The sequence below is a fragment of the Myotis yumanensis genome, unplaced genomic scaffold, assembly GCF_028538775.1.
Source record: "Myotis yumanensis isolate MYYU_CA2020_CCGP unplaced genomic scaffold, mMyoYum1.0.hap1 SCAF_2, whole genome shotgun sequence".
In the NCBI taxonomy this organism is placed as follows: Eukaryota; Metazoa; Chordata; class Mammalia; order Chiroptera; family Vespertilionidae; genus Myotis; species Myotis yumanensis.
Window position 1 is genome coordinate 19,687,927 of NW_027223753.1, and position 58,008 is coordinate 19,745,934.

Sequence of the window (58,008 nt, forward strand, 5' to 3'; positions counted from 1 at the left end):
GTTGTTACCTCAGTTGCGGGTTCCCCAGCCCCAGTAGTGGTGCATGCAGGAGGCAACTAATCGATGTGTCTCTTTCACGTCTTGTTTCTCTTTATCCCCCTCCTCCCTCCCCTCTAGTCTCTCTAGAAATCAATGAAAAAAATTATCCTCTGGTGAGGATTTTAAAAATTACAAAGAATTTATTGGCTCTTATAACTTAAAAGTCCAGGAGAGCTCTAGCCAGTTTGGTTCAGTGGATACAATGTTGTCATTCGGACTGAAAGGTCCTGGGTTCGATTCCGGTCAAGGGCACATGCCTGGGTTTCAGGCTCAATCCCCAGTGTGGGGCGTGCAGGAGGCAGCCAATCAATGATTCCTTCTCATCATTGATGTTTCTATCTCTCCTTCTCTCTCCCTTCCTCTCTGAAATCAATAAAAATAATAAAATTTAAAAAGTCCAGGAGAAATAGCTTCAGGTATAGCTGAATCTAGGAGCTCAAATGATGTCACCAAAAGCAGCTCTCTAGGCTCTGCCTGTTTTTTGTTCTGGCTCCATTCCCAAACAAGCCATGTCAAATCACTGTTTTTCACCACAGCTACTGCCCTAGTCCAAAGCACCTTCGTTTCCACCAGAATGACTGTAACAGCCTCCTAACTGGCTCCCTTCTTTCTACACCTCTACCCCTCCCTCCCAGTCTCATCTTACAAAGAGAGTGGACTTTTAAAACTGTGATTCAGCTCATAGGACATTTCTGCTCAAAACCGTCCACTAGTTTCTTAGAGTAAAACCTAAATCCCTCGCTATGGCCCACCAGACCCCCTCAGAAGTGGCCTTTGCCTGACCCCCTGAATTTATCTCCTGCTTCTTTCCTCTCCCACTCTACTTCACTGGCCTTCATCCCATTTTGGGGGGGCGGGGGGCGGGAGGGAGGGAGGTCCCTTTGCCAGGAACTCACCTCTATGGCCTGCTCCCTAACTTCATTTATAACGCAGTTCCCCTGATCTTATCTCTCCCAGGTTCCCACCCTCACAATTCCAAGTCCAGTAGGAAAAAGAAAGTTCTCTTGCCCAAGAGTTTGGACACAAGTCCAGGGCTGGCTTCCATTGCCCCAAATTGCACTGGGGTACATCCCTGAACCAATCACTGTTGCCAAGAGGCTGAGATGATCTGATTGGTTAGACTCTTGTCACGTGCTCATCTGGAGCTAATGAGCGGAGAAAATCAATTCCCCAGAGAAACACTGAGGTCCTGTACCAGAGGGTGAAGTAATGCTGGGCAGCGAAAATGACAATGTCTATTTTCTGTTTGGACAGTGACTGACATAAGGAGTGTTTGGGGACAAAAATACCCCAAACAACCCCAGCTTGCGTAGCCTGCAAGAACCACCCTGGGGAGCTCCTTTATCAACATTCATTCATTTAACAACTTTTTACTAATATCATTCAATTCCAGGCTCCGTCCATAGGGACCCTGTTACTTTCTTGAATTGAAATGTGACAATGTAATAAATAGGTTATATGATGTGTCTAGAACAGTGCCTGGCATTCATTCAACAATATTTATTGGGCTTTTATTAGCATTGGAGAGGAGCTCAGACCACAGCTGTGCACATGTAGGTGGTCCTTCTCCTCCTGGGGCTTATATCCTAGGAGAAAAATGACAGTAAAAGAGAATATGGACACGCAAGCCACTCATAAAAGCTGATACCTTTTAGGGAGAAAAATTGAGTGGCCTGGGCCATTTCTTTATTGAATAATCTTTTGTATCTTTAGACTTGTGTACTTATACCAGTAGTAATCATTTTTTGAAAAATATTGATTCATTATTTTAAAAGTAATGGCATATAGAGATACACTACACCCATTAGGATGGCTAACGTAAAAACTGAGCAGCACTCCTGCTGTGGGAGCGCACTGACCTCCAGGGGGCAACTCCCGTGTTGAGCCTCTGCCCCCTGGTGGTCAGTGCGCATCATAGCGACCGGTCGAACGGTCCCTTAGGCTTTTTTAAAAATATATATTTTGTTGATTTTTTACAGAGAGGAAGGGAGAGGGATAGAGAGTTAGAAACATTGATGAGAGAGAAACATCGTTCAGCTGCCTCCTGCACACCCCCTACTGGGGATGTGCCCACATCCAAGGTACATGCCCTTGACTGGAATTGAACATGGGACCCTTGAGTCCACAGGCCCACGCTCTATCCACTGAGCCAGACCGGTTAGGGCTAGGCTTTTATATATATAGATTAAACAAAGAACTACCCAATGGCCCAGCAATTCTACTCTCTTACCCAAGAGAAATAAAAAGTCATGTCCACAAAAGATTTGTGTGAGGATATTCATAGCTTAATACTAGCCCCAAACTGAAAACAACCCGAATGTCCATCAGCAGAAAAATGGATAAACAAGCTACGGTATAATTATATAATGAAATACTACTCAATTTTTTAAAAATTGCTAATACACACAACAATGTGGATGAATTTCAAGACGATTATGCTGAATGAAAGAAGCCAGACTTAAAAAATAAAAGTATTGTGTGCTTTACTTTAGGTTAACTTCTAGAACAGGCAACAGAACTGGGAACAGTGGTTGCCTGGGGTGGGGGGAAGGGGGAGGGGGCGCGATTCACGGAGAAGGAACTCGGTGAACTTTCTGTGCCCTGGAAATGTTCTAAGTCTGGTAGCGGTGTGAGTTACAGGGGTGTTTTCATTTGTCAAAACTCATGGAACTGCACGTTCAAGTTCTGCCTGTGCATTTCGTTGAATGAAAATTATACCTTAAGTTTTTGGGGTTGTTTTTTTTTAAGCATTTGAACAGGGACAATGACTGCGTGTAAATGTGCGACAGGACACCTCCGCCAGGGCGTGGGTGTGCCGTAGAGATCAGGGAAGGAGAGGGTGAGGGTTCGGTCTTTATGGGATGATGGTGGAGGGTGAGCTGACGTTCGTCACCCTGCAGCTTTGATCTGTGTTTCTGCGTTTAGTGTCACAATATCAGCATTTTGGCTCCCATTTACAAGTGAGGAAACGGAGATTCAGGAGGTCAGAGGACTTAAGACCAACGACTGGGACCTGGCAGGTTACAGGGCTACCTGTTTGGTGTCGTTTTCCCGACACGCAACCTGAAACCGTCCGGCAGTCTCTCCAGGGTGGGAGCGCCGGAGCACAGGAATGTTTCGGAACAAAAGAAGGGCTGGGCTGGCAAGCTCGCACCTCCCACCGGCCTCCCGAGAGGATGGGGTGGGGAGGGCGCCAAGGTCTGGCTCCGCTGGGCTGAGTCAGCGGCTCCCAGGTTCCCGGCAGGTCGGCCCCAGAACAAAGAGTCCGTGGGGTTGGGGGGCGGGGTCCGATCCGGTGGGGGTGGGGAGGGTGTCGGGGCGGGGCTCAGGCCGGGAGAGGGGGAGGGGAGCGAAGGGGCCCCGCGCGAGGGGGCGGGGCGAGAGGGGGTGAAGGGCGGGGCCCGATCCCCAGGACACAGTGGGGCCGGGCAGGGAACCCCCCCAAGCCGGGGAGAGAACGGGAAGGGGTGGGGGTGAAGGCGGGCCTGAGTTCCTGGAGAGAAGGGCGGGAGCGGCGGGCTCGGGAGGGATTCTATTGGGGGAAGCAGAGAGGCTGGAGGGGCCGAGTTGGGGGACGGGGCGGGGAGTGAGCGGGAGGGGTGCCGCGGGAGGGGTGCCGCGGGAGGGGTGCCGCGGGAGGGGTTGGTTCCCCGCGGCTGCAGTTTGCAGCTCGCTCCGCAGCCCCGCCTGCCGGCCCCGCCGGTCCCGGAGCAAGTCTTTCCCCTGCTCGGGTCCTGTTTCCTGTCGCGTGTGGAATCATGATGGCGGGTCTGGAATCGCAGGGTCGTAGGAGTGTGGGCTGAGAATGGAAATGACGAGGAAGACTGGTCATGCCCTTCTGTATTTTGTACTGTGGTGGCGAACCTATGACACGCGAACTTATTTTTTTGGTTGATTTTTCTTTGTTAAGTGGCATTTAACTATATAAAATAAATATCAAAAATATAAGTCTTTGTTTTACTATGGTTGCAAATTATCAAAAAATTTCTCTATGTGACACGGCACCAGCGTTAAGTTAGGGTTTTTCAAAATGCCGACACGCCGAGCTCAAAAGGTTCGCCAAGGTTAGCAGCTAGGAAGAACTGTCTTCATAGCAGTACTAACACTTCATACACACATTTCCGTTTATTCCACAAAACAACCCACGAAAATAGGAAGTTATCATCCCCATGTTACAGCTGAGAAAATTGAGGCCTAGAAGAGTTTTTGTAGAACGTTTTCTTCACAAGCTAGTACGCGTCAGAAGCACTTAAATCTGAAATCAGGGGTCCAGCGGAGCTCAGTCTTAGTGTTGATGCTTCCAGGCACCAGGCATGTGAGTGAAACCTCGTGGATGTTATGCCCAGATTTCAAGATTCCCAAGAAGCCACCAGGGAGCCATCCAATCCGATGCAAAAGCAAAGAGTCTTTTATTTTAAGCCCGGGCTTAGCTCCTCTACCTTCCTTACTGACGCAGCAGCAGGTGGCAAAGAGAGGGCAGTCTGCTCGAATCAGGGGTTTCATAGAGGGTTGGAGTAGGGGCGGGAGAGGGGGCTGTGCCCCCCGCCGATTGGCCAGGTGCAAGCTGGTGACCCATTACATAGGCACTTCCCTTGATTTCCATTGGTTAGTCCAGAGAAATGGTGGGTGTGGCTAGCAGAGGCTCCTTCCGAGGGGGAAGGAGCCTTCGCTGAGCACATGGTTCCATACAAAATGGAGGTCCCTTAATGGATGGGAAGCCAGCCACTCGGCTCCCATGCAAGGCCTGCCGCCGTGGGCGTCACCCGGGAGGCGGGCCGCCCACCACCCCACCTGGCCCTTGGGTCGCCCGCTGCTCGGCCCGAAAGTGACTCGGAGGCCGAGGAGGGCGGCCCAGGTCCTTCTGGGCGTCCGCGGGCCTGCGCCTATCTGGTCAGGCGCTGCCTCGGCCATGGCTGCCCGCCATCCTCCCTGTCGGATGCCTGCGGGGCCACGTGCCCCGCCGGCCCTTTCAGTGGATGTCTCGGACTCTCCCCCAGACTAGCCACCCACTAACATTGCTAAGAGACCCCCATTGACGCCATAGGGAGCAGAACGCCCCAGCTGAGCCCTGCCTGAAATCCTGACCCACAAAACTGTGAGATGTATTGAAATGCTTTAACCTACTGAGTTATCTATTGCAGCAATAGACAACGGGGACAGAGGGAACAAGTCCCCAGGGGAGCCAGACTCGGGATGCTGGGCAACCACCAGGACTCGGGAGGGCAGGCGACTGAGCGGTACTCTGGTGGGAAAAGGAAAACAGTGAGAGCCTTGTTTGCACCTGGCAGGGCTGTGGCTGGAGGGACAGCAGTCCCGCCTTTCCCTGGCTGGCCATTGGTGGTCCATGGCTAGACCTCCAGAGAAGGGGTCGATTTACCTCACACTGATGACCTGGGGCAGAAAGGGCACACAACAATTGAGCTCAGTGCTACACATCCCTGTGCAGCTCTGGCTGGTTTGGTTCAGTGGATAGAGCATCGGCCTGTAAACTGAAGGGTCCCAAGTTTGATTCCAGTCAAGGGCACGTGCCTGGGTTGCGGGCTCGATCCCCAGTGGGGAGCGTGCAGGAGGCAGCCGATCAATGATTCTTTCTCATCATTGATGTTTCTATCTCTCTCTCCCTCTCCCTTCCTCTCTGAAATCAATAAAAATATATTTAAAAATCCCTGTGCAACACACACAGATAATGGGTCTGCATGTTAAATAAGTAAAACTGAGGCTTAGAGAAAGTGATTTGCCCTTGAGGCAAACAAAGCTCCAGCTATGAAAGTGTGGCCTGGCCAAGTCAGAGGGTTAGAGGCCCTGGACGATGTCTTGGTGGTGGTGACCCCATGGGGCTGAGTGGGTGGTCACCAGCACCTGTGATTAGCCCTGGGGGAGGGGCTTAGGTGCTCCCTGCCAGGAGGAGGTCTTGTATACCTTTCCCAGGAAGAAGGGGATGGGAAGATGTGGGGAGTCCAGGTCCCCTAAAACCCAGGGAATTAGCCAATGTTCTGGCTATGCCCATGGAGGGCATGAAATGCTGCAGGACCCAGGGAAAGAAGCTAAAGAAGCAGAATCTCCGCAGGTGGGAGAACAAGGACTTTAGAGTCCAGTCACTGATGTGACCTGGGGAGGGAACGGGCGCTTTGCCTCATTATGCCTCAATATCCTCAACTGAAAATAGGTTTCAGGGCCCCAAGTACCTACTCTGCTAGTCTTTATTCCTTCATCAATTCATCCGCTCATTCACTTACTGAGCAAACACACATTGAGCACCAACAGGGCGAGGCTGGATACCTGGCAATAGTGGGCCCATAAGGTCCAGACCCCTGGTCAGTCCTTGCAGGCCACAGGGGAGGGGGAAATGATCGTGCTGGACCTGGAGCAATTCCTTTCCTTTCTAGGGGCTCCGTTCTCACCTCCGGGCAATGGGAGTGCTTGGAGAGACTTCCTGGGCCTCTGGGCAGAGGCTGCAGAGAGGTGGGCTGTAGGGTGGAGAGAAGGCAGGAGGTGGTGGATGGTTCTCAGGGTCAAGTTCTGTGACAGTGGACAGGTCCTTTGCCCATTGCCATCCCAGGGGGGCAGGCCGAGGCTGCAGGAGGCAGGGCTGTCAGGAGAGTCTAAGTGGCTCCCAGAGCTGCCCCTGGCCGGGGAGGCCTCTACACTGTAGTTCTCTTCTGGGGATCTGAGCTGAGACTCACCAGACTGCTCCAGGGTGTGGTCTGGCAAGGAGGCCTCAGGCTATGCAAAATATAATGAGTACTTCCCCTGTGTACACTTCTACAACTTCCAAAGCCCTTACTCTTAACCTCTATGGCCCAAAGATACACATAATATTAAGGTCATTTTACAGATTGGAATATCGAGGCTCAGAGCAGCAGGCTAACAGCCTAAAGCGACTCATTAAACACCTTCCTGGTCACTCCCATTGTTCCATCTCATCCCCACTTCTTCCATCTCCCTGTTGAACTTCTCCCAACTCCAGGTCCCCATATCCTCTTCTTGGGACCCGAAACTCCCTATCCTATCCATGGTGATCCAGGAGCTGTCATCTTTTTTCGGGGGGGGGGGGGGGGGTGGGAGGGAGGGGAGGTGCCAGGGAAGGAGAAGGAGGCTCAGAGCTTGGAGTCTAATCGTTCTGTATTACACTCTGGCGCTAGTCAGGCAGAGAGGACACAGTGCTGTGTCCAAATATTCCTCCTCCTCCAGCCCTTTCCACTCCCTCACACCAACAGCTGGAGGCTGGGGGAAAGGAACTCACGCTTCACATTTTACATTTACTGCCACCTGTGATTCTCATAGAACCCTGCCTTGTGAGACGTTTTACAAATGAAGCTACTGAGCTTCTGAAGAATTATAAGACTTGGCCAAGTGGTAGAGCCAGGACACAAACCCTGGCCTAACTCCAGAGACTGGGACCAAGAAAGGAAAGGGAGAGGGAAGGCGCTGGCTGGGCAACGGGATGGCCAAGCATTCAGGAGGACAGGGACTCAGGGTTGCCTGGGCAAGGAGTCTGGCGGACTGGCAGGGTAGGGTGGTCTCCTCCCAGTGTAGATGTCTGGAGGCCTCGCAGATGCAGCACCAGCCAGCAGGTGTCGCTGTGACAGCCACGTTATCTGTGTTCTGATGGAAAGAGTTGAGGGAGATACTCAAGAGCAAGACTAATATTGTGAAAACAGTGGCTGTATCTCTGCTAGATATGGTGGGGAGGATGAACGATATCACTGATGAAAAGGGTCCAGCCAGGCGCTCAACTATCAGAATCTTCATTTCTCTATTGCCTCAGTTTCCTCATCTGTAAAATAGGAACACAGCGGCTGCTTTCCAGGGTCACCGGGAGAATTAGGAGAGTTACGTAAGTCTGCCACGTTGTAAGGACTCATGAGTATTTAATGCTGATTCTTTCCCTCCTGTCAGCAGCAACTGGTCCTGCTGGGCCCCCAGGCCTTACTTCCCATCATTCTCCCAGACCCCCGGTCACACCTAGGACCCTCCCTGGGCATATAGGCCAGAATACCAAGAAGGTGGACACAGATGCATACGGGGTGTTCTTCTGGGAGAGTTAGGAAGTCAGCGTTCTTGGTAGGTGACATCATTGTTTGAAACTCAGTTCCTTTGTCTATGAAACAGTGACAATACCCGTGAATGAGCCAGTGGCTTATGGGAAACCCCTAGCCCAGTGTCTAGCACCGTAGCCACAGGACTTGTGGTGCTGGTGTTGAGGGCTCGGGAGTCCCTGCTCTCTCATAAATCACCTGCAGCTGAAACCGGTTTGGCTCAGTGGATAGAGCGTCGGCCTGCGGACTGAAAGGTCCCAGGTTCGATTCCGGTCAAGGGCATGTACCTTGGTTGTGAGCACATCCCTGGTAGGAGATGTGCAGGAGGCAGCTGATCGATGTTTCTAACTCTCTATCTCTCTCCCTTCCTCTCTGTAAAAAATCAATAAAATATATTTTAAAAAATCACCCATAGCTTGTGTGTGTGTGTGTGTGTGTTAATCCTCACCCAAAGATATTTTTCCATTGATTTTTAGAGAGAGTGGGAGAGTGAGAGACAGAGAGAAACATCGATGTGAAAGGGACACATCGATTGGTTGCCTTTTGCACGCACCCCGACCAGGGCCGGGGAACCTGCAACCAAGATACATACTTGACCAAAATCGAACCTGGGATCCTTCAGTCCACGGGTCGACACTTTATCCACTGAGCCAAACTGGCTAGGGCTGTTTGTGGTTCTTAATCTGATATTTGGGAGTTTCTGATGGCAGAATGAGGTCCTTGTGCTGCTGTGATATTTCTGAAACCAGAGGACCATCCCATGTGTAAGAGGGGAGAGGCTGCTTAAGCTGACAGAAGAGTCTCTGTTCTGGGCTGGGATTGCCAGCTCTCCAGAAGGTCACGTGGCGAGTCCTGCCCCAGGCAGCTGGGACAGCTGTCCTGGCAAATGGGAAACAAATTAATAATTAATCAGTGCTGTTTTCTAAAATGGAACCTGGATGGGGGTGGTAATCTTAAAAGTTGTGAGCCACGGATCTAGTTTGATTCCTCTCTTCACCCCTATGCCATCTGATGGGCAGAGGACACGGAGGCCCGAGTTTGGAGCCACAAGATCACGGTCTTGGGTCTTGGAAGTGGCCCGTGCTTTGGTGAGACGGGCCAGGGGCTATCATTCTTGTGTTTCTTCGTAAAGGAGCTAACATTTATTGGGGCCGCCTATGTGTCAGGCGCTTTACAGGAATTCTCATTAATGACCTCAATAACACCTTGAAATGTTATGCCATTTCACAGATGAGAAATGCTTTCCCCATGGTGTCCCCTGTCCCCTTGATGACTTTACTTAGCTGCCTCTGTGTAGAACAGTGACTCACTGGGGGTGAGGTTGCTCCTCAGGGACATTGGCCACGCCTGGAGACATTTTTGGTTGTCACTCCTGGAGGCGGGGCACATCTTGTGGGTAGAGCCTGGGGATGGTGCTAAACATGGTGCAGTGCACAGGACAGCTCTCTCTCTCCGCCCCCCCCCCCTCCCACCTGCAAGGAATTATCTAATGCAAAACGGAATAATGCTGTGGGAGAAACTCTGTTCCAGAGAGCTCCATGCCTGCCCTCTGGGCCACTCGAGGAGGCCTGCCCTGAGGCCCCACCTGGGAGAGGTGCTCCTCCTGGTGGCCCCTACAGCCACCATCTGTCCTAAGGTTACTGATCACAGATGAGCCGCCGCTAAGCAGAGCGGTTTGGGCAAATGGTATTGGATCGATATTTACTCAGCGCTTGTTGACTTGAAACACAAGGTCGTGCCTATCTGTCTACTGACGCCTTGCTTTAATGACAATGGTGGCTCCTTCAGGTCTGGAGTGTGTGTGACAGAACCCACAGCTTTGTTCTTGCCAGAGAGGTGGTATGCTCATTGTCACTTGTGCACGTGGACAATCTGACAATCCACCTATATTGCTTAGCACAGTCCCTGGCAGGTGGCAGGAATCCTGAGAAAGTTGGCTATTATTGTTATTAGGCGATGCAAGCAGCAATGCAGTTTCCATTAAATAATAGCAAGGTTCCTTCTAAACATGAAATCCCACAAACATGTTAGTCTCTGTCATACTTCTATGCTCTTGAACAAGTTGTTTTCTGTTGTTGTTTTTATTTTATTTTTTCTTGCTTAGAATGCTGTTCTCTCTGCACATGTCTCCAAATACACTCTTTATTCTTCAGGTCTCAGTTCATGTGCCCCCTCTTCTATGAAGCCTCCCTTGATTGCCCTCTTCTTTTCTGCTTCCACCATGATTCTCCACCTCATCCTGGGATCATACTGCCATTACAGTATCTATTCTATCATTAAAAACTTTTGTGTTAGCCCTAGCTGGTTTGGCTCAGTGAATAGAGCGTCGGCCTGCAGACTAAAGGGTCCCGAGTTCGATTCCAGCCAAGAGCACATGCCCGGGTTGCAGGCTCGATCCCGAGTCGGGTGTGTGCAGGAAGCAGCCAAACATCATCATTGATGTTTCTATCTCTCCCTTCCTTTCTAAAATCAATAAAAATATCTTAAGAAAAAAACTTTTGTATTAAATTTCTTCCCTATGCAGTGTGAGTCCTCCCCCTCCCACCCCCCCCTCACCCACCCCCCTGGGTCAGATCTATCTTTGCACCCCAGCACCAGAACACAGACATGTGGAAGCAGCAATAAACATCCATGGAATGAACTCTGGGTCTGAGTATATGAAGCCCTCCAGCAAGCTTCTTCCACAAATACTTATCAAGTGTCTACCATGTCCCAGGCACTGCACTCTCTGCCAATGAACAGTATCAGATCTGCTTTTCCCCGGTGTTCCAAGTTTTGAGCCTTTGAATCCAGAAGGTCATAAGGAAGAGTGGAGGGAAAGAAACTGGCATTTCTCCTGAGAACCTGTTTGGTTTCTTTAAAATAATATGAGTATTAGAACAACAATCAGAGTCCCCATAGGGGTTTTAAAGTGTGTCCACAAATTCTTTGACAATCCTCCCTTTAACAGTGAGAGATGAATTGCTAACCCTTTCGCGTGGATTGGACTTAGTGACTCACTCCTAACGAACAGAATGTGGTGGGAGTGCAGTGTGTGACTTCTGAGACAGTCTTTCTAGTCTTCCTCTCTCTCATCACTTGGTCTGGGGCAGGCTGGCTACCATGTTATGAGTCTAGCCCAGCACCCCAATGGGAAGATCTGCAAAAAGGACCTCAGGGTTTCTTTCAGCGGCCACTTGATGAGGCCATCTTGGACGTGGCATCTCCAGCCCCGCCACGCCTCCATCTATCTGAAGCCCCGGCAAGCTCATGAGAGACCCTGGCCAGCACCACCCAGCTAAGCTGTTCCCAAATCTCTGACCCACAGAAACGGAGACAATATTTGTTGATTTTGTTTCAGAGGCTGAGTTTTGTGGTAGTTTGTTATGTGGCAAGAAAACGAATAGAGTCGCCCAAGTCCTAGAGCCGTGGTTCTCAATCTTGGCTGGGCGTAGACAGTTCCAGGAGGCAGTGTGTCCAGTGGCTGGAGAATGAGCCCGGGGTCAGAGTGGCTGGGTTGACTTTTGCTTACCAGCTGTGTAACTTGGCATAAAGGACAACCTCTCCCAGCTTTAGTGGCTCCTACTGTTGTCATCCCAACTTTGCGGGCAGCTCCACCCTTCTATGCTCTCAGGCCAGAAAGCTTGGGGCTGGGGGGGGGGGGGGGGGGAGTGTTCTCTTTGGTTCTTTCCTTTCACTCACATCCCACATCCAATCTGCCAGAAAACCCCATCAAATAGATTGGAATCTCGCCGTTTCCCACGTCCTCCACTGCTGCCACCTGCCTGAACCACCAGCATCTCTCACTTGGATTTCTTGGTGGCATCCAACCTGGTCTCTCTCCCTGTCAGCCCTGACTTCCTACAGTCTGTTCTCCACACAGTATCCGAAGGGATTTTCCCCAGTGCTGGGTCCTAGGCCTCCTTTTAGTCTTTCAGATTAAAAGCTAAAGCCCTAAGGATGTCCCTTAAGGCCAATACAGTGTCTGACATGCTTCCCTACTCCCCATCTCTGACTTTGTCTCCTACATTCTGCCCTTTCCACACTGGCATGCGCCCACCTCAGGGCCTGTGCCCCTGCTGTTTCATGTGCTTTCTGCCTAACCTTCTTTAGGTCTTTTATCAAAAATTCTTCTCCAGGAGACCTTCCTGACCTGAAGTTCAATTGGAAACTGGAATAAATTCTTATCCTTCACTCCCTTCCCTGCCCCATTTTGCGCTCTGACACTTAGCTTGATATATCATAGATTTTGCTGGTTTATTTGTTTCCTCCTAATAGCTATCCTCCCGAGAGCAGGGATTACTTTCTGTCTTGTTCACTGTTGTATCCCCAATTCTCGGTGCATAGTAGGTGCTTAATAAATATCTGAAGGATTAATTCAGGTGCTTGGGTCCCAATGAATGAGAACCTGGTATGTGAGTGTGGCCCAGGAATCTGTATTTCAAAGACACCCCAAGTACATTAGGGTTGAGAGGCCTTTTCTCAAAATGTCGGAAAGAAGTCATCATGCAAAGTTCAGCCCTCTGACCTCACCACTGAAGGCACCAAGGCCAGAGGTGGGAGGAGTTAACCAGGTCCCAGGTGGCTGGGGCAGAGGAAGTAGAATTTAGGTACTGGACAACCAGCACTGGGCGCTCTGCAGCTCCAGTCTGCCCGGGCCTGCCCCATCTGACTCCAGGGCCTGCTGAAAGGGGAACTGCTGAGTCACTGGAACCCAGGCTTAGGGCAAGGCCTGGCCCCCAGCTCAGGCGGCCTGGGGCAAACTAGAGCTGCACTCAACTCCTCCAAGTGACTGAGGCTGAGAGGGGAAGGCAGAGCATGGTCCTGCTTTTGCCCAAACTAACTTATGGTGAAGTTATGTCCATGTTTAAGTTCAAGAGTTGATCACAGCCTTTGAAATGCTTAACCCATTAAAAAAGTTAGAACAACTGAAAGTGGGCTTTGGGGAAATAACTAAAATCTAGCTCTGATCTGAAGGGGCCGACAGGCACAGTTTGGTGGGGCCTCCATGACACTGGCTTAAAGGAAGATTAAAAAAGGTTTGCATGCCTCTCCCTGGGCCTAGGTTTTCCCAAACGTGCATCACCTGGGGACACTTACAAAAACAAACAAACAAAACAGATTCCTATTATTGCCCAGATGTTGGGTTCAGTGTCTTGGATCAGGCTCAGAAATTTGGATTTTAAGGGACTCTTATATATGCAAGTTTGAGAAACATTGCCTGGGCCAGTAGCCTGGGCAGTAATGAGTCATGTAGAGCAAAGAGGCCTTGGCATCAGACCCTCCCTCACATCTAATCTGTTTGGAAACTCCAAGACCCAATTCCAACATGTTGAAGAAAACACCAGTATGTCTGTAAATCTCAGTGACTATTGTGCTTGTCAAACCCACCTTTGAGAATTGATATTCTGTTGCTTCACAGAATGCCTTGGGCACCTTTATGACTGAGCAGTTGTTGAAGATGGTCTGTCTTATCTGGATTATGCTGACGGGCAGAGGTTGCTGGGAGATGGCCCCAGGGTGGCAGCAGCGGGGGAGTTTGGTGGGAAGACCAGCTTGGTGGTTTCCAGAGTCATACTGTTTAAAAAGTATATATTTTTATTGATTTCAGAGAGGAAGGGATAGAGACATCAATGATGAGAGAGAATCATCGATCGGCTGTCCCCTTTACACCCCATACTGGGGATCCAACCCACAACCCGGGCATGTGCCCTTGACTGGAATCGACCCCGGGACCCTTCAGTCTGCAGGCCGACGCTCTATCCACTGAGCCAAACCAGCTAGGGCCAGAGTGATACATTTGGACCCAGGTATGCCTGACTTCTGCATTTTATGCTCTTTGTTGCTGTACTAGCCCTCCCAAGGTTAGAGTTCATGGTCACACACATATCCCCAGTGACACATTTACACAGGGAAGTGAGAAACCCTAGGCCTCTTCCCGAAAGAACACTGCTTCTTGCTCTTCTCCTCCAACCCACCTCTCCAGCCCCATGGGCTCTCTCTGCAGGACAGCTCTAAATCCTGCAGATGCCACCACGTCTGATGCACCTGGTTTGGCATTCAGGGCTGTAACCTGGATACAACTTCCCTGTGGAAGGCAGAATAATGGCTCCCAAAGCTGTCCACATTCTAATCCCTGGAGCCTGTGAATGTGCTGCATGGCAAAAGGGATTTTTGCAGCCTTGGCCAGGTGGCTCGGTTGGTTGGAGCATTGTCCTGATGCACCAAGGCTGCAGGTTCAATCCCCAGTCAGAGCACAAACAGTAATCAACCAATGAATGCATAAATGGGAGGAGTGGCAGATCGACCCCCCCTCGCCCCCCCCAAAAAAACCCACACACAATCCAAATGTTTCTTTTTTTAAAGAAGGACTTTTGCAGATGTGATTAAGGGCTTTGAAAAGGGGAGATTTTCCTGGACTATGTGGGTGAGAGTTTTGCCCCACCTGCATGGCTCAATGGTTGTGTGACAACCTGTGAACCAGGAGGTCACAGTTCCATTCCAGGTCAGGGCACATGCCTGCATTGCGGGCTCGGTCCCCAGTAGGGGCTTGCAGGAGGCAGCCAATCAATGATTCTCTCTCATCATTGATGATTCTTTCTCTCACTCTCTTCCTCTCTGAAATCAATAAAAAAATATTTTAAAAAAACAAACTTTTAAAAGTGGAGAGCCTTTCCTGGCTGTGGTTAGAGAGGTGATGGAAGAAGGAAGGGTCAGAGTGATGGCACACTGCTGGCTTTGAAGATGGAGGAAGAGTGGCCAAGAGCCAAGAAATCAGGCAGCCTCACCCGACCGGCGTGGTTCTGTGGTTGAGCGTCGATCTATGAACCAGGAGGTCATGGTTCGATTCCTGGTCAGGGCACATGCCTGGGTTGTGGGCTCAATCCCTAGTGGGGGGTGTGCAGGAGGCAGCCGATCAATGATTCTCTCTCATCATTGATCTTTCTATCGCTCTCTCCCTCTCTGAAATCAATAAAAATATATGTAAAAAAAAATGAAGCAACCTCTAGAATCTACAAAAGGCAAGGAAATGGATTCTGCCCTAGAGCGTCCAGAAAGAAATTTTGACTTTACCCCGTGACACCACGTTGAGCTTCCGTCAGATAATACACATCTGTATTGTTTTAAGACACTGAAGCCGTGGTAATTGATGACAGCAATAGGAAACGAATACAGTCCCCATAGAAGCTTCCTCCAACCAGTTAGTCCCTGCTAGTCTGACTCCAGGCACCATGTGTCCTCCCTCACACCTTTGCTCCTATTGCTGCCTGTCCAGGACACTCAGATCACCTCTCCCGAGCTCCTGTTAACAACTGCCTTTCCCTCTACACTGTCCTCAGCACTGACCCCTGCAGCAGCTCTCACCCTTCAGCCTGTCCCTCCCGCGGGCTCCCCTCGAGACCATGAGCTCCTTACAGGCGTGTCTGATTTCTTTTCCTCCGACCCCATGACCAGAAGTGGTCCACAGAGGTCTGCACAATGGACCCGGGGCACTTATGTAGAACCCCTGGTTCTTAGTCCCCAGCTGCACCAGGACACCCGGGATCCCTACAAAAACCCCAATTCTACCAAATCACCGTGGAAGGACGGGCAGCGGCTATGCAGGTATTATTGGGGGAAGATTCCCAAGAGTCAGAAAGTGAAAAACGGCAGGGAGTTGAAAAGTAGGATATGTTGCCACTTGTGTGAAAAAAATGGAAAAAACAAATATTTATAACAAATTTTTAAAGAATCAGCTATCTTTGGGAAGATATAGAAAACAAGAGAACAGAACTCCTGGTAACTTTCTAAATTCTGTATCATATATACATATTAACTGTTCACAAAAGTAAGTAAAAGTTTAAAAACTCAAAATACTGACTCTGGTGTATCTCCAGAAAGGACCCAGAATGCCCCAGGTGGGGCACAGGAATCTCCCTGGAAAACACTGTCCGCCAGCTCATCCCAAGTCAGGAACTGAATTGTCAGGAAGAGGGCAGAGCCAAGAAGCAAGGGATACTCGACAGCACAAACTGACAATGCACTTCATCAGAAAAATAAGTAGAAAGCTCTCCAAGGGGCTGGGAAGCCCTAGAAACCCAGGACTCAGTCCCACCTCTGCATTTTATGGGCCAGGAAGGAGCGGGAGAGTAACCTGCCCACAGCTACACAGCCAGTCGGAGGCCCAGGCCAGTGCCCCAGGAATGACAGTGACAAGGACATCGATTCCAGCCCCCGCCCACCCTCATGCAGGGGCCCTGCTGACTCACAAGGCAGGAGGACAGGAAGATAGAGAAGAAAACACCATCTTTAATCAACCCACCTGCACAGAAACCAGGGGAACATGCCCTGCCTTGCAAGGTCCCAGTGAGAACTTGGTCCCCCTGCAAAAACTGTCTTATAAAAACAAAAGGCTTCAAAGCACCAGTGGCTAAACCCCTTGAGTAGAAAGGGGGTTGGGGGAGTGGAGGTGAGATGACAATTGTCTGGGGGCGGTGGGGGAGGAGAAGGGAGGGCTGGAGGCAGGAGTTAGCCAAGTGGTAGGGCAGCAGTCAGGCCTCAAGGGAACTGTCTCCATCTTGAGCTGTACCCACCAGCTAATGGGGCTGACCATCTGGGACCTCGGTGCCTGTGGTGACCAGAGGAACTCCTGGGGCTGGTTCCTTGGCACAGAACTGCACTTGGAGGGGGGTTTTAGCTCAGGATATTTTGGCTTTAGACAGTAGGAAATACTAGACTGGAGAGGGAAGAGCATAGAACAAAGTGGTCACCATGGACAGGCTCAGGTGTGCAAACTGTCTGCACTTCCCTCCAGCTCCCTGAGGCCTCCCACCCTTCCTTACCCAGGGCCACTCCAATTTCACAGGCTGCGAGGCTGAGGCCTGATCCTCCTGCCCTTGGACTCACCAGCCAGGGCACAGGATGCAGGCTGCTCTGGGATGCCTGTGGGGGGAGGTGGGGAGAATGAGCTCTCACCTCTACTTGCTCTCAAGGAAGTGTGCTGGACCTCCTGACCCCACACCCCCACTCTACCTCTTCAGAACTCCAGGACATTGGAGCAGTCATAAGCGCTAGTGATCTGTGAGCACTGGTGACCAGCTAGAGCTGACCAGCCCTTTTCCACTCTTAAATCACAGGTCTTCCAACTGGTCAGGCGGAGTTGCTGAGAGCGTAGGGGACCATAGGTGCAGCAGCTTTAGGCACCTGGAAAGGGGGGTGACTCCTGACTGAGTCCCCTTTCCCGGAGAGAGCTTGAAAGGGTTGCCAAGGGTGGACAGAAGCCAAGTCTAGGAAGGCTTCCCTGTGGGCCAGGCTGAATTCAGGGCTCTGGGCTCCATATGTCTAGTTCCCAACGAGAGAACGGGTATATTGCTTTAAGAGAGGCGCTGGCAAGTGGTGGCGGTGATGTGTAAGTATGGTGTGGATCTCATGGGTGCTACAGTGTCCAGGCTGGAAAGGGGTTTGAAAATGGAATGTGGAGACCAGGCACTGGGTTTTGGAGGTTGAAACTACAGAAAGTACACTGTGTTCAAGGCCTGCCTCCACCAAAAGCCTAGTTGTGTGGCCTCTACACCTCTGGGCCTCAGTTTCCTTATCTGCAAAATGGGGATTATAATACCAGCCTAACCCAGGGAACTGAGTGTCAACTGAGAGAGAAGGCTAGAAAGAGCTCCATCTGCTAAGGGATTATTTTAATTAATTGAGGTGGGGAAACTGAGGATCAGAGGGCAAGGGCTTTGCCAGATGTCACACGGAGTCAGTGATGGAGCTGCGATTAGAACCCAGGACTCCTGCTCCTAGCTCACGGTGTGAATGAGTGTGGTGAGGTGGGGTGAGTCTGTCCATACTGCCTCTACTCTCTGGACAGTGAACAGGATGCTGAGTGAAGGTTGAAAGAGAGAGGCTGGAAAAGGGAGGGAGGCCCCAGCGCACGCCAAGGCTGATATTAAAAAAAATACAAACCCCGAGATTCCCCTCCCTCACCCCACCCCGCCCCGCCCCATCCCTGAAGTCCAGGCTGCAAAGGGCCAAGTCCAAGTCCGAGGCAGACCAGATCGAGCCGCGCAAGCTGCAGTCAGCCCGGCAGCCACCAGGGGGCGCGCCTGCCATCTTGGCCTGAGCTCCTGGCAGCGGCTGTCAGTTTAGCACAAAGCACTGGGCACGGCACCCGGGTGGGCGTGGGGCTGAAGCTACCCCGACCTGCAGGAAACAAAGGCAGGTTAGGAAAGTGGACCCCGAAAATGGGGGAGCAGAGAGATCCGACTGCTCTTCCCACCCCTCCTCTCCTTTTTACTGACACTAACGCCCGGGTCCCCCATCCCACCCTGCTCGGCGCCATGACCCACGTGTACAGAGGCTGCAGCTGTAAATGCGACGTCTTCTGGGGCGCCTGGTATCCGTAGGAGTCAAAACCGCCGATGAAGTCAACTGCAGGAGGGGAGGTGGCATAGAGTTAGAAACGGGCTGGGGGCGGGGCGTCCCTAAGGGAGAAGGTTCTTGGGGGCAGGGCTTGAGCCACTTCAGGGGAGGAGACGGGGTTGGGGCAAAACGCTGGGAATGGGAGGTGCCAGATAGGGACCAACCTGTGGAGCCCCTCCAAGGAGCAGGGCCTGAGAGGGGCGGGTAGGGTGGTGGTGCTGGGGCCGTGGACTGGGCACCTGGACATCCGGACCTCAGTCCAGAATGGGCTGACTATATAAATCCCACCCACCCCTGGCTCCTCTCCTTCCCACTCATAGAGGGGCTGACCCAGGGCTCCCTCCCACCGAGGCCGTGCGGGCCCCTGTCCAGGGTGCTGAAGACGCGGGGTGGCCCGAGGCCAGGCTTTTCCGCTTCCTAGGGGCCCCACATACTTACAGCTGTCCTCTTCCTCCAGGAACACTTTGCTCACGTAGCAGGCGAACACAAAGCCGAACAGCTGAGGGAGGAAGAGGATGAGGAGAGGGAAGCTCTCCCTCCACCCTCTGCCTGGCCCTGCCTACCCAGGCTGGAGGAACAGGGTGTGCTCACATGAAGGCAAACCCCTAACAACTTCCAAGTTAATGACTGGGCCTTAAAGTCAAACATTCCTGGTTGCAGTCTCTGTCCTGGGACTGTGACTTTGGACAAGTAATTATTTTACCTCTTTGAGCCCCAGTTTCCCCAGTTGGATCTGGGCAATACCTTACTGGCTTGTTAAGAGGAAAGAGAATCATGGGTGGGGAGATCCTCCCCAGGCAGGCTGGAAGACCCAGATTCAACCCTTCTTAACTAGGGCTAAGCAAAGGGGTTTTCAGACTCCACTTTGGGAGTGTTGTGAGGTGGGCGACAGGACGACTCACAGCCAGGAAGATCTGCAGGGCGCTGCTGAGGGCTTCAATGTAGGGATAGTCGAGCAGGCAGCCAGTGACAGAGATGACATGGTGGTCTTCCAGGGCCAGGCGGGAGTTCAAGACAGGTGTCACCAGGCAGCCTGGCCCGTTCTCCATCCACCAGGAGCGGTGCAGGGATGTGTTGAAGGTCATGATGAAGTCCCGGTCCTGGGGGTAGAGGGGCCTAGGATACTGAGCTGGGGTGGGGGAATCCTCCCCAGCTCCCAGGAGACTATATATAAAGCCTATTTCACATGGGGACCGTTATAGCAGCCTCCTCCCATAACTTGCTTTGTGGAGGGCATGGGGGTAAGGGGGTGTGAAGAGTATGTATCTGCAGATCCACATTTGACCAGTAGGTGGCACGGGATGACCATGCAAGCCTCCCTATGCCATCAGCAATAGGAGGGGCTGGTACTGACCTACAGAAACCCAGGATTCCAGGGCTGGAAAGAACATTAACAGTGACCAGATACAATTTTCCAGCTATTGGTGAAATCTTCAATACAGGCCCTTTCACAGCCCACTCAGCCTCTCCAATGTGCTCCCTATGTGTGACCCTGGGCAAACCTTTTCCCTCTTGGGCCTCAGTCTCTCCATGTGAAATGGCAAAGTGGCTGACCTAGGTCAGAAGTTGTTATCCATGATGTGCATCCCTGTGTTCATTAGTCATCCACTCACACAGTCTGCTAACAAATATTCACTGCATGCTGACCAGGTGCAAAGCACTGAGATGTGTGATCTTGTTTATCCCCTCAGCAATCAAAGGAAGTTGGGGTTGCTCTTATCTGAACTTACTAGATGAGGAACTGAAGTTCAGAGAGAGTAAGACACTTGCCCAAGGTCAGACAGCTAGAAAACATTAGAGCTGAATTTGAATCTAGTAGATAGTCAAACTACCAAGCCAAATGCTCTCATTCATGTATGCTGCCTTCTTAATATCTAAGAATGAAAGTTGTGCTCTCGATGGTTTGGCTCAGTGGTTGGGGTGTTGGCCTGTGGACCGAAGGTCGAGGGTTCGATTCCTGGTCAAGGGCACGCATGTACCTCCGTTGCAGGTTCCCCAGCTCTCATAGGGGCCCATGCAGGAGGCAACCAATCAATGTGTGTCTCTCTCATGTTGATGTTTCTCTCCCTCACTCCCTTTCACTCTCTCTAGATATCAATGAAAAAAAAAATATCCTTGGGTTAGAATTAAAAAAAAATAATAATAAAAATGGAAGTTATACCCTCTGGGTTTACTCTTCTCAAAGCTAACTATTCCTACTTACTTCAATATGTGACATGGTCTGTTCAATTTTTCCCGAACAAACTCTACCTAATCTCTTGTTCTTCCGAAAAATATTGATCAGCACTGAACTCGAATCTTTGCGGTCTAAACAGTACAAAGTGCGTGGGATTTTCACCTCCCTGAGCACAGGTGAGGCCTAAGAGCAGCTTTGTGGGCCACCATATACTGTTAGTTTCTACAAAGCTTGTTATCAACTGGGACCCCGGCCCATCTTCACACAGACGGATCTTCACCCTTATCCGCTCCATCATCATTTGTGTCTGAGAAGTGCAGAGGGGGCCAGAAACAAAAATGTGGGGTGGGGGATGGGAATAGATTATTTGGGTGTGTGGAGGGAAGTTTCTTCAAGAGATAATTCCCCGGCCCTCCCCCTCCCCCCCCCCCCAAAAAAAAAATCCACAAAAGAGATGATGGCCCAGACCCATATCACCATGGGAGCCTTTAGGGTGGGAGGGAAAGGCCAGGCTCTGCCCACTGGCACTGCCAGGCCTGAGGCTTACCTGGGACAGCTGTCCAACCTCCAGGTAGAAGCAGATGATAAATGCATTCCAGCCAACCCAGAGCACCAGCCAGGCTGCATACTGGGGAAAGCAGAGGTGGGGTCAGGTAGGGCCTGGGGGAGGGGGCTTGGGGTATATCCATGGACACAGAGTTAATGGACTGAGAAGACTTCTGCAGGGGACGTTACGACAATACCTTGCTCATAGAGCACTGAGAATAGTTAACAAATCATTTTTATACCAAACCAGTCTTTATAACAGCCCTGCAGGGAAGGCATTGTCCTCGCTTCAGAGATAACTAATTTAAGGTCTGGAGAGAGTCATTTTTTCTAAGATCACACAGCTAGAAAGAGGTAGGGCTGGAACTCAAACCCAAGTCCTGGGGTAGCTAATCCTATCCATTCGGCAGAAAACAACAGCCGCCCTGACCGGTTTGGCTCAGTGGATAGAGCGTCGGCCTGCGGACTGAAGGGTCCCAGGTTCGATTCCGGTCAAGGGCATGTACCTTGGTTGCGGGCACATCCTCAGTAGGGGGCGTGCAGGAGGCAGCTGATCGATGTTTCTCTCTCATCGATGTTTCTAACTCTCTATCCCTCTCCCTTTCTCTCTGTAAAAAATCAATAAAATATATTTTAACCGTTTGAGTCCCAAGCAGCTCAATTGCGCTGCTGAGATTTTATGTCGAGAAAACATACAATTCGTTTGAGTCCCAGGGGGTATTGAAAAAACACTGTCGAAGAATCCCAAACAGCGCAACCGCGCTTTCTCTAAATGAGTACGAAAAGACCCAAACAGTATGGTAGCGCTTGTTTTATTTTATGTCGAGAAATACCAAGCAGCACAATAGCGCTGCTTGGGACTCAAACGGTTAAAAAAGACAACAACAGTCACCGGACATGGCCAAGAGCTGGAGAGGAGCTGGCTGAAGAGGGGCTGGCTATTTCCACCCAAACCCTATGCCTACAATTCCAGTGGCGGCCACCAGCAGACACAGCATTTTATATTGGTGCCTGGGGCGTCCTGAGAACTGGAGAGAAGGGTTCTCATATCTCACTCAGATGAGAGAAAACCCTGGAAGGGCCACGTTCTCCTGGCCTCTGGGAGGTGGGGACAAGCCCTAGAATGAGGGCTAGTGGGCTCTGGTGGTAGCAGGACACTGGGTGTCACTGTTATTGTAGGTGTCAAGCATTTCTGTAGTAAATCTACCGAAAAGCCTTTTCCCTCAAGAGAGGTATGTGAATGGGTCACGGAGGAAGAGCAGGGGACACAGGTGAACTGAACTCAAACTCGTTTGAGTTTGACAGAGACCATCCAGGACCAACCAGGACTTAGAAAAAGGGAGCAGGAGGAAGGAGCCAGGGACACAGTCCACTCTGGGGATGGGCCTCAGAGCCACCCTCGACTGTATTCTTGATGAACACCAAGGGACAAGCGCCAAGCTTTCCCGACGCAACCTGAGGAACTAAGCTAGACAAGGCTCCTTCCTCGCACTGGCTTTCTGAGGCGGCGTGGTGAGGTCGCAGGAGCCTCCACTCCGGATCTGAGGCTCTAGTTCTGGCTCTGCCACCCACTAGCTGTGTGACCTTAGGAAGGGTTGCAACCTTTCTGAGACTCATTTCTTCATCTAAAAAATGGAGATGGTGCGATATACCTCGCAGAGCTGCGTAAAGATCCAACAAAGCAAGTGACATCTTAGCAGAGTGTCCAACACAAGGTAGGCACTCATTAAATCAGTGGTTCTCAACTTTGGCTGCACATTAGAATCACCTGTTTCAAAATCGTGATTTCTGGGCCTCATCCTCCGGAAATTCTGTTTCTTTGTTATGGGGTGGGGCCACAACATTAGTAACAAAGAAACAGAATTTCCGGAGGATGAGGCCCAGAAATCAGGATTTTAAAAAGATTCCCAGGTGATTCTAATGTGCAGCCAAGGTTGAGAACCACTGCATTAAATGATGCATCATGTTAACAGTTGGATTTTTCCCTAGGAAATTCTTTAGGAAAAACACCAACCTTGCCTCCGCTGAATAAAGAAGCATTGGGATTTGGGCATTCACATCAACAGGACTAGAGGCAAGACAGGGCAGGGGTCTGCGTACCCGTGGTGGGAGGGCAGTTTTGGTTGGAGGAGTGGGGGAGAGGGATAGGGGTGAGGAGAAGAGGTTGGCTTGGGAGGGGTCAATGAGCCATACCAGAATGAGGTACCGGGAGCGGTACTGCACCGTGCCAAAGATGCCCAGGATGACCGCCATGATGTGCAGGAAGTTGGCTAGGATAGGAGCCCATTGGTAGCCCAGGAAGTCAAAGATCTGCCGCTCCAGCGCAGCCACCTGTGGGAAAGAGCAGACTGAGGCCGTGTGCATGCCCTAAAAGGGAAGGGCAGGGACTCCTTGACCTTGTGGAGGAGGTGACATCAGTTATTGTGGTGATGAGGCACCATGACGGATTGTGCAGAAATCTTGGAGCCATCCCAGCCCTGCAGTACCAAAGGGCTGCTGGGAGGTGGGACAAGTCTGTGGGGGTGGAGGACTGAGCCCTGATCATGACTTTGGGGTGGGCTGGAGGGAGATGGGAGCCAGGGTTCAGAACACCTACCTCCCTGCCAAGAGGCCCTCCCCACTTGCTCCTTCCTTACGTGGGGCTCTCAGTTGGATGAGTCAGGATCCAGACTCCTCCCCAGCCCTGCCCTAGGGCTGAGCCCTGGCCCTGGAGGCCCCAGGGATGCAATGCATCTGAGTCATCTCTTCCCAGGCCCCCTCTCTGTAGGTTACCCTGGCCTATGGGATCCATGGGCCACAGAGAAAGGGATTTTCTCCCCTCCCCTGAGGGAGCTGCAGTAGATTGCAAAACTGACCTCAAATTCTTCTTACTATTTCCATGCTCTTTGGCAGGGCCCGCCCACACTAGCTCTGTGTTTGGTCATGTGACTTGCTTTGCCCAATGGGAGTTAAGCAAATGTGAAGCAAGTGAAGGCGTGAAAAATGCTTGTGCACTGGAGCTTGCTCACTTGCTACACTTGTAACACAGAGAACACCTTGTGAAGGAGCCCATGCTGACCTGCTGAATGACAGGCGCCCCAGCTGCCAGCCAGTCAGCCATCAGAGTGAGGCCATTCTAGCTCATTCAGATGCTAGCCAACCCACCAGCTGACCACAGACACCCAGCCCAGAATGAGAAGAATCTCCCAGCCAACACACAGAATCATGAGCTGAATAAAATGATTCTTTTAAACTACTACATCTTGGGGTGATTTGTTACACAGCAAAAGCTAACTGATACAGGACACAATCAACACTCCCTTTCCAGCAGCCCCTACTTCAATGTTTCAGCTGATACAATCAGGAACAAAGGTGCCAAGGGTACCTATTGGTATTGACTGACCAATATTCCTTCTTCTGGTTTTGGAAGCTGCCACCCAGACACTCAGTTCATGTGGCTTGGTGGGGCTGATCCAACTTCTAACTTCCATAGCGGGCTGGTGACCTATGCCTAACCAAATAATCCACACAGTGATCTATTCAGGGATGGGCACTCACTGTGTGCCCTGCTCCCGAGAGTCACCAAAGCTAAGGAACAGGGAGAGAGTGAGGAAGGACGATGAACAAGCAGGAACAGTGTCCCCGGGGACATCGTTTTAGGTCTGAGGATCCAGACATGCCTGAAACGAATTGCCCCTCCCTGTGCCTGTGATTTCTGTCACTTGCAACCAAGAGTCCTGACTAAGATAGAAGAAGGGGAGAGAAGTGGGTCTGGCTTGGGAGGGAACGGGAAGATTCTGATAAAGTGAAAAGATCCCAGAAGCTTTTTTCCTGGGAGGGAGGCAGGAGAAGGTGGACCTGATGCTACCACACAGATGGCAGGGCTGGGCAGAGACCCAGGAAGCTGCGGGCTCAACCCTGGCACCCACCCACCTGGCACCAGCCTGCCTCTTTTTGGTGACTCCCCTCCCAGGGCTCTGCGGATTGTAAAGAGCGTTCCAAGTTCATCTCTCCCTCCACACTCCTTGGCAGAAAGGCAGAACTGAGATCATGATCTCATTTTGGAGAAAGAGACAATGAGGCTCAGAGAGGGGAAGTGACTTGCCTAAGGTCACACAACTGGCTGGTGGCAGAGCCAGGCAACCATTCTGCCTTTCTCTGCACCTGTCTCACCTTGGCCCCAACACACAACCTTTCCCAGTTGGCAGTGGCCTGGGTGTTAAGAGGCATGGTTCCGGTTGAGAGTCTGATACTGACCATGGGTGACCTTGGGTAGGTCACCTTCCTGCTGGGTCTTGGGCTCCTCTTGCATCCATAGAGGCCGCTGGACTACATGACCTCTAAGGGTCCTTCTGGTTTTGACGTCAATGATCTGCCGACCTTGGGGGAGAAACTCCCCAGGCTGCTCCCCCTGCCAAAAGGCCCTGCCTCACTTTTTTTTTTTAAATGAGGTTTATTCTTTTTTTTTAAAATATATTTTTATTGATTTCAAAGAGGAAGGGAGAGGGCGAGAGAGATGGAAACATCAATGATAAGAGAGACTTGTTGAATGGCTGCCTCCTGCACTCCCCAAACTGGGGATCAAGCCCGAAACCTGGGCATATGCCCTATGACCGAAACGGAACCCGGGACCCTTTAGTCTGTAGACCAATGCTCTATCCACTGAACCAAACTGGCCAGGGCCCTGCCTCATTTTTGTTCTCCCTTCCACCCTCACTCTGCTAGGCTTTAGGAAACGTGGTGGTTTGGGATCCAGCTTGAAGCTCTCAACTCAGCTGGCACCCAGTCCTGGCAAGGAGGCTGTCATCAGAGGACAGAGGGCTGTGGCTCAGTTCTTGGGCATTGTCCCGTGCACTGAAAGGTAGCAGGTTCGATTCCTGGTCAGGACACATGCCTGGGTTTAGGGCTCAATCCCCGGTAGCAGGGGTGCAGGAGGCAGGAAGTAGCTGATCAATGCTTTGCTCTTACATCGATGTTTCTCCCTCTCCCTTCCTCTCTCTCTAAAAATCAATAAAAATATTTATCAAATAAAATTATTCTCCACCACAGGACTCCCTGCCTCCCCACTGGTTTTATTTTTTCCATGGCATTTATCTACCCACCTTCTGTGTACTGTCTATCTCCTGCGTTAGAGGGCAAACTCCACGAGAGGGGGGGTTTCTGCCCGAGATGTCCGCTGCTGTACGTTAGTGGCGAGGGCCAAGCCTGGCACACTGCAGGTGCTGAAGGTAACCTCACTCTCCACCCTGTCTGGCCACTCCCGAGTCCAGCGCAGCTCATCCTCCCATGCACTCAGACCCTTAAATATCCAAGAACCTCAGGGCTATATCTGGCCCTTTTTCATGCTCCACTTGTCCCAGCAAACGCATGCCTACCCAAGCTTCAGTGACTGCCCGCTCATGTTTCAGCTTCCAGCCCCTTTATAAACCACCTGCCCGCTGGATGGCTCATCATGAACTTAATACGCTCAAACCTGGTCCATTTCCAGTGACTCGGGGCCCCATGATGTGTCCAGCTGCATGAGCTGGAAAACGGAACTTTAGGTCCTGGTCTCCCCGCTCTCCCTCACCTCCATGCCGGGCCTGTCAAGTTCTGGCTCTCTGACTTGCTGAATCTCTGACACAGCTGGTCACCTTTCTCCCTCCACTGTCTGCTCTCACCTGGCCTTTGCAATGCCGCGCCCCCCCGCCCACCCCCACCCCACTTCTAACCCACCCCCCTCTTTCCTGAGTGAAACCTCCAAGAGGCTCCCCTGCTGCCCCTCCCCCTGCCCTTAGCTCCCCACCCCCACCCTAATTATTTATTTATCGGGTAGCTGCCAGCTGAGGGGATGCAGTTGCCATGGGAACCTTTAGCCCCAGTCAGGGCTGCTTCTGTTCTCAGTAGGATGCTCTTGTCTGTCTAGACGCCAACCCCAGGAGTTCAACACCAGGTGGGGGGTGGGGAGTGGGGGGCAAGGAATGAATAATGGAGATGGGAGATGGGCCCACCCCAGCCCCTAGGAGGAGAGGGCAGGGAGGGGTTTGGGCTTGGGGCCACAAAACCCATCAGAAGTCTCTTGTACCCAAGCCCTCGCCAGCCAATCCTGCAAGTCAACTACTTTCCTGGCCCAAATTCCAGTCATGTAGCCTCAGGACTTAGACACAGAAGTCAGGCTGTCTGAGAAATGATGAGGGAGAGGCCCCTGAAGTTTTCTGAGAACGGTTTGGTCCAGCGGATACTATCTCTTTTATTGATTTTGGTTCACAGAGGACCGAGTTGGGAAGAGTTCCCCATTTGGGATCAGGCAGACCTGAGATCCACCCCAGCTCAGTCCTGGTGTGGCCTTGGGCAAGTTACTCACCCTCTCTGGGCCTAGGAAAACGTCCTAAGGATTCAGACAGCGCACTTTACCGACGGCTCTCAGCTCAGGCCCTGGCACACAGTTGGTGCTCAGTATATGGCAACAGCCTTTTCTACATCCTCAAACTCAAGCTTCCCTTTTCCCAGTGGATTTCTGAGGCAGCTGACAAAATTAGACTCGACTCAGCCCCTCATCCGTGAAATGAGGGAGTGGGATTGAAGCCACAGACAGCAGAGCTGGAAGGACCCCTGGAGATCTGCTGGTCCAGCCCCCTCATTAGGGAGGTGAGCAAACTGACAGCAGAAAGGGACAGTGACTTGTCTAAGGGGAGGGTCTTCTCCCTCTCCCTGAGCTCTGCCCCCATCTCCAGGGTCCATTTGGGGTCAATGCCATTTGAGCATGAATTGAAATAAACACCCAACGAGAGATTGAAAGGAGTACAGGCATGGAGACCAGGTAGTCTTTGCCAGGACAAGAAAGATGGGCTTGGCAGGGACTCACTTCACTGTACAAATGTTTCTTGAGCACCTACTATGTGCCGGGCCCTGAGCAGTGTATGTGGACAAGTTGGTGTGGCTCCTGCCTCAGAGAGCTCAAGTCTAGAGACAGATATCACAGTGCTCTGGGAGCTGACGATGGGGGCTTCTCTGCCAGGTTCCCCATCTACTCTGGGACTCCTTCCTGTCCCCCAACACACACACACACACACACACACACACACACACAGACACACACACAGAGACACACACACACACACAGACACACACACAGAGACACACACACAGAGACACACACAGACACACACACAGACACACACAGACACACACACAGACACACACACACACAGCGCTTGTTTTCCAGGGCTCCCGCAGCCCTTCTGCTTCTCTCCGTCCCAGCCTGGATCTGCTGGAAAATGGCCAAGGCCATAACTGTTAAGTGAAATAAAATGAGCTGCAGAACAATATGATTCCATTTGTGTAAAAAAAAAAAAAAAAAAAGCCAATAAAGAGAGACACGAAACGTGTGTGACCGTAAATGCACAGTCAAGAGCCATGGAAACACAATAGATGATCATGAGAAGTTCTCTCCAGGGAGTGCGAACGGGGAGACTTTTACTTTGAAATATACACACTTCTGCATTTCTGAAATTCTTTTTGACAAGTTATATTTTTTGAAAAAAAAAAAAAGTTTTAAAATGTTGATTCATCGCTCAGCCCATGTTAAAACGGTGCCGGAGTGGCTCAGCGGATCTGAGGCCTCCTCCTCCGACGAGAATGCGTGCGGGGCCCTGGGCGGTTTCCTCCCCTGGCCTGTGTTCTCACTGTGCCATGGGGGCCGCTGTAGCTGCAGGTCAGTATCTAGGCCTGGTGGTGCAGTCTGCCTGCCTGCGGGGGGACTGGCCTTGGGGTCCTGGGACCTCTGCTGAGAGCCGAAGGGCCCTTTCCCCCCAGAAGCTGGTTCTGCCGGCCCCTGGCACAGCCTGGCCCCAGGTTCTGCCTGAGCCATCACAGCCCTGCTTTCCCTGCCTCACCCTACCTGGACCCATCAGCACCCGCCTCTAGGTTCCGCCAGCCGAGGTGCCCTCTCCCCTCAGCCCTAGTGGAGCTGCCTCGATAGAAGGTTCCCTTTTCACAGAGAGCAGTCACCCGAGTCTCCTGAAATCCCTCAGACAGGACGAGGCAGAGCCTCGATCTGAGTCCTTGTCTCCGTACCCACTGCTCTTCCCACCCAACAGCCATCTCTCCAGAGGCAGGGGCTTGGGAAGCGGGCAGAGCCTGCTCTGGGTCAAGGGCCTCTCGTAAGTCACCCAGCGCAGCCTCCCGGGGGCAGTGCTGTAACAGCTCACATTTATTAACCTCCAATTAGTGCCAGACACTGTTCTGAGTACTTCACATCTGTCCGTTCATTCACTCTACAAATAGTTCTCGAGTGTCTTTTGTGTGCTAAGTTCAGAGAACTCAGGGTGAACAGAGACAGCCCCACTCCTGTCCTCATGGATGACAGTCCTGCCTCGTGCAGACACCAGGACGCCGGCTCCAGCCCAGACAGCAGGGGAAGCACAGAGGGGCAAGAGGGAACATTCTTTTCTATTAGAAAACAAAACAAATTCTCCCCGAAGGAGATCAATACCTTCTCTCAATGGGTCTTAGAATTGCAGAATCATTTATTGAGCACCTACTGTATATAACCCCTCATACATCACATCACGTCTCTTAATCCCACCCCCACTGATAGACAAGGCCCAGAGAAGTGCAGGGGCCCTGCCCAAGGACACACAGAAGAGCTGAGGCTCCAACAATCAGTTTGGGGCCAAGCCCTCGCTCTTCCCTACCACATGGCTCCCTGAGCCTGTTTGCATGATGTGGCTTTTGGGAATTTCACCTCTTCCAGTCCTTCTCCCTCTTCCTCAGGACAGCTCCCCACTCCCTCGAGCCCCCAGACTGCCATCTGTCTTCCTCACACCCTCCCGCTGTGGCCCAACCCTCTACCTCAGTGGAGCCCAGGGAGCAGGGAGCAGCTGGTCACCACCTTCCAGGTAATTAGCCCTGGGAGACCAGCGTGGAGCTGTTAGGGAGGCCAGGTCTCAGAAGGCTGATCTAACCGGCCCTGGTTCTGTCAGAAGGTAGCCACTGGGGCTTGGCCTCAGTCTCCATGGCAACCCCACTCCAGTGACTGCTGACCCATCCCCAGCTAGGGGGCTCCTCAGGCCCCTTCTGGGCAGATCTATCCCAACATACCTCAGAGCTGGCAGCTCCATTAGAAAGAGGGGATTGGTAGAGGTCCCATTAGCATATATCTACATTAATTTGCATAAACCCTAGGCCTAGCAGCCCAGGGTGATACCAAGGGCAGTCTAAAAAGAATCAAAGCGTCCCTCCATCTCATAGGCTTATCTGCTCATGTACCATCTGGTCCAGGCCCACAGGCAGCATAGTGGGTGTGGGCAGTGCAGGGAAGGGCCAGTGACTCTCTGTGACTCAGTCTCCTCTTCTGTAGAATGGGGACAGGATGCCTAGTTCACCTAGGTGTTGAGAGGACTGAGGGATCTTCTCCATCATTCCCACGCCCAGGCCCTGCCCTGCCCCCACTAACTCCCAGTCTCCACTCCTGGAGCTCCTTGCTTTCTGCCTGTGGGCAGACCCACCCCTCTCACAGGCCCAGAAGCCAGCAGGAGCCCAGCAAAGCCTGCACTTTGGATCTGGGGCTACTATGCTACCCTCCTCCTACCAGACCCTTCCCCCCACTAGTTTCTGGGTTCTGGCAGGAAGTGGATTGGAAGCTGGAGGCCATCAGCTTTGACCTTTCATCACACCGCTGGGCTTTGCCCTTGTGCAGACGTATAGCCAGGGAGCCGGGGGCCTCTGACCTGCACCACCCACTCCATGCACCCTTTGGAAAACTATGAGGCAGTTTAGGGTAATGGGGCAGTGGGGGCGCTCTGGAGCCAGACTGCTTGGGTTTATCATCCAGATGAGCCTCAGTCTCCCCGTCTGTAAAATGTGGATTACAGTCTCCACAATCGTGGAGTTGGTGTGAAAATTAAATGAGATAATATAGGTCAAGTGCCTGACATAGTAAGCACAGTAATGACAGTAATAAGACAAAAACCTGAGACCACCTGGAAGATCAAGGAAGGGGTTACAGAGGAGGTGATATTCTTTTTTTTTTTTTTTTTTTTAGAAATGAGAAGTATTTTTTTAAACCGTTTTTTAAAATATATTTTTATTGCCCTAACCAATTTGGTTCACTGGATAGAGCATTGGCCTGCGGACTCAAGGGTCCCAGGTTCGATTCTGGTCAAGGGCATGTACCTTGGTTGCAGGCACATACCCAGTAGGGAGTGTGCAGGAGGCAGCTAATCAATGTTTTTCTCTCATCGATGTTTCGAACTCTCTATCCCTCGCCCTTTCTCTCTGTAAAAAATCAATAAAATATATTTTTAAAAAATAAAAATAAAAAAATATATTTTTATTGATTTTAGAGAGGAAGGGAGAGGGATAGAAAGATAGAAACATCAATGATGAGAATCATTGATCGGCTGCCTCCTGCACGACTCCCACTGGGGATCGAGCCTGCAAGCCAGGCATGTGCCCTCGGCCGGAATCGAACCTGGGACCCTTCAGTCCGCAGGCCGACGCTCTATCCACTGAGCCAAACCAGCTAGGGCAGAGGAGCTAGTTTGCTATTTAACGTGGCCTTGAACGGACGATAATAATGAAACACTGGAAACACTCTGAATGTCCGTCCGAAGGACCCACAATAAATGATGGCGCCTCCACAGGCTGGAACACACACAGCACAGCTACTACGACGAGTGTGGAAGGAGGGCCACGCTGGGCGGAGCCGCGGGAGTACGAACTTATTTTTGTGCAGAAAAAAGAAAAGGAGACATCACACTGTTAACTCTGGAGAGTGGGGTTTGGGGGGCGGTCTTTGAGAGTCAACCAGAGATATTTCTGTAAGGTTTTACATTGAGGGACAATACTTTTATAAGAAAACAAAATAAAGAAGAAATTAATAGAGGAAAAATGAACAAGGACAAAACCCTGAGGTGTGAGCGGGGTGACCAATTGTCCTAGTTTCCCTGGCACTATGGAGTTTCTTGGAGTGCATCACTTTAAAAGATAAAATCCAGCCCTGACCGGTTTGGCTCAGTGGATAGAGCGTCGGCCTGCAGACTGAAGGGTCTCAGGTTCGATTCCGGTCAAGGGCATGTGCCTTGGTTGCGGGCACATCTCCAGTGCGGGGTGTGCAGGAGGCGGCTGATTGATGTTTCTCTCTCATCGATGTTCCCGACTCTCTGTCCCTCTCCCTTCCTCTCTGTAAAAAATCCAATAAAATATATTAAAAAAAAAAAAAAGATAAAATCCAAAAGTCCTGGGCAAACTGGGAGGAGTTGGTCACCCCCAGATGTGGGAGGGTATGGACAACTTGGGGACCTGGGGTGGCTCTTGAATGAACGGTCTTAGGCAGGGGTCCTCAAACTTTTTAAACAGGGGGCCAGTTCACTGTCCCTCAGACCGTTGGAGGGCCGGACTATAGCTTAAAAAAAAACTATGAACAAATTCCTATGCACACTGCACATATCTTATTTTGAAGTAAAAAAACAAAACGGGAACAAATACAATATTTGTATTTGCATGTGGCCCGCGGGCCGTAGTTTGAGGACCCCTGGAGGGGTGGCAGGGTGGGGAAGACCTGGCTGGGCCTCAGTCCCAGAGCTTTATCCCACTGGCCCCCAGGAGCCAGGGACGGTTAGAGCAGAGGGATGTGGAAGCTGGGTGCTTCTCTGGCTGGGGCAGTGGGGGTGGAGGACGGGCTGGAGGTGGGACGCCTGGTGGAGACGCTGAGGCCTTCCTCGCTGGGGGCCCCATTCTCCCAGGACTCCCACCTTCTTGGTGATGCCCACTCTATCTCTGCCCCATCCCCATGTCCCAACTGTTGGGGCATCCTCAGTCCCAGGCCCCAGAGGCCGAGACTTCAGCAGGCTCTGGCGTGGACAGTGAAGGCTTGGGAAGAGAGCGCCCTCCAAGAGGAGCATTCCAGAAGGGGATGGAGGGGAAGGCAACCCGGGCGGAGAAAACCAGCAAAAACCAGGCTCTCCCAGGAGACGCCAGCTACAGACAAATGGACATTTGAATAAATATAAAGATGATTAATCAGATCCCCCCATTAAGTACCATGAATGACATCATATAATTAAGCCAAAAACTCATGGCAGAAAGCATCTAAATGGAGCAGGCACTTAAGCAGGGAGAATTAATTAAGGAGGCATTGAAAGTTTCAGGAGTGGCTATAAGGATGGAGTTGGAGTGGGAAAAACTGGAAGGTAGACAAAAACAATTGGGTGTTAACATCTGCCCAGCAGGGGATGGAGGCCTGAGCCCAGTAGTTTAAACTCTCAGGCTCTGGGCGTCAGGCAGACCTGGGATGGATTCCCAGCTCTCACTTACAAGCTTTGGGATCTGGGAAAGTCAGTTTCCTCATCTATACAATGGGAATATTATCACTAAATACCTGAGGGGTGTGAAGATTCAGCGAGGCAATGTGAGTCAAGGACTTTGCATATAGTAAGTGCTCAGTAAATTATCCTTCATTGAACAAGCCACATTCCCTTCTGGATCTTAATTTCTTACCGGCAAAAACAGGACAATAATGTCCTGTCTTCTTCACAGAGAAATTAGAGATCAAATAAGATCATAACCATGAAAGCAATTTATATACTCTAATGTGCTTTTTAAACTATCAAGTACTATGCCCACATTATTAGGATAATTATTAAGTCCTTGGCTTCATACTAAGGTCAGATTCTTGCTGCTTGTTCCCTGAGAAACTGTACACTGTAGTGGTTAAAAGTGTGGCCTAGGAGTCAGGCCATCTGGGCTTGAATGCTGCCTTTAACACATTAGCTATGTACCCTTCAGCAAGTCACTTAACCTCTCTGTGCTTTAAGGTCTTCATCGATACAATGGGGATAATGACAATGGTACCATCTGGGGGGGTGGGGGGGTGGGATAGTTGTGAGGCCTAAATGAGGGAATGTGTGTAAAATGCTCAGAAGACCGCCTGGCCTGGAGCCATGGGTAAGAAGCCATGTTAGCTGTGATGATGTTGCCCACAGTGAAGATCCAGGGCCCGAGACCTCTCAGAGGACTCACGTTCTGAAGGAGAAGAGACCACAGTTGTCCTGGTGTGCAGGCCTCTTTGAGGCCAGGTAGGGCTCCCTCCACCCTGAGCTGGCCCCTTGCTCTGCCCTTTCTCTCTTTATTCACCTGCCAAGCATTCATGGCACACACACCCCCGCCCCCACCCTGTGCTGGGGGCACAGACGATGGACTTCAAGTGTCAGTGCTGCACAAGCCCAGAGAGCAAGGACTTCCCTTCCGGGACTGGCACTGAGCCTGCCCTGTACAGGCTGCCTTATGTCCACTTCATCTACTCCTCTCAACTCTTCCCCCCACACCCCCCTTAATCCTCACCTGAGGATATGGTTTTTTTCTTTTTTTTAAAATATATTTTATTGATTTTTTACAGAGAGGAAGGGAGAGAGATAGAGAGTTAGAAACATCGATGAGAGAGAAACATCGATCAGCTGCCTCCTGCACATCTCCTACTGGGGATGTGCCCACAACCCAGGTACATACCCTTGACCGGAATCGAACCTGGGACCTTTCAGTCCTCAGGCCAACGCTCTATCCACTGAGCCAAACCGGTTTCGGCTTGTTTGTTTTTTAGAGAGAGAGAAAAGGGAGAGCGAGAGAAACATTGATGTGAGAGAGCAACATCAATCTGTTGCCTCCTGTATGTGCCCCGACTAGGAATCAAACTCACAACCTTTTGGTGCACGGAGGGACACTCCAACCAACTGAGCCACCCAGCTAGGGCCGTTCCTTTCAGCTTTTGAGCGGCGCTATTTCCATATGTGGAAACAGAGGCCCAGGGAGCAAAGCAATAGACTCCAGGATCCAACGCAGACCTGTGGGCTCTGAAGCCTGCCCACCACCACCCCACCTTCCCCATGAGCTCTTCTGCTCTACAAACGGCTGCTGGGCCCCCGCAGTGTCCCCGCCGAGGCCTGACTCCCTTCTGCTGAAACTGGCACCCCTCCCAACGAATCTGCTAGTGACACTGATGGTGCTGAGATGTGTTCTGTTCAAATCCATCATTTACTAGCCATGTGACCTCCAGCAAGCGTCTAACACCCCCTAAGCCCGTTTCCTCCACTATAACAAGGAAAAGATGAAAACCTACCTTTCAGAGGTGACCTTAAAGGATGCAAAATATGGCACTTGGCACAGGAGGGGCACCTGACAAATGCCATTCTTTCATCAAGTCTGAGTGCCGTCCTCCCAGGGCCCCACCCCCTCTCCACCCCGTGCCTCTGGAGGCTTGTGCTCTGACCTAGCTCGGCCTCCGCGGAAGCTTTCTCATTCCCGGCTGCCTTCCTTTGGGGAAGGTTTCTTTCATTTTTTTTCGGAGGCCTTTCTTCCTTGCTAATGAGACAAAACAGAGTCCTTCCTGCAGCCCTTCTGCCATCTCCTCCGGCAGGAGGCCCGCCTGCTTCACAGCACCGTGGAAACCTCTCCTGTCAGGGCTGTTTGCTGGGCCCCAGGGCTCCCTCAGAAAGCTCCCTCGAAGCTGACCTGGGCTCCCTCACGCCAGGCCAGCATTGATGGTGGCCGTCCCTCCTGGCCTGCAGGAGAGGCACGTCAGATACCAGACCAGATGCTGCCGTACCAAACACTCCTGCCTTTCTGGGCCTCCTCCCAGCTCTGGCTTTTCTGTACCAGGCTCTGGTGTGGCTCTGGGACAGCCTGTCTCAGAATGATGTTGCTCAGACCTTGGGCAAATCGCATGCCCGTTCAGGGCCTCCATTTCCGCATCTATAAAATGGGAATCGTAACCCCTACCCTTCTTGCTTCTTGGGTTAAAGGTGGATCCAACAGGATAACTGAGATCAAGGAACCATCAAACTCTCCCCTCACAGGGGAGACCCCCAGGGCTCACGCTTCCCGTTCCAAAGGGGTCAAGAGTAACACACCTGCCTGACTGGTGTGGCTCAGTGGTTGAGCGTCGACCTATGAACCAGGAGGTCACGGTTCAATTCCCGGTCAGGGCACATGCCCAGGGTGTGGGCTCGATCCCCAGTAGGGGGCATGCAGGAGGCAGCCAATTGATGATCCCTCATCAGATGTTTCTGTCTCCCTCTCCCTTCCTCTCTGAAATCAATTTTTTAAAAATCTTAAAAAAAAAAATAGCAGAGGAAAAATAGTCCCATGGTCACCTTGTGCCACCGATAAATAAACTTGAGAAATGCCTTTCTGCCCTAGATTTCAGCATAAACCCTCAGTAATAAAGAAAATTTGAGTAAGACCAAGAAAAGAAGGAATAACGGTCGTGCCAAAAAAGGCCGAGGCCATGTGCAGCCTATTCGTTGCACCAACTGCGCCTGGTGCGTGCCCAAGGACAAGGCCATTAAGAAGTTTGTCATCCGAAACATAGTGGAGGCCGCAGCCGTTCGGGACATCTCCGAAGCGAGTGTCTTCGACGCCTATGTGCTTCCCAAGCTGTATGTGAAGCTGCATTACTGTGTGAGCTGTGCCATTCACAGCAAGGTAGTCAGGAATCGTTCTCGTGAAGCCCGGAAGGACCGAACACCCCCACCCCGATTTAGACCTGCGGGTGCTGCTCCACGACCTCCACCAAAGCCCATGTAAGGAGCTGAGTCTTCAAAGAGTGAAGAAAAGTTCTCTGGGGGGGGGGGGGGAAATAAATGGAAATTGTATTTCAAAAAAAAAAAAAAAAAAAATAGCAGCACAGCAACATTCACGCTCCACCTCCTTCCCACCTAAGCATCCCCAACAGCTGCAGGAGAGGACTCTTCTGCGAGTCTGTTTTATCATAAAAGAATATGCACCCAGCATTCTCCTCTAGACAGAGCCTCCTCTTTAGTTCACTTCCCCGGAAATCAGGGTAGAATCAATGCTCTTCACGGATGCACGGTATCTGCATCCTGTGGCTTAATGCCCTCCTCCTCCCAACCTGGCAGGTACAGGAACTGCGGCCTGAGATGCTATCAGGGTGGGTATCAATCCTGTTTCCACCACTTACAGGCCGCACGGCTAGTAAGCCACTCGGCACGGCTGAGGCTGTGTTCTCATCTGAAATGGGAATCATTCATACTAGAACGTAAGTCTGTGGGTCAAGGCCAGGGTAAGGCTGAGAGGAGTGGGTGAGGAGCAAGGATCCAAGCCTGACGTCAGGGCCATGGACAGCTGGAGTCACTGCAGGAAGACTGTGAGAAGACTGGCTCTGTCGGCCATCATTAGACCTTTATTCTCACCTCATTTATTGAGTGTCAGTCACAACACTAGACATTGAAGATACAGTGGCAAGCAAAAGCACAAACAGACACAGCCCCTTTCATGACATAAACACTCAACAAAATTGGAACAAAAGGGAACTTTTTCAATCCGGTGAAGGGTATGAAAAACCCACAGCTAACATCACACTTAAAGGTGAAAGTCTGAAAGCGTTCCCCCTCAATTCAGGAACAAGGCAAGAATGTCCGCTCTCCTCACTTCTATTCAACATTGCATTGAAGATTCTAGCCAATTAGGCAAGAAAAAGAAATCAATCAAAGGCATCTGGATTGGAAAGGAAGAAACAGCCCTAGCTGATTTGGCTCAGTGGATAGAGCATCAGCCTGCAGACTGAAGAGTCCCGGGTCCGATTCCGGTCAAGGACACATGCCCTGGTTGCGGCTTGATTCCCAGTGGGGGAACCTGCAGGAGGCAGCCAATCAATGATTCTCTCTCATCACTGATATTTCTTTCTTTCTCTCCTTCTCCCTTCCTCTCTGAAATCAATTAAAAAACCAAAAACAAAACTTAGGGCTACTAAGTTAGATCAGCAATGTTGCAAGACCCAATATCAATATACAGAAATCAGTTGCATTTCTATACACCAGCAATGAATAATCCAAAATTGAATTAAGAAAATTCCATTTACAACAGCAGCAAAAAGAATAAAGTACCTAGGATAAATTTAACCAACCAAGAAGGTGAAAGATTCATACCCTGAAAACTATAAAATATTGTTAAAAAATTAAATGGAAAGGCATCCAGTGTTCACGGGTTGGAAGACTTAATGTTGGTAAGATGGCAATACTCCCAAATTGATCTTATAGATTTAATACAATCTCTGTCAAAATTCCAACTACCTTTTTTTTTTCTTCAGAAATGGATAAGCTGGTCCTAAAATTCATATAGAAATGCAAGAGACCCAGAATAGCCAAAATAATCCTGATACATGCCCAACATGGATGAATCTTGAAAACTTTATGCTCAGTGAAAGAAGCTAGTCACAAAGGACCACACATGGTATGATTCCATCTATATAAAATGTCAGGAATAGGCAAATCCAGAGAGACAGAACGTAGATTAATGGTAGCCAAGGGCTGGCAGGAGGGAAAATGGGGAGTGACTGCTAGTGGGTTTGAGGTGTTTTTTTATTTTGTTTTAGTTTTTTTGAGGGATGAAAATGTTCTGGAGTTAGAGAGTGGTGAATGTTGCACATACCGGTACTCTGTGAACATACTAGAAAACACTGGCTTTTACACTTTAAAGTAGTAAATTTTATGGTACGAGAATCACACTTCAATCAAGAAGAAGGAAGAAGAAGAGGAAGAGGAGGAGGAAGAGGAGAAGAGGAGGAGGAGGAGGAGGAAAAACCCCAGACACAGCTCTTGTCCTCATGGAGCTTATATTCAGTGGGGAGTCCGGGGGGGGGGGGGGGGACTCAACCCCCCACACACACATCCCCAAAGTCCGCTGAAGGAGGGGTACCAAGAATGAGAGCTATGATGGAAATAGTCAAGGAAGACTTTCTAGAGGAAGTGATCTGAAGAGGGATTGGCGAGGAAAGAAGGCTGAGGAGGAGGAGACTCCTGTGGCGGGAGGGAGTTTGGTCAGAAGGACCCAGAAAAGATCCCTGTAGCTTGGACAGAGGAAAGGAGAGGGAGCAGGGCAACAGAGGGAAGAGCTGGAAGAGCCTCTGTGTCCTATGGCCAGATGCCAATGTGGCAGGGGCAGCGGCTGTGCAGGAAAACAGCTGACAGCTGGAGAGGGGCCACCAAACCCTCTGAGTACCTCGGGTCGAACATCACTGGAGGTATCAGGTCAAGTGCTCCCAGTCAACATCTGGAAAAGAGTTGGAGGTCATTTCTCTGGGCTAAGCCTCTCCCTTTTTTTGTTTGTTAATCCTCACCTGAGGATATTTTTTCCATTGATTTTTAGAGAGAGTGGAAGGAAGCTAGGGAAGGGGGGCAGAGAGAGAGAGAGAGAGAGAGAGACATTGATGTGAGAGAGACACGTTGATTGGTTGACTCCTACCTACATGGGCCCCAACTGGGACCAGGGATTGAACCTACAACCCAGGTATGTGTCCTTGACTGGGAATTGAACCCATGATCCTTTGGGGCTCAGGCGAGTGCTCTAACCACTTAGCACACCAGCCAGGGCTGGGCTGAGCCCCTCTTGATGTGACCTGAAAGCGAGGAAAACATCCAATTCCCTGGCTTATTAGTGATACCTCCTGTACCGAAACTCCCAGGAAGAAAATACTGATGAAAACCAGCCTCACTGCTATGGCAACAGCAACCCCTTCTGACTTCCCGCCAGACTAAAGGCCAGATGGGGAAGTCTGCCTAGCAACAGTGGTGGGCGTCAAGAGCCCCCTCCCAGGGGCTTCCGGATTCCCCTTCCATTATCGTCCCAGCCTTGGCTCCCATCCCAGCCTCCCTGCTTCTCCTTCCAGCAGAGAACCACAGCAGCTACCCACATGGAAACAGGCCTTCACAGCTCAGTCTGTGATTGATGTCACCACCGTAATGTGGGATTATTAGCCCCATTGGACAGATAAAGACACTGAGGTTCAGAGAGGAGAAGGGGGTGCTGCCAGCCTGGTACCCCTCCCTTTGCTCTCCAGGATGGCAAAGGTCTGCTTATCTGTGCAGGTCCCCTGCTCAGACTCATCTGTGACAAAAGGAATAAATGAGTGGGGGGAGTGTCATCCCTCCATCCTGTCCCCTTCTTCTTTTCCTGGTAATCCAACAGTTCTGGGGTGTGGGGGTGCTCTGTGCTGGTCTAGCCCAAAAGAGGGGAAAGGGAGGGGTCATTTGGGGCCTGACAGCCAGAGCAGTAAGAAGGATGGAGGAGAAGCCCTGTGCAGGGTCCAGCCCTGCTTGGCAGGGGCGGGGGGTCCCCCCAGGAGACTGGGCTGAAATGTTTCCCTTCAAAATGCCTGGCTCTGAACTTTAGCACTAGTATCAAAAACGGTGGCTAATATTTAGCGCGCACTTACTCTGTCAGGCTTTGCGCCAAGCACTTGGCCTGCGCCTTCTCATTTTGCCCTCAACCACGAGTGAGGGATGGGTCACTGCCCCTGTCCCAGAGGCGGGTGTGCAGCTGAGATCTCAGAGCTGGAGCGGGCAGAGCTGTGATGAACCAGGTGGGTCAGACCCTAGAGCCCAGGCTCCTAAGAGGGACTAAGAAGTCCCCAGGAGACTTCTCTTCTCCTTATCTCCCCTCCCTCCCCCTCCAGACTCCAGCCCCCAGGCTGGCTGAAGACTAAAGGGCTGGCAGAGGAGCTGAGAAGAGGGAGTGGAGCTGCCTCCTGTCTCCTGACCCTGGGCCAGAGCCTGCTGGAGGGAGAGGTGTGCTGTGGAAGCAAGGGTGGAGGGGGACCCCTCCTAAGGATGGCCCCTGCCTGATCTGCAGGCCTGGGCTTCACAGGAAAAGGAAGAAATGGTTTGTAAGTGCCTACTATGTGCATATGCTGAGCACAGCACTTTACAGGTGGCGTTTCATTTTATCCCCAGAAAGACACTAAGATAATAGCTAACGCTTATTATATCCAAGTATCTCTTGCTTGCTTAGCAGGCTTTGATTCATTTAATCCTCACAGAAAGCATGCCAGGTAGAGACAGATCATCTTGGCTTCTCACATGGGAAACTGAAGCGTAAGGAAGAGAACTGCCCAAGGTCACACGGCAGGTAGCGGTTCGAACCAGGTCTTCTGGCACCAGTGTCCACGAGGAACAGACGTACTGTCCTGCTAGGGGAGTGGTGTCCCAGAGGGGGAGAGTGAGGCCCTTTCGTGAGGCCACCAGGTGTCAGAGTGGGGTTGGAGCCCCATCTCTGGGAACGTGTGTGACATTATGGCTTATCTAGTGGCACCTCCTGGATTGATGGGCCCCTTTGGCACTGCTACCTCACCAGCTCGGCCTGGAAACACCGAGACCATGGGAGCGGCTCCAGCTGCAGACGCTTGCCCAGGGCTGACCAGAACCGAGCAGGGGAGCATTTTTGTTCAGGGTATTTTTGTCTGGAATCCACACCCAACTGTGATCCTTTCCACCGATGGCATCAGCCCGCTTCCTGGAACAGTCCATGAAGGACCCTGATGCCAGGCATCAGAAGGGACCCAGCATGCCCCACTGCCTCCCTGGGCCTCTGTGGACCTGTCTGTTCAAACAAAGGGTTGAAGGATGTTCTCTGGGACCCTCCTGGCTCCCAAAGTCCAGGATCCTCTGCCCGGGAGCTTCCCACTCAGCACAGCCCTGCCTCCCACATGCACCGCCTCCAGGAGCCTGACCGTGATCCCTGCTAGCCGTAATTACAGCAGCTACCGCGTCCTATGCCTTGGCTCAGTGCCAGTGCTGTGCTGAGTGCTTTTCATGGATTCTCTCACTGAGTTTGCTCAGCAGCCTTAAGAGGCATTTTACAGATGCAAAAACTCAGCTCAGAGAGACTGAGCAACTTGACTGTGCTCACACTCCTGAGTAGCAGAAACAGGATGTCTCAACATCACCTGGTGCAGGCCTTGATTAAACCATACCCCCCACCTCCCTCCGACCTCATCCTGTCCCATCAGGCCTCAGGGGGCCATCCCGCCCAGCCTGTCACAGCTGACAACCACGGCATGATGCCCAGGGTGGGCCCCAGAAAGCCTCTCACTTTGTTGGGGGAATCCCTGTGTCCCTGGTGGCCTATCTTGGGGATGACAGCTCGTAGCAGCTTGGGGACAGCAGCCTACTCAGATGGCACTGGGGGCCGCTGAGAGCAGACAGGCAGTGACAGGCTGGAGCAGCTGGAATTGCCCGAAGCAGATCAGGCACCTGCCCCCCACACCAAGTCCAGACCCTTCTCTCTAACATTGGGAGTCTTCAGGACCGAGGCAAGAGTGTCTAAGTAAGTTATAAACCAAGCTAACAAACTCTTAAATAAGGTCTGGACGGCCAGGCTGTGAATTTCAACTTCTCTGCCTCCTTAAAGCTCTGTCTAGAAGACAGCAGCATCCTCCGGCTTCAGCGGGCTCTCCCACCTCTGCCTTCCTTCTGGGCCTCATACACAGGTCTGGACACACACGTAGGCAACATCCACACCTGCCCTTCTTCCCAACACAGTCAGCTTTTGTCCCTGGGTCTGGAGGTGCACACACCAGCCACACGGGCTGTCCGATGGAGAAGCCCGGCGGGCCCTGAAAGTGGGCTTGGGGCTGACTGGACAGGGGGCCTGGGGTCTGCCAGGAGTAAACTGGTCAATCCTCACTGGAGACATGTTCCCAAAGCAGAGTCTCAGGCCACCCTGGTCCCTGGGCTCTGGAGGCAGCACGGGGCGGGGGGGGGGGGGGGGGGGGGGGGGGCGCGAGGGGGCGGGTGGCGGGGAAGAGAGAATAGAGAGAGCTTGGGATTTGGCGTTGGAATCCCGGCAAACCGCAGCTCTGCCATGTGCCTGCTGTGACTGTGGCCCAGTGAATTCCCCTCCGGGGTCCCATTTGCTCATCTGGGGAACAGGGATGACAGTTCCTGCCTGGTAGGGCTGCAGGGAGGAGTAAATGCAGTAAGATCCGCGCGAGGGTTTGTGCTTTGTTTGCAGACTGTTCAACTCCACGCTGACCAGTGTCTCTAAGAAGCCCCCTCTGTACCACCCAGATCCTCAACATCTCCTGGATAGCACTGGCCAAACCCGGCTTGATCTGAGAGCACCTGAGCCCACAGGGGCAGGGGCTGTGGCTCCCACACCGCTGAACCCCGGCATCTAGCACAGTGCCTGGCCCAGAGTAAGCAACAATGACTACCTGACTGACTGAGTACATGAAGCTCTGTGACTATTCACCCGGCTTTCCGTCTGCTCATGGGGTTCATTCAAGTATATCACACATTCACTGAGGGCCTTCTGAGGGCCGGGCCCCAGAGTCCAGATGCTCAGACACCTCTCCAAGCCTCACAGAGCTCCACCTAGGGAGAGAGTCCACGTGGAAACAGGAACAGATCCCGACAGTGTGGCGCCTGCAGTAATGGAGGAGGTGGGGGCAAGGTGTGGCCAGAGCCCGAATGAAGGCAGCGATGTGTGGTGGGGCTGCAGGCGTACAGAAAAGCTCAGAGAGGAAAGAATGGGTTAGCTGGCCTTAAAGAGAGGGGGAAGGGCTTCCAGAGGCCAGAACGGCATATGCAAAGGCACTGGGTGTGCGGTGAAGCTGGCGTGCTTACATCAATGTGGCCGGAGCTCAGGGACTGGAGGTGGTTCGTGCTAGGGTTGGTGGGCCAGCCGGACAGCCCAGTGTCCCACTGGTTAGACTACTGGTCCTCAAATATGTGGTCCCCAGACCAGCATCATCAGTAGAACCTTGGAACTTGTTAGAAATGCAAATGTCTCAGACCTACTAAATCAGAAACTCGGGGCAACGTCCAAAAATGTGCATTTTACTAAGCTCTCTAGCTGCTTCTGATGCATTACTGGTTTGAGACCCCCAACTCCACCCCTAGTTAGACTTCCTCCTGGAGGCACGGAGGAGCCATTGATAGGTGGTAAATGGCCAGGGGGGTGGGGGTGGGGGTGCGGTCTGGATCAGAACATCAGAATGGCACCTGATGGCGATCACTGGGCAGTCTGGTGAGGGGCTGGTCAAAGGCCCACAACTGAAAGTTGGCCCCACATGGACTTCCACCTCCAAGTGGGCAGAGCTGCTGTGTGTGGCAGAACAATCTATCTTCACATGTGAGGGAAGGGGCCACTGGGAAGTCAGAGACCCCTGCTGGGCAAAGGGGCTGTTGCCAGGTTAACACCTGTCACTGGGAGAAAGGGGACAGCTCCTTACAGAGGGTCAGGGACGGGGAACTGTTATTAGGGCAACTTGCCCTCGGATGGGACAGGGCAAGGGAAGAAGGACACCTGCTTGTTTCCAGGTACCCCATCCCCATCCAGGGAGGGAGCCCCACACACCCCAGTCCCCCTCTGACTATATCGAGCCCTTCATCCCCTCCTCTGTGCATTTGGGCTCCAGGTGAGTTTCCTTTCATGAAGCCACACCCTCCTTGTCAAAGCCTAAGGGCTGAGGGGCTGCCTCCTTGGTTACAGCAGGGGCTCCTGTATCCATGGTGAGCCTCTCTCAAGAGGCCTGAGACCCTAATCTACCAGGCCTTCCCTTTGTCTGCCAAGGCTGGTTTGGGGGCCAGTGACTCCTGTCTGGGGCAGTGACCCAGATCGGTGGCAGGGCTCTCCCACTCTCTCTTCAGCTGCGCAGTGAGAAAAAGAGGAACAAGAGGAACAAGAGGATTCGACGTGTGGCGGATGCAGAGGGCACACTGCACAGCGCATCAGGGAAACTCAGAATAACTCAGGTCCAAACTGAAGCTCAAAAGAGAGCAAACTGAGCTCTCAGACCTGGTAGAGCACAAAGCATGAAGGTCCCGGAGTCCCAAAGGCCTGGGTTTGAGTCCAGCACCAGCACCGTGTCACCTCAGACGGCTTCGTCACTTCCTGAGCACTGGCTTCCTCACCGGGACATCAGAGATGATAGGAGGACCCACCTCCTAGGGTTCCCATCTGAAGTGAGACACAGCACCCGACGCCCCCCTGCATCTTCGTCTCCCTCTTTCTCAGGGAGAAGGGAGCAAAGGCCCCCGATGACCTCTCTCTGCTGGTGGGACATCTGGCGGGGAGAGCAGTGACTCTGGGGTCAGACACACTCCGTAAACCCTGACTGCTGGCACTGTGATTATTACTACTAATCAGCGGGCCATGAATGGAGCCCTGTCTGATTTCTTCTGCCCCCACCCCCGAGGTAATTCACACTTCCTAGTGTAGTCTTCATTCACTACAAGCTGACACAGGGATGTTTTCTAGAAAGCAGGAGCCATGAGCGTCTTGGTTTTCCTGCAATGCCCAGCCCAGGCTCCCTGCCAAGGAGCACCCAGGATGCGTAGCATGGAGAGGACTTGGAAATCATCTCCTCTCACTCAGTATGCACGGGGAAACCCTCCTGCCTGGCCCCACCAAGCGCTCGAATGCCTCTGGGGATGAGGTCCTTAGTCCCTGCGGAAGGCGGACAGGAGGTGGACGGTGCCCAGGACTCCGGGGAGGCTGAGCTCCACGGAGTGAGCAGAAGCTAAACAGGCAGCTGCTGGAGTTGGGGCTGCAGGGAACTCCCAGGGCCATCCCCAAGCCCTAGCAGCCTCCCTCCCCACCCCTCCCGCTGGGAGCTGATAATAGGAGTGATTCTAATTATGCTCTAATTGCTTTCTTCCAGGCAGTTTCTCTGGAGCCGAGGAGTTCAGAGTTCATGAATAAATGAAGAGGGAGGAAGTGGGGAGGGATGTTTATTGATCCACAAATCTCTACTGCCAGTGTCTGCCCCACAAACGCTTAGGCAGGGAGCTGTGTGCAGTTCTGAATACAGACACTGAAAGAACATACACACCACAGCCCCCAAGCCCTCTCTCTCAAGGACTGCTGGGAGTTAAAATGAAGGTTACAAGAAGTGTCCTAAACTGGCTTTGGGTCCCAGTTCCAACTCTGCCACTGACTTGCACTGTGGTCTCGGGCAAATCCTAGCTTTCCGGGCTGCAGAGAGTAGGGGAAAAGGTAATGTCTGACAGCCCCTCTCAGAAAACCCAGAGTTCAGGGTGTCAATGGGAATCATCCAGTTAGACAGAACCCGGAGCCGGGCCAGGTGGGCACTGTCACCCTCACCCTCAGGTTGCCCTTTCGTCCAGATGCCTCCTTCTCTAAGAACTGGCCAGGCAGCTGGGGGCCCCAGGGAAGTGGCGGGAGGAACACCCACACCTCCATGCAGGCAGGAAGAGCAGGGGCTCTGGATGTTGATGTCTGCTCAGCCACTCACCCGCTGTGAGGCCCTGGGCAAGGCCCTTAAGTTTCTTGAACCTCAGTTGCTTCATCTGTTAAATGGGAATGACAGACTATGTTGTGAAGGTTCACCCAGGGCACATAATGGCCTTAACCGAGTGCCTGGCATACAGGAAGCATTTGGCAAGTGGTAGGTAGATATGATTGCTAATATTGTCAACAACCCTGCCAGGTACAGATTGGTGACTTCGTTACAGATGAAGCAACAAAGGATGGGTCAAGCAGCTTACCCAAATCATTATGAAGTGGTAGGATTTGAACCCAAGCCCATCTGACCCAGAAACCTCTGTAGCCAGTGTTTCATCCCCAGGAGCTGGCACACAGTAAGTATCCATAATTACATGCCGAGTGACAGAGGAATGTAGAAAAAAATTAGTATAACAGGCTCTGTTTCTAATGACCAAGGTAAGGGTGGGTTTACGGGGTAGGAATGAGGCCAAAATTTCCTTCAAGGTCAAAGCAAAGTGCTGGGTCTGCTTCCTCAGCGGCTGGGGCCCAGCCAGGTGGGATAGGGGGATCCCTGGTATGTGCTTGTGGAAGGAAATTTTTTACCCCTTCCTGACTTCCACTAAGAAGCCAAAGTCAGAAATCTGGGCTTTGGCATTTGCCGGAACCTGCTCGGCCACTGCCTCGATGTGTGACTTTTGGCAAATGACTTCGGTTCCCTGAGCCTCAGAGCCCTCATCTAGGGAATGGGGATAGCAACGGCCCACCTCTGGGCTGCTGCGGAGGAGCTATGAGATGACGTGTGCAAGGCTGTCTGTTAGGTTAGGGGTGGGGCCTAGAGCCAGACTGCCTGGGTTTGCACCCCAGCACTGGCACTGCCTGCAGCCTCAGGTTCTGCTTCTGTACAACTGTCACTAAAGAAGGGTGGAGTGAGGGTGAATGAGCCACTACAGGTGAAACCGTTACAACAGTAGGCAGTGTGCGTAAGTGCTCAATAAATCTCTATTAGACTACGCTGCGTGCAGAGAACCAGAGTTCATTTCACACCTGGGGAAACAGAGCCCCAAAGAGTGTGAGGACTTGTCCAAGGTCCCAGAGCCAGTCCACGGCAGACCCAGGCCTGTGTGGGAACCTGCTGTATGCAGGGCCCCGGGCGTCCAGACCTCAGCTTGCACAGATGACCACAGACCTTTCACAGACCTGGGCCATCCTACTCAAGGCTTGAAGACTCTAGGAGGCGGGGGGAGGCGGAAGCTCCCCTCTCCTGTCCTCCCTGGTGGCTCCAAGGCTGGCTTAAACCAGCAGGGTGTGTCAGAGGGCAGGGAGGACTGACCACCTTCCTGGCCCACCTGGCTGGCCCTTCCACTCCCGGGCTGGCTGCAGAGGCCTCAGAAACAATCCAGGGACCCGGACTGGAACACCATTTGTCAGGCCTGCATGGTGGTGACGGGCTCATCTCCATGGCAACAGTACAGTGTGAAGGCATCCTGGCATCATTAGGGAGCGCGCTGAGTAGTATAAACAGAGGCTGCAGTAGATTACACGCCTATTATGAGCAGTCTCGGGCTCTGAGCACTGGTAATTATGCCTAATTGTGCATTTAATTGTGTAATTGAAAACCCACATCTCTGGTTCAGGCTGGGGCTGCAGAACTTATCCCCCACCCTCCAAAAAGAAAAGGCTTAGGAACCACCCCTACCCTGAAAACCCTATGGCGGCCTCCCCTTCTAGGGAAAGTGGTACCCAGGATAGTCTCAGGAGAAAAGTGCCTATAGACTCCCATTTCCCCTATTTCCTGTGCCAGGTTCTGAGGTTTGGGGTACGAGGGGGTGGAGCATGCTTAAGGCAAAGGCACATGGGAAGAGCAAAAAAACGCTCACAATTTTAATTATTCGTACTAGCTACCATTTTGTACTATTGCCATTGTCCTCTCAGGACCCAGACCACATCTGGTGGCTCCAACTCCAAGGGACCTGGGTCATCATTAGCTCCATTATGCACACTACGGTGTCGGGTGAATTTCCCGCCAAAATATAAGATGGCACGGGCAATTATTTAGGTTTCCCGCGCAAAATCAGGGATTTTTATGATACCTATTACCCCAATGGGTATGAAACGGTTCGCATACGCAGGTAGGTATCTTTGTGAACGGCAAACAAACAAATATTTGGTAATACGCAGTTACAATCGGCCCGAGTTTACACGTTTCCCGCACTCCACCGCAAATCTATATGAACCGAGTTAAGACGGCTCCCTCGGAGTACGCGCAATTCACGCGAGCCGACTTAACTCGTTTCCCGCAACCCAAGTGTGCATCCAAGTGGTCATCCAACTTACATATAAATTCTTTTTTTTTTAAATATATTTTATTGATTTTTTACAGAGAGGAAGGGAGAGAGATAGAGAGTTAGAAACATCGATGAGAGAGAAACATCGATCAGCTGCCTCCTGCACATCCCCCACTGGGGATGTGCCCGCAACCCAGGTACATGCCCCTGACCGGAATCGAACCCGGGACCCTTCAGTCCACAGGCCGACGCTCTATCCACCGAGCCAAACCGGTTTCGGCCATATAAATTCTTAATCACTGCCAGGGACAGGGAACTCACCACCTGACTGTCAGGCTGCCACTGCAATACTCTCTTCCCCATCCCCAGTGTCACAGAGGGGAGAACCTGAGGCTCAGAGCAAGGCAGGGCCAGCTCCAAGTTGCACAGCAAGTGAGTACAAGAACTGCAGGATTCTGGCTTGTAGCTGAGGGCATTTTTTTAAAAGATATGTTTTTACTGATTTCAGAGAGAGGAAGGGAGAGGGAGAGAGAGATAGAAACATTAATGATGAGAGAGAATCATTTCTCAGCTGCCTCCTGCATGCCCCCTATCGGAGATGGAGCCTGAAACCCAGGCATGTGCCCAGACTGGGAATAGAACTGTGACCTCCTGGTTCATGGGTTGACGCTCAACCACTGAGCCATACCAGCCGGGCTGAGGGCATACTTTGTAGGTACCTAAGGTGAATCATCACTTAGGATTGTGCCCAGCACTTTGTGGGGTCTTCAGACATATTTGCTGAATGCAACTCCGGGTAGGGTCAGGGAGTGGCAATTCTTATTCTCTGACCCAACAGCTATTTAGTTTTTCTCGAGTTCAGGAAGCTCACTGGTGGTGACCAGGGTTTAATGATGGGTCAGAACCTCTTGCTCTGAACCTCTGTGGTCTGAGACTTCATTTTATAACCAAACATACCATGTGGGCATTTGGGATGGGGACAATATAAACACTCATTCCAACAGAAAGAGGAAAGAAGATGTCCCCTGGGTCCCTGACAATCTGACACCAGGTGTAAAGCCTGGAGCAGGCCATCAAAGGCAGGAGTCTCCTCCTGTCTCCAGGGCCTGACACCCACCCTCCTACCCTCCCCCACCCGTCAGTCACTGCTGCCTGCAGCAAGGTGGGCGCTGTGGCTGCAGCTCAGATCTCCACCTGGGAAAGGACGAACTCATTGATGACTCAGAGCTGGAGTCCAACCTTCTCCCTTTACAGAAGGTCAAACCTTTCGGACTCCCTCTGAGTGAGTGCCGGACGCTGTGCCCAGCTCTCTCCCTGCATTGTCTCAGGTCACCCTTACTAAGGTCCCCACATTACAGAAGAGAAAACCAAGGGACAGTCAAGGCCACGGCCACAAGATTCAGCAGAACCTCTGCTCCAACTTGGGCCTTCTCCTGGCTGAAAAGGGGATCTGTCCCATTTCCTACCCCACAGTATTGGTTCATGGAGGCTGCTTTCTCATTTCCAGAGCATTCAACAGTGTGAACCCTTCGTGAGCTCCTACTCAGCATATCTTATCTCAAAGGAGCCTCTGTCAACTCTTTGAGGCAGGTTATTACTGTCCTGCCTGGCAGGTGGCTCAGTTGGTTAGAGCGATGTCCTGATTCGCCAAGGTTGCGGGTTTGATCTCCCATCAGGACACATACAAGAAGCAACCAATGAATGCATAAACAAGTGGAACAACAAATCAATGTTTCTCTCTCTCTCTCTCTCTCTCTCTCTCTCAAATCAATAACAATTAAAAAAAGATGATTACTATCCTGATTTAGAGAAATTCAGGAGGAAGCTCAGAGAGGTTAAGTGTCTTACCCAAGGTCACACAGCTACAAAGAAGCAGAAGTAAAACTCAAACCCCAGCCTGACCCCAAAGCCCAAGCTCTTCCCAACCTCCCTGCCCCCGGATTCTCCAGCTGCTTTGAGAGGCAGGGGTGAGGAGGCCAGGAAAACCCATTAAAACCTGCAACTGCAGATATAGCTCTTCTAACACCCTGGTGCTTGCTGGCAGAAGTATGTCTCAGGGAGACTTGCTTTGCTGCCTGAGACTCTCCCTGTCTCCGAATCACCCTCCCTCTCCTTCCTGATCAAGGAGGAAGGCCAAGGACACTGGGACTGGGATTCCCAGGACCAAAGGCAGCTCCACTCCCTGTGGCCTGGAACTGGCTTTGAAAAAACACATCTCTGGTCTAAGCCTGCTCTGCTAGCACCCACCCCTCCCTGAAAGGAGACTTCAATGATTAGAGCTTGGTTCAGATGTTACAACTGTCTTCACATCCTTTCCCTTGATCACTCATCTGAAGCCTAGACTGTATCTTGTTTCCTCGGCAACGAGTCACTTCTTTCTTTTGAGCCTCAGTATACTCATCAGTAAATGGGTATAAAAACAATATCTACCTTATAGAGTTGTTATGAAGGCTGATAAGTTTTCAAAACAGGTCAATTTCTTCCCTGGGTAACTTTTTCTCAACCTGCATCATAGTATCCTTAAACCCAACACTAGCATTGGAATGAATAGAAATAGGGATGGGGATGGGGGTTTGTGGAGCATTTGAATAAGTAGCTCAGAATATCGCGTATCTTGTAATATTGTGTATCGAGGAAGGATTTAGATTTCCCCATCGCCTTCCACATCCAGCATCCCACAATCTTACAGGGGGAGCAATGGCCATGCCAGGTAGAAGGTAGGAGTCCTAGGCCTGGGTTTGAATCCTCATTCTGTCCCTACTGTATATGTGGCCATGAATAAGCCAGAGAGTAACAAGGGACAGGTATACAAGGAGCCCGTGCCTGGCTCATAGCAGACACCAAACAAAAAGTTATTATTGTTACTGTTATTTCTGCTGAACCATACACTTTCCATATAAAGAAACTAAGACTTGAAGAGTTTATGGGTGTGACTCTGACCACTAAATCTCTAATGCAGGCAGAGAGGGGGGGCGGAAGTGACTAGTCCAAGCCTCAAGGCAAATAAGAGCTAGCCACCGGGAGCACATCCCCCCGGCCAGGCACTGTGCTATTCGGGCACTGTCTCACGAAATGCCCCAAACTGCCATGGGGTAGGAGCTGCTGTTCTGACTACTTTATAGGAGAGAAACAGAGGCTCAGAGAGGGTAAGAGAGGCTTTCTGGAAGTCACAAAGCAAGGCAGCAGACTGAGTGAACCGGGAGATACTGCTCCTAAGCTCTGGGCCAGATTCTATTTCATTTTTATTGATTTCAGAGAGGGAGGGAGAGGTAGAAACATCAATGATGAGAGAGAATCATGGATTGGTTGTTGCCTCCTGCACGACCCCTACTGGGGGGGTCGAGCCCACAACCGGGCACATGACTGGGAATTGAACCGTGACCTCCTGGTTCATAGGTTGACGCTCAACCACTGAGCCACACCAGCTGGGCTCTGTGCCAGATTTTAGAGTGGCTGCCATTTATGGGGGGCTTATCTGAAATAATCACCCACCCACCCCTGCAAAGGAACAGAACCAGGGCCACCCCCAGTCCCACAGAGGCCCCCCTTCTCCATTCCACCCTGCTCTGCCATCATAAGGGTCTTGAGAACTGTTTGTCCTCAGTTCATCTGCAAAAGGGAGCTGATCCCCCAGCCCCCAGCTATCTAAGGGGTCAGTGGCCTGGACAGTTTCATGCTCCTGACTCCCAGGCGTGGCTCCAGGACCTGAAGCACCCAGAGCAGAGCCAGAGGCTCCCAGGAAGCCATGAGCTTGCCGTAGCAGCTGCTTCAGGGCGCAGGCCCCCCCGCAGGAGCCATCTCCCTCCAGTCTTCCCCATCACTCTCCTAATAACCACATCAATCAGGTTGACCACGTTTCACACCATTACTCGCAGCTCAGCAGGAAGCTACACACTTCCCCCCTCACCCACCACCTTCCAGAAAGCGAAGTACATTCCAGAAGGGAAGAGAATGAAACTGCCACTTTTCTGAGTACCTATTATGTATACGGCACTGGCTAAGCCCTTTTTACAGCTCTGAGAGGTAAGGACAGCTCTCTGTGACAGGAAGAAAGCGGCTCCAGAGGAGTGAATGCATGTGTCCAAGGTCACACAGAGCTGGGACAAGAGCGGCCACAGCAGTGATGGATGACTGAGCACTCACAGGCTCACGCTGCCAGGCATGCGCGTGATCCTATTGAAATACTGTTTTCACTTTTCAGATGAGGAAACGGAGGCTCGAAGCAGTGAACAGACCTGTCTGAGGTCGCACACTGCTTAAACGTGAGCCGCAGCGGGGCACAGGGCGGAGAGGGTGGCTCTCTGACTAGCGTAGTGATCGAGGGCACACCTCCTCGCCTCTCTGAGCCTCAATTCCCTCCTCTGAAAAAGGGGATAAGAACATCTCTCCCATCATGTGGAATAATGGCAAGAAGGATAAAAACAGTAAAATAGCTAACTTTTATCAGCCATCTAACATGTACCAGGCATTTTGCCAAGCACTTTACATATGTAAGCTCATTTGGTTAAATGAGGTAATGCGTATAAAGTGCTTAGCACAGGATTCCAGAAATGGGAGTAATAATGGCGATGATGAAGAAATTGATGATGACTCCCTTGGGCAAATCCCCTCGGTTCATCCTCTTACGGGAAGAACAGTGAGTGGCCTGTAAGGTTTCTGGAAGGAGGTGGAAAGAAAGGCAGGGTCTGGATGGGGGAAGGAAAAGGGATATACGTTAAAATTAGGGAGTGAATAGCATTAATAATGTCAAGATCTTACATCAAGTAGGAGCCAGGAAACCAAGGGACCCAAGATATTCTACAGATGTCCGGCTGGCATGGCTCAGTGGTTGAGCATTGAACTATGAGCCAGGAGATCATTGTTCGATTCCCAGTCAGGGCACATGCCCAGGTTGTGGGCTCAATCCCTAGTTTGGGGTGTGCAGGAGGCGGCCGATCAATGATTCTCTTTCATCATGGATGTTTCTATCTCTCTCTTCCTTTTCGTTCCTCTCTAAAATCAATAAAATAATATATTTTTTAAAAAGATAAGCTAGCCCTCACCGGTTTGGTTCAGTGGATAGAGCATCGGCCTGTGGACCAAAGGGTCCCAGGTTTGATTCCAGTCAAGGGCAAATGCCTGGGTTGCGGGCTCGGTCCAACATGCAGGAGGCAGCCAATCAATGATTCCCTCTCATCATTGATGTTTCTATCTCTCTCTTCCTCTCCCTTCTTCTCTGAAATCAATAAAAATATTAAAAAAAAAAAAAAAGATATTCTGCCCTAACCGGTTTGGCTCAGTGGATGGAGCGTCAGCCTGTGGACTCAAGGGTCCCAGGTTCGAGTCCGGTCAAGGGCATGTGCCTTGGTTGTGGGCATGTCCCCAGTAGGGAGTGTGTAGGAGGCACCTGATCGATGTTTCTCTCTCATCGATGTTTCTAACTCTCTATCCCTCTCCCTTCCTCTCTGTAAAATTCAATAAAATATATTAAAAAAAAAAAAAGATATTCTACAGAATGCAACCAGATTGTGATGCATCGAAACCTCCAGGCCAGCCCAGACCTCATTCCAGAGTCCCTGATGGGCAGAACTGGCAGGACCCTAGAGACAGAGACTAAGTTCTTCCCCTTTTACAAATGGAAAAACCAAGGCTTGCAGTGGGGAAAAGATTTGCCCAAGTTCACATCCGTGACAGAGCTGGGCTTGAATCCAGGCCTCCTGCCTCTCAGCTCAGGGCCCAATACCTGCTGCTTCCCACAAAGGAAGAGGGCAGGGGGGCACCTGGATGCTTGGACCACAACTCCAGGAGAGCATTCCATGGTATATACATCCTTAAGATAGTAGCAATAAAAAGCTAAGGTTCGTTCTGTGCTTGGCACAGTGCTAAATTCATTATGAGCACTTAATCCTGGCAACAACCCTGCTTAACAGATGACAAAACTATGGCTTAGTGAGGGTAAGCAACTTGCCTGAGATCACAGCTAAAAGAGACAGTCAGGACTCAACTCCAGGTCTGACCTACCAAACTCCAAGGCCTTGCCTCTATAGTGTCCACCTGAATGGTATAGCCCCTACCTGCTTCTCCTACAGTTCGTCTTGTAAAGTTTTCAGCTGAGAAACAAACAGCCTCTTCCTTCTCTGGCCCTTTCCATTGGGTGAGAAAACAGACTCCCTTCTCCCTAGGATAACATCAGGCTGGTGAATGCCAGCATCTGGGAGCGCTTTACGGAAGCTGAAGGGACCCACTCTGCAATCCGCTCAGACAGAGCAACGGAGCCAAGAGACCAATTTTCAAGTCCCTCTTCTGAGCACCTCCCCAAATTATCTCATGTAACCCTCACAGGCTGCCCAGCCAAGACACAGGAGACGCAGAATCCCAGCCAGGTCGTGTCTAACTCCAGATCCCCTGGAGCTGGTGAACCCTGGCTTAGCTCGAGAGAGCTATGGAGGCAGGTGAGTGGGAGGCAGGGAGATTACCTTCCTTCACCACCTCATCTCTCTAAAGCAGCGGTTCTCAACCTGTGGGTCGCCAACCTGTGGGTCGTGACCCCTTTGGGGGTCAAACGACCCTTTAACAGGGGTTGCCTAAGACCATTGGAAAACACATATATAATTACATATTGTTTTTGTGACTAGTCACTATGCTTTAATTATGTTCAATTTGTAACAATGAAAATACATCCTGCATTTCAGATATTTACATTACGATTCATAATAGTAGCAAAATTACAGTTATGAAGTAGCAACGAAAATAATTTTATGGTTGGGGGTCACCACAACATGAGGAACTGTATTAAAAGGTGGCGGCATTAGGAAGGTTGAGAACCACTGCTCTAGAGAGAGTAGTAAGCACTTCCCAAGGGACCCCTGACTTAATCAGGGCCAGAACTACTTACTAGTATTTTATAAGTAAGAAGGCAACAGAGGATGCTGGTCAGCTGCCTGGCTGCAAAGCCTGGCCCCTACCTATAGAACTTTGGGCAAGTTACTTTATAGGGTCATTATGAGGATTTAATGAGTTAAGGGGTGGGAAAGTGCTTACAAGCACCCAGTAAGCGCTCCCTAAAGCTAACTATTGTGATTTAAAAAAATAATAATTTATCATTGCAACCCTCATCTTTTATTTTGTATTTATTTATTTTTGTTAATCCTCACCTACGGATATTTCCCCATTGATCTTTTGGAGAGAGTGGAAGAGAGAGGGAAAGACAGAAACATCAATCTATTGGTTAGATCCTGCATGTGCTCCAACTAAGGCCCGGGCCTGGGAGGAGGCTGCAGCCAAGGTGCATGCCCTTGACTGGAATTGAACCTGGGTCCCTTTGGTCCGCAGGCCGATGCTCTATCCGCTGGGCCAGACTGGCTAGGGCAAAGCTAACTATTGTTATCATCATCAACAGAATGAGCCTGGGACAAACTATTAATAGCACTTATCTTTGGGGTGTGGAACTGGACATACAAGGAAACTTACCTTTACCTTCTGCTCTGTTTGATTACTTATTGATTTATTCATTTTTACAATATGTGTGTATTACTTTGCTAATAAAAAAGCGCTAGTTTAAAATTTAAACACGAACAAGTACAGAAAAAGGAATCTTCTGAAAAGTTTTAGCACTTGTTGGCATTTTATGTTCCTCAGAGCAGATAAAGAAGGGTGTTTCTACTGTGCGCCAGGAGTTGCCAAAATAACGGATTCATTCATTTGTTTTATGAATATTAATGGAATGCCACGCACTGTTCCAGCTGCTGGGGATTTAGCAGGGAACAAAACCGATCACATCTGCTCTTCTGGAGTTTCCATTCTACCTGATCTTAATTAATCTCCTCTGCAACCCTCAAGGATGAGCCATTACAGATCGGCAGACCAAGGCGGCCGAGTGAGGGGAAGTCACTTGCCTGCGTCCCACAGATGGGAGCAGGGCTACAGCCTTCTAGTCTAGGCTGTTTCTACCACTGCCCAAGAGGGCAGGTCCATGGATGGCAAGTTTGGGGCTGGTGCCCCCAAGAGGTGAGAAGCAAGATGAATGAGGTCTGCCCATCCAGGCTCAAAGCTTCACTCTGTATGACTGTGCACACCTGTGGTGCAGAAGGGGCCATGGCACAGGCAAAAGTGGAGACCGGGTCACGGAGGCAGGCATAGCTCACACTCAGACTTGAGTTTTGTCCATGGAGGTTCCCATGCGTCTCTACCCAGAGGAGCGGCACAGCTTCAAAAATCCCTTGTTGTGGGGCCTCAGCTCTAGGGTAGGCAGAAGACCCTGGCCTCTCCTTAATTAAGCACCTTCCCAAATCCACCTGCCAGAGCCTGAACTGAAGGGCAGTCGGTCCCCTTCAGCTCCTGAATTCACTCCACTAGCCTCCCAGAGGCAAGAACCCGAGTTCCCTACGCTGGGGTTGGGCACAGTGTCTCAATGCCCCCATCCTCCCAGAGCACCCCCGAATGCCCAACTCCGTCAGTGCCAGCCCTGAGAGAGGACTGCTCTGCCTGTCCTCACCCCTGATGCCCTGGTGGAGCTGATGACTGATGGAACACCCATGCCACAGTGGCCACGGTCAAAGCAGGGAGGGCGGTTCAGCACCTGGTTAGTCAGACTGGCCAGTACCTGGCACCTCCGTGTGACCCTTTCCGGGGAGGTGGTTCTCCATTCCCAGGCCTGCTCAGTCAGGGGGGTGAAGGGAGGCAGAAACAGCACAAAGGAGCGAGCGGGTCTTGGAGTCTAAGATCCTAACAGGATCGTCACACACGGATGAACATGGACCAGAATGGTCACAGATCTAGAGATCTGCCAAAGAGAAACCCAGAGAGACACGCACAGGAGCTGAGACTTTGTGAGAAACATTCACGGGGCGGAGACCAGAGGCAGAAGCCCAGAGGCAGGGAGACCCATGCAAACAAACGAGCGATCCAGGAAAACACACGGCAGGGATAACAACGGATCCACAAACCAGCCCGGGTCACATCCCCAGCCCCAGCCAGCCACAGTCCCACAGCGCACCTCGCAACAGGAGGCCCGACGCGTGGAGCCCCAGGCGCGGGGCGGGCCGGGGACTCGCGCGCAGGGCGCACTCCCGGACTGGGGAGCGCCGGGCGAGAAGCGCACACAAAGAGACAGCACGGCCAGCGGGAGCTGGCTCCGCCCGTCCGCTCCGTGACTCCAGACCACCCCCCACCCGGGCACTCTCAGCAGACACACACACAGAGACACAGCACCCACCCGCACGCCCAGGGACCCCGCCCCGCCGCGCCCCACCCTGCTCCGGCCGCCCGGGAGCGAGGCGCTCACCAGCTGCAGGCAGCAGAAGGCGACGAGCGTGCAGCGCCCGCTGCACTTGCCCATGGCTCCAGGGGCCGCGCAGGCCGTCCGCCGCGGCGCCCCTCTAGCTCGGCGGCCGTCGCTTCCTCCGCCCCGGGCGGTCTCCGCGTTCTTCCCGCTGGGCGCCCCGGGCGGCGGGGCCGGGCGCTTAGGGCCGGGGCCAGGAGCGCGGGGTCCTCAGGGCCGGGGCGGGCCGCCTGCGCTCGGAGTCCATGGTCCGTCCACCCGCGCGCTGGCTCCGCCGCGCCGCGCCTTCTTTGTCTGACCGGCCGG

General features: G+C 51.7%; 1 protein-coding gene and 1 pseudogene across 2 annotated transcripts; one reads left to right on the forward strand and one right to left on the reverse strand.

Annotated features, from left to right (window-relative positions):
- Positions 1 to 18,055: 18,055 nt before the first annotated feature.
- NKAIN1 (sodium/potassium transporting ATPase interacting 1) lies at positions 18,056 to 57,769 on the reverse strand. Of its 2 annotated transcripts, none has more exons than XM_070403212.1 (7): positions 57,706 to 57,769; positions 23,371 to 23,508; positions 21,179 to 21,259; positions 19,358 to 19,555; positions 18,894 to 18,954; positions 18,383 to 18,464; positions 18,056 to 18,236 (listed from the first exon to the last, which is right to left on the reverse strand). In XM_070403212.1, the coding sequence occupies exons 1-7, from the start codon at positions 57,757 to 57,759 to the stop codon at positions 18,227 to 18,229; spliced, it is 624 nt and encodes a 207-aa protein (XP_070259313.1). In that variant the 5' UTR covers positions 57,760 to 57,769; the 3' UTR covers positions 18,056 to 18,226. The 2 variants fall into 2 exon arrangements, with proteins under 2 accessions (XP_070259313.1, XP_070259314.1); XM_070403213.1 differs by lacking the exon at positions 57,706 to 57,769 and adding an exon at positions 57,025 to 57,067.
- LOC139004356 (small ribosomal subunit protein eS26 pseudogene) lies at positions 34,332 to 36,765 on the forward strand (annotated as a pseudogene).
- Positions 57,770 to 58,008: the final 239 nt, after the last annotated feature.

Coding starts and splice junctions, on each gene's coding strand:
- NKAIN1 (XM_070403212.1), bottom strand. CDS start 57,759: ATGGGCAAGTGCAGCGGGCGCTGCACGCTCGTCGCCTTCTGCTGCCTG. Junction 21,260..23,370: donor GCTCCCGGTACCTCATTCTG/GTATGGCTCATT, acceptor TGCTTTCCCCAG/TATGCAGCCTGGCTGGTGCT. Junction 18,465..18,893: donor CCTGGAGGAAGAGGACAGCT/GTAAGTATGTGG, acceptor CCCCTCCTGCAG/TTGACTTCATCGGCGGTTTT.